Source organism: Protopterus annectens, chromosome 6.part0 (assembly GCF_019279795.1).
Source record: "Protopterus annectens isolate FY-2018-M chromosome 6.part0, PAN1.0, whole genome shotgun sequence".
In the NCBI taxonomy this organism is placed as follows: Eukaryota; Metazoa; Chordata; order Ceratodontiformes; family Protopteridae; genus Protopterus; species Protopterus annectens.
Window position 1 is genome coordinate 1,273,468,787 of NC_056737.1, and position 72,089 is coordinate 1,273,540,875.

Sequence of the window (72,089 nt, forward strand, 5' to 3'; positions counted from 1 at the left end):
CACCTTGATTGCTGTAGCATAGACTAGATCCAGGCCTGCTGAATCTAGCTTTGTTTGTATAACTTGAGCACTAATCCAGGCATTATTTAAAGTATTCAGTTGTATTTATTACTGCTTGGTAGTAACTTGGTTAAAGTGTAGCTATCATTCTAAGTCTTTTGGATTAAGCACTTGGGCTTCAGACCAGTTGTTCTACATTAGGAAGGTTTGTGGCATGCACTGTGGTGGCAGGACACGTAGCTTTCATCCTTCTAAGTTGGGAACTGCTGATTGAGAGCTCAGTGTCTGTTATTCTTAAAGTGTATTAGCTCTGGTTTAAGCACTTGGGCTTCAGGCCAGTTATTTTACATTAAGAAGGTTCGTTGTCTGCACTCTTGTGGGAGGAGAGGCTGGACTCTGCCCTTCTGAGCTGGGAATTTCTGGTTAAAGGTTTATAGTGCCTGAATATTTGAACTGTATCTTACTGAAATTGGTACACCTTGTTTGCTGTAGCATAGACTAGATCCAGGCCTGCTGAATATAGCTTTGTTTGTATGCTTGTTATTTCCCTGGAACGCTAATTCCACCTAAAACGCGGCTTCTCAGCGCTTCTGTGGATCTCTAGTGATATCTGCATTGCTTACTGTACTTATTTCCTTGCTTTGCTTGAAAGAAAGTTACTGTTTGTCGTTTTTGCATTTAAGTTACCTGTAACACATTGCACTTGTTACCTGGCACTTGCTCACTAAAGCAACTATAAGTCAGCACTAAAAATTAAAAGCACTACACCCTCGCTCCCCATTGGCCCTTGTTTTCAATTATAAAGGAATTCCCAATATTATTCTAGCATGTCCAAAGGTCAGTTGTCAATCTCCTCTCTGGTCCAGCTGGTGAATATGGGAATCTTGAGGCAATGTTACAACTGCCTCATGTACACAGACAACCCTCTCCTCCTCCCAACAAATTCCAACACATGTGAGAGATGCAACCATATTGCCAAACTGGAGGCTAAGCTCTCTCAACTCCGTACTGGCAAAACCAGTCAGGAGGAGAAGGAAACCACACTCACTACAATTCCAGTCTCACATAGACCTACCACGACAGCAAACCAAACACATAATCACACAAAAACATACTCGAATGCTTTAAATAAAGATCTGCCTAAGCAGCAGAGACCTCCAAAGCAGACACCCAAGCAACCGCTACCCCAAAAAAAAAACACGTGCAACACATATCTCACAAAGCCAGTGTGCCGAACAGTCACAGCCCTTAAGGCTAAACAACACACCTGATACACTTGTAATAGGTGACTCTATCGTCAGGCACACTGACGTCCCGCTCACCAGGCTGAACAAGGAGAAGGTCACGGTGAGCAGCCTGTCTGGCGCTAGGATCCACCACATAACACAAGCACTCAGGTCACTCCAAGGCAAGTACAAATATGACTCAGTCATTGTCCATGCTGGTGTGAATGACCTGAGACGTACCTCCCTGGACTACATGAAAAGAGACATAGAGGAGCTCTCTGAGCATGTAGCCCAGGCTGGCATGACCCTGACCTTGAGTAGCATCTTACCCTCACCAAGAATGATGCCACAGTATGAAGGCAAGATGATCAATTTCAACAATTGGCTTAAGTATTGGTGTCATTCAAAGGGGATCCAATGCCTATCAGCTTGGGATGATATGCACGACAAGCCACGATGCTTTGCTAGGGACGGCTTGCACCTGTCACCCCTGGGCTTTTGGATATTGGCAAAGGCTCTTGCTACCCCCATAGTGCCTTTTTAGGCAAGGCTCAAAAGACAAACCCACCTCCATAGGTATCACAAGGGATAAGAAACTAAGAGTAATGCTACTCAACGCTAGAAGTCTAAACCTCAAGATGCACGCACTCGAAACTCTCCTTAGCATGGAGAACATCGATATCTGTTCAGTAACAGAAACCTGGTTCAGGGGTCCCGAGAGCACCCCAGCACTACCAGGTTATACCTCATACCATGCTTTTCAGCCCCAAAACTTGGACTGAACCACAAAAGGAGGGGGAGTATCGATATTCATCAAAGATACCCACACCTCCAGGTTGGTGGCAAAGCACGAAGCATCAGAGACTATCCATGTGCAACTAACAGTGGGTAAAACTGCCTTCCAGTTTATAGCCTGCTACAGACCACCCTCCCAAACCCAGGAACCCCACTCGGCCTTCCTGAGAACACTGGAAAATATGAAGGTCTCTCCAAACACCATTATATTGGGCGACTTCAACTACCCAGACATAGATTGGGAGCATTACTCTAGCTCCAACACCCTTGCCCAAAGGTTCCTAGAATTCATAAACTCAAATGCTATGGAACAACTTGTTACCACTCCCACAAGAGGGGAAAACATACTGGACCTGATCATCACCAACATGGGGACTCTATGCTCCAGACCAGAAGTGTATCCCTCACTGGTAAGATCAGACCATAAACTGACCTCACTGAATATTCACATCCTGACCCCACCCCCTGCCCAGAAAACCACAGTGAAAAACTTCTCTAAAGCAAATTTCACACTCCTCAAAACCGAGGTGGAATCCTTCAAAGCCCCCGGGCCTGTGGAAAATACGGCCCAGACCGCAGAATCCTTTATAAATGCATTCTATGAACACCTTCAGGACTGTATGGATCATGCAATCCCAAATAAAACCAAGACCCAATCCTCCAAAGGCAGACGACCTGTCTGGTGGACCCCAGCCATAAACAAACTATACAATAGAAGGAGGAAGCTACTACATGATAGAGCAAAATCCCAAAAAGGGAAGGCATCTCTGATCAGTATTAGCAAAAAACTAAATGCACTCATAAAATCGTCAAAGGCCAGCTTCGAGAGAAAAATTGCACAGGACACTAAGGATAATCACAAGGCTTTCTTTAGTTATGTTAGGAACCTGGGTGGGAATTCCCAGATATGCTCAGAATTAGTCCAAAATGACAAAAAATACACTGATCCCACAGACATTGCCAACATCCTAGCTGACAGGTTCAGCACAAACTTCTCCCCCCCCCCCCCACCAAAAGGGCAAATATCTATCCCAGCAGAGTGCTGCCCCCTTGACATCTCAGATGCTCAGGTGGGAGCCGCCCTATCCAAAGCAAAAAACACAGCATCAATGGGACCAGACGGTGTCCCAGGCTGCGTCCTACATGAACTCCAAGAAGAGCTAAACCCAAACATAAAACTTCTGTTCAATCTCAGCCTTACTACAGGATATGTACCCAAAGAGTGGCGTACAGCAACAGTGGTCCCTCTCCACAAAGGTGGCGCCTCAACGGACCCTGGAAACTATCGCCCCATAAGCCTGACTAGCTTGGTCTGCAAAGCTATGGAAAGGATCATCATGGACCTCATAAATAAAGATATTGGGGACCTACAGACACTGGATCCTACCCAGTTTGGCTTTGTTAAGGGCAGATCCTGCCTCTTAAACCTGGTTGACTTCTTTGAAACAGTCACCAAGGCCATTGACGAAGGGAAAGTGGTCCACACAGCCTATCTGGACCTCGCAAAAGCCTTCGATACAATACCCCACTCGGGCATTATAGATAAGCTCACCAGCTTAAATATAAACCCCTATGTCACTAGATGGGTTGCAAACTGGCTCAAGGACAGAACCCACATGGTTAGAATTGCTGAAGCCATGTCAGACTCCAAACCAGTTACAAGTGGCGTCCCACAAGGCTCAGTCCTGGGACCTCTCTTGTTTGGTATATATTTCTCGGAGGTACAGGCCAACACGGAAGGACTGTGGCTGACCAAGTTCGCAGATGACTGCAAACTGGGTGCCATAATCGACTCTCCAGCTGACACAAGCATCCTCCAAAAGGGCCTCGTAGAAACAGACAACTGGTGCCAGAGCCATGGCCTCAAGCTAAACGCCAAAAAGTGTACAGTCATCCCCTTTGGCAAAAACAAAGTGCCCACAAATTACCACATAGGTGGTAATCCATTAAGTACAGAAGAAGTAATTAGGGACCTGGGGACCCACGTTGATAGCAATCTCTCATTTGACAACCACGTGGCCAAAGTGGTTAGAAAAACATTTTATATAGCCCACCTAATCATGAAGGGATTCACATCTAGATTAGGGGAGGTCATCGTGCCTCTTTACTCATCCCTCATCAGGCCCATAATTGAGTACAATGCCCCTTTTGGGATGTACCTTACCAAACACCTGCAGCAACTGGAAAGACCCCAAAAGTACCTCACCAAGAGGATCAAAGGGCTCAAACAGATGCCATATGCTGCCCGGTTAAAGAAACTCCAGCTCTACTCAGTGGCATACCGCCTGCTCAGAGGTGACCTGTGCCTGACGTATAAGGCCATGTCCAACCCGGAATTAAGGGACATGCTGCACCTCAAAAAATCCAAATCCCATCGAGCTACACACTTGAGAGACTTGAACCTCAGCACTGAAATAAATAGGACATGCTGGAGGGACAGATTCATAACCCAGAGGCTCCCTTCACTCTGGAATAAAATCCCAGTCCAGGTTAGGCAGAGTCCCTCATTGACTCTTTTCAAGAGGAATCTTGATGAGTGGATGGGAGATTGTAGGTTTACCCTGGGTATCACTTCTGTGTCACTGTTAGACAGAGGCACAGTATACTAACCTCGAAAAAGGGCATAGCAAAATTAATTTAAAATGGGTGGCGAAAGCCAAACATACTCTGGCTAGGCTTATAAATGCCCTAGGGCAGATAGCCTAGTATGAACCTATGAACCTATGAACCTATAGTTCTAAAAATAATGCTACTAATGACTTGGACAACGGCTTTAGACCTCCTTTTTCCATGCAACTGAGGGAGGTAAATGGGACTACGATCAAGCCATTTACCCTGAACACAGCACTTCCTGTCAAGAACAGATCAAGGAGCAGAGGATGGAAAGCACCAGTACGGCAAATACAGGCTTTGGTACCTGGGCAAACGAAAATGAACACTTGCAACCAGATTCAAAAGGGTTGGTAGTTAACCTTTCTTCATTAAAACTAACATATATGCAATTAGCTGTTTTAAACAGAGGCCTGTCTTTTATACCGGCCCAAAGAACAGACATGGTAGAAATACTAAATGAACTGAAACTTTTTGGCAGAACATTAACTCTTAAAACGCTATTTCCTGATACAATAGACACAAATACTGATACTGGTACAGGGACTGTTTGTTTTAGAAAGCCTAGTTGTTTTATACCTAAAACACATGCTATGATAAATGTGTTTGTATCAGTGTGTGAGAAAGAGATTCGTGAGACCTGTGAATGTGAAAGACCACAGTCTTTTGTCAACTTGAGTAAAGATGAAATGTGTGCACTGTCAGAATTACGTAATTTAAATTCTATTGAAATTCAACCAGCGGACAAAGATAGGGGCATCATTGTTATGGATAAAGGATTTTATGTTGAACAAATGTTGAGACTGATAGTGAGACATACATATAAATAACTAGAACTGTATTGAAGGGAATGATAGATAACATTGAATTTTTTCTATCTGACATGTTAATGACACATATGATTTCTGATTACCCTCCATGAGACCTATCATCTCTAGTAAGGGTTGGGCTACTGAATCACTGTCTATTTTTATTGAAAAGAATTTGCATCCTGTTCTAGACACATATGATTCGGTCCTAAAGGAAACTAGAACTTTTTTACAAAAGCTATATGTACAGACAGCTAACTTACACCAACAGTTTATGCTAGTTACACTAGATATTTCTTCTTACGGTGATCAGTTCCCTCAATTGTTAAAGAAATGGCAGCAACTGAATTTACAGCTCAGTTATGACTATATGCATTAGCTGATAGATTTTTTCCTACCACAAGAAAGAGAATTAGCAGCCGAACTCAATAATCTGCAAAACGAACTTTATGCTACTTTCCCTATGGATGTTGTAGGTGATAAAATGGATAATTTACATGAAACTATCTCACAATATGAAAAGAGATTACAGAGTATTAAAACTAAAAAATTACAATGGGACATGAATGATTTCCAAATGGGGGCGGTGTTTTCTTCGTCAAAACCACCCTCCACCAATAGGAATCAATCTTTAGACCAACCACAGGATTTGATTGAAGCCGTAAATGGACCAATCAACTGAGGACCTACCAATGCAGGAAATGAACTATCCAAAAATGAAACGTCTACACTAACAGCTACGATGGAACAACCACTGAACAAAACACTCGTGGATAAAGATTTATCACATAGTTCTAAAAATAATGCTACTAATGACTTGGACAACGGCTCTAGACCTCCTTTTTCTATGCAACTGAGGGAGGTAAATGGGACTACTATCAAGCCGTTTACCCTGAACACAGCACTTCCTATCAAGAACAGATCAAGGAGCAGAGGACGGAGAGCACCAGTACGGCAAATACAGGCTTTGGTACCGAGGCAAATGGGAATGAACATACGCAGTCTGATTCAAAAGGGTTGGTAGTTAACCTTTCTTCATTACAACTAACAGATATGCAATTAGCTGTTTTAAACAGAGGCCTGTCGTTTATACCAGCCCAAAGAACAGACATAGTAGAAATACTAAAGGAATTGAAACTTTTTGGCAGAACATTAACTCTTAAAACGCTATTTCCTAATACAATACACACAAATACTGATACTGGAAAAAGGACTGTTTGTTTTAGAAAGCCTAGTTGTTTTATACCTAAAACACGTGCTATGATAGATTGATTTGCATCAGTGTGTGAGAAAGAGATTCGTGAGACCTTTGAATGTGATAGACCACAGTCTCTTTTCAACTTGAGTAAAAATGAAATGTGTGCACTGTCAGAATTACGTAATTTAAATTCTATTGAAATTCGATCAGCGGACAAAGGTGGGGGCATCATTGTTATGGATAAAGGTTTTTATGTTGAACAAATATTGAGCCTATTGTCTGATAGTGAGACATACATACAAATAATTAGAACTGTATTGAAGGGAGTGATAGAATTTAATTTGTTCTATTTAACATGTTAATGACACATATGATTTCTGAAGAATTATTTAAGCATTTTAAAACAGAACATCCGATTATTCCCATTATATATAGGCTTCCAAAAATCCACAAAAATTCAACATGCCCCCCCCCCCCCCCCCATTAGACCTATCATATCTAGCAAGGGTTGGGCTACTGAATCACTGTCTATTTTTATCAAAAAGAATTTGCATCCTGTTCTTGACACATGTGATTCGGTCCTAAAGGACACTAGAACTTTTTTACAAAAGCTATATGTACAGACAGCTAAGTTTATACAAGTTACACTAGATATTTCTTCTCTTTTTACAGTTATCCCCAACCAATGAGGCATAGAGAATATTAGAGATTTTTTAACAATTCAGCAATCATTTTCTAATGATAAAATTGAGTTAATATGTGGATTATTGGAGATAGTTTTAGAAAATAATGTCTTTAATTTTTGTGATAATTATTATTTACAGAAGATTGGCGTAGCTATGGGCACTGCTTGTGCCAATAGCTATGATAATCTGGCATTAGTGCAATGGGAGAATACTTTCCTACTACAAGGGCATGAACATAAGCATGTGATATGGTATACATGTTTTGTTAATGACCTTTTTATTTTACGGAAGAAAACAGAAAAGGAACTGGTTGAATTTATTGATTATTTACATACAACTACATTTTTAAAGTTTACCTATAAATATTCATACAATAATATTGAATTTTTAGATGTTATGGTTAAAAAATCAGAGATGAATAGTATAGGGACATGTTTATACAGAAAACCAACAAGAAAGAATTGTCTATTACACAAAAATAGCATGCATCCCAGGCATGTGTGTAGAACTGTCCTTAATGGACTGATGCTAAGGAATATGAGATTACATAATTTTGATAATGACCTTATGCAAACAACTGAAATGTTGAAAGATGATTTTCTTAGCAGAGGCTATTCTAAATCAGAAGTGGATGCTAGTGCAAATCATGCACTAAGTGAAAGAAGTACAAAAGGCTGACCCTACTTCTCTGAACATGTAGTAGTGCAACAGTTAGGGGGTAGAAATGATAATGAAGTTAAACTGTGTTTTCCTGTTTCTTTTACTAGTGATATAAATGTATTTTGTAGCATTTTTTAGAAGAACTGGAATATCCTATCTGCTATAAAAGAATTAGATGGAGTAATAGACCTTATTCCACATGCTTCTTTTATTAATAAGAACTCCTTAAAAAGGCAGCTATACTATAAATCATCTTGTACTAGACATGACATCCTTTCACAGAGAAAAGGGACATATCCATGTAGGAGATGCACAGCCTGTAGATATATTTTTTCATGTACTACCTTTGTTCATCCTGATAAATAATTTAAAATAGATACAAGTTTCTATGCAGATTGTAGAACTAAAAACATTGTATATTTCAGTTTTTGTCACATATGTAAAGTTTATTATATAGGTAAAACAAATAGGATGTTGAAAGAATGTGTATTAGAACATATGAGAGATACTGTAGCTGTTAAAGAAACCAATGCCCTTGCTAAACATGTTGAGAAGGAAGGTATACATCATGTGTGTTAGAAGTTATTAATGAAATGACAAAGAGGGGGAGATTTGATTAATTGGACAGAAGAACTAGAACAAAAATGGATAATTAAACTGAATGCAGATAACCCCCCAGGCATTAATGATGCAGTGTCCCTCAAACCCTTCCTCAAAGCACGGGCATTGAAGCATTGAAAGCTTTTTAAACACTTGTGTTTTATTCATACTATATTGACATGCTTTTAGTTTAACAAGATATACTAATTGCTTTTAATGTGTTAATGATCAATGTTCTCTTTGTATATAATGTACTGCAGTTGTGTCATTTTGTAACAGTCTGAAGAAGTGATCTGGGCGGATCGTGTAAGCGCTCACTTTTGTTATTTTATTTATTAAAGTGTTATACTCTTGTCGTGGAACTCTGCAACTTCCTTCAGGGATCAGTTATTGGACTGCTCCTTTTTGGCACTTACTTCTCAGAAGTCAAGACCAATGTCAGTGGTCTCTGGCTGAATAAATTTGCAGATGATTGTAAATTAGGAGCTGTCATTGAATCTCACACTGACACAAATGGTGTCAGAGCCATGGACTAAAACTAAATGCCAAGAAATGCATAATAGTATCCTTTGGGAAATCATCCATCCTTGTTAACTATCATATTGACAACACACCCCTTAGAGTTGACTCAGTAGTCAGGGACTTAGAGACACACATAGATAGTAATCTAACCTTTGATCATCACGTGTCTACAGTGGTGAGGAAATCATTCTATGCTGCGCAACTTATAAATAAAGGTATGGCATCTATGTCCAAGGAAGTCATTATTCTACTGTATTCGGCATTCATCAGACCTGTCATTGAGTACAATGTCTCCTTTGGTATGTACCTAACCAAGCATATCCAACAACTGCAATGTCCACAGAGGTTCCTCTCTAAAAGAATACAGGGCGTAAGTAATATGTCCTATGCAGATCGCCTCAAGGCCCTATCCTTGTATTCTGTCTCCTACAGGCTTTTGACAGGAGATCTATGCCTGGCATACAGGGCATTGTCAGACCCCATTCTGATGGACCTCATGCATATCCACAAAACAAACAGCACCATAATTACCCATTCTAAAGACATAAACCTTGTCTGTGATATAAATAAGACCTGCTGGAGAGATAAGTATGTATCCCAGAGACTACCCCTTATATGGAACAGGTTCCCCAGCCATGTGAAGCAGAGTTCCTCCCTAACCCAATTCAAGTGCAACTTGGACAGTTGGCTGAGAAACTGGAAATTCATCCCTGGTTTGGCACCTATGTCTCTAATGGTTACAGGTAACCTGTAAATGGTTCATCTCCCAGGCCCATGCTTACACTAATCAAGGGTAGCAGAACTTATCAGAGATTTGGGATGCATGGATAGGCTTAAAAAGACCCTTGTGGTTCTTACCTAGTAAACACCTATGAATCTATATGAGACATAAATAACAGTTGTTCAGTTTGTATGAATTTTATCTTGCCTCTGATAATTGCAGAGCAGTAAGGAAAGAACCAGCCTAGCTATTGCACCATATACAGCAACTTACATTAAGCATTGCACAGAGAAGTGTTCCTTCAGCTAAGTAACTGATTGATCATATGTCCTGCTGTGATGATAGGAGGTACTCTCAGCCATGCCAAGGAGAAGTAGGGCACTAGATGTACAATCTGTGCCAGCCCAGTGAGCTGGAATTGTGTAAATAATTACGTCAGTAGTATATTAAACTGATTTGCACAGATGCTTCTGCTGAAAACACATTTGTGAGCTTTGCTTGTGTTAATTGTATTAAAATGTATCAACAGTGCATCCTGCTCAAATGAAGAGAAATGTATATGTATTATGGTATCTGAATTAAATGCATATATTTTAATAGAGGGCACTGGCACAGCAATGGTTAACCAGCTGGCTTATTTTAAGAAAAATAACAGAAATGTAAAAATGTACAGTACTGAGTAGGACTGGAGACACTGGGTCTGGGACAGAGCCTTTGTCTATTAGTTCAGTGCCTTTGTCTATTAGTTCAGTGAAGAAAGGGGTGGCTTCCAGGTACTGACATAAATATTTGGATGTATATTGCAGATGTCTATGTTCAAGTCCTGTCTCAAACTTCAAAATGAGATATTGTGGGAACCTAGATTCACTTGATCAGATGAGGTTATTATGCAAGTCATCTTGGATATTATATTTACAGGGAGTAATCTTAGAGCATTGAGTATTCTGTTTAGGAGCCTGACTAGAAAGACTTGTCATGTATTTGATCTTGCCCTGTCCATGTCAGTTATTAGGGAAGAATAAAATTCTCTTAGATTAAGCCAGGAAAATAGTGAAGCTTAGTTTAGAGATCGTTTTTCTTTATTTGTATGAATCTGTCAGTCAATGTTTTTTTCAGTATTTTCTGTTATTTGAACTCTGTGGTTTACTATGAATTAGTTTCATAGTTTCATAGTATAGTACTAGGCTATCTGCCCTGGGGCATTTGTAAGCCTAGCCATAGTAATGTGGCTTTTGCCACCCCATGAAGTGGTACAAAAAATGTACAGAATAAATTTAGAATACTGTGCCTCTGTCTAGTAGTGACACAATGAAGGTCCCCTTACATAATAGAATTAGTTTACTGTGCCCCTGTCTAGCAGTGACACAGATGTGACCCCTGGGGTAAATGTATGATCTCCCATCCACTCATCAAGATTTCTCTTGAAGAGAGTCAGTGAGGGTCTCTGCCTAATACAAACTGGGATCTTGTTCCAAAGCATGGGAAGCCTCTGGGTTATGAATCTATCCCTCCAGCATGTCCTATTCATACTTGTGCCGAGGTTTAAGTCTTTAGCTCTCGTGGTCCTGATGGATTTGTATTTTTTGAGGTGGAGCATGTCCATCAGATCCTGATTGGACATGGCCTTGTACGTCAGGCAGAGATCACCTCTGAGCAGGTGGTATGCTACTGAATAGAGCTGAAGTTTCTTTAGTCTGGCAGAATAAGACATATGTTGGAGACCCTTGATCCTCTTGGTGAGGTACTTTTGTGGTTTCTCCAGCTGTTGCAAATGCCAGGTGAGGTACACATCAAATGGGGCATTGTACTCAATCATGGGTCTGATGAGGGAGGAGTATAGGGGTATGATGACTTCCTTGGATCTGGATGTGAATCCCTTCATGATGAGGTGTGCAAGGTAGAATGTTTTTCTAACCACTTTGGCAACGTGGGTGTCAAATGAGAGGTCGCTGTTGACTTGGGTCCCTAGGTCTCTGATTACTTTTTCCGTACTCAGTGGGTTTCTGTCTCTGTGATAATTTGTGGGTACTTTGTTTTTCCCAAAGGGGATGACTATACATTTTTTGGCATTTAGTTTAAGGCCGTGACTCCGGCACCCATTGTCCGTTTCTGTGAGGCCTTTTTGTAGGATGTATGTGTCCGCTGGTGTATCGACTATGGCACCTAGTTTGCAGTCATCTGCGAACTTTGTCAGCCACAGCCGTCCCATGTTTGCTTTAACATCTGAGAAATAAATGCCGACCAAGAGGGGTCCCAGGACCGATCCCTGTGGGACACCACTTGTGACTGGCTTTGAGTCTGACATTGCTCCAGCGATTTTAACTTTATGGGTTCTGTCCTTTAGCCAGTTTGCAACCCATCTAGTGACATAAGGGTTTACGTTTAAGCTGTTGAGCTTATCTATGATGCTTGAGTGGGGTATTGTGTCGAAGGCCTTAGCCAAGTCCAGGTAGGCTGTATGGACTGCTTTGCCCTCATCAACAGCTCTAATGACTGTTTTGAAAAAGTCAACCAGGTTCAAGGGGCAGGATCTGCCCTTTACAAAGCCGAACTGGGTGGGGTCAAGTGTCTGTAGGTCCCCAATGTCTCTGTTTATGAGTTCCATAATGATTCTTTCCATAGCTTTGCAGACCAGGCTGGTTAAGCTTATGGGGCAGTAGTTTCCAGGGTCTGTAGAGGCACCCCCTTTGTGGAGTGGGACCACTGTTGCTGTACACCAGTGTTCAGGTACATATCCCGAAGTAAGGCTAAGGTTAAATAGCATTTTTATGTGTGGGTTTAGCTCCTCTTGGCGTTCACGTAACACGCAACCCGGGATACCGTCAGATCCCATTGATGCTGTGTTTTTAGCTTTGTTTAGGGCGGTTCTCACTTGGACATCTGAGATGACAGGGAGATTACATTCAGCTGGGATAAGTATTTCTTCTTTTGGGGGTGAGGGAGGGGAGAAATTTGCACTGAACCTGTCAACCAGAATGCTGGCAATATCTGTGGGTTCAGTGTATTTTTTGTTGTTGTGAACCAACTCTGAGCATATCTGAGGGTTTCCGCCCAGGTTTCTAACATAGCTGAAGAAGGCTTTGTGGTTATCTTTAGTGTCCTTAGCGATTTTTCTCTCAAAGTTGGCCTTGGATGTTTTTATGAGAGAACGTAGTTTTCTGCTAATGTTGATCAGAGATGTCTTCCCTTCATGGGATTTTGCTCTGACGTGCAGTAGCTTCCTTCTTTTGTTATACAATTTGTTAATGGCTGAGGTCCACCAGACAGGACGCTTGCCTTTGGTGGAGAGGGACTTGGATTTATTTAGGATTGCATGATCCATGCATTCTTGGAGATGTCCATAGAAAGCATTTGTAAAGGATTCGGCATTGCGGGATGTGGTATCCACTGGCACAGTGGGCTTAAAGGATACCATCTCAGTCTTAAGAAGAGTGAAGTCTGCTTTTGAGAAGTTTTTCACTGTGGTCTTTTGTGCTGGGGGTGGAGGTGGGATATGTATATCCAGGGTGATTAGTTTGTGGTCAGATCTCACTAGGGAGGGGTATACTTCCTTTGTGGAGCATTTTGTCCCCATGTTTGTGATGATCAGGTCTAGTATATTATCTCCCCTAGTGGGAGAGGTGACTAGTTGTTCCAGTGCATTTGAGTTTATGAACTCCAGGAACCTTTGGGCTAGGGTCTTAGGGCTAGAATAATGTACCCAATCTATGTTTGGGTAGTTGAAGTCTCCCAGTATGATGGTATTTTGTGATACATTCATATCCTCCAATGTCTTCAGGAAGGCTGAGTGGGGTTCCTGAGATTGGGAGGGTGGTCTGTAACATGCTACCAGTTGTATAGCAGTTTTGCCTATGGTTAGTTGCACCTGTATGGTCTCTGATGTTTCATGTGTTGCTACTAACCTGGAGGTGTGGGTGTCCTTGATGAATATGGACACTCCCTCTCCCTTTGTGGTTCGCCCGGTTTTGGGTCCGAAAAGCATGATACGAGGTATAGCCTGGTAGCGCTGGGGTGCTCTCAGGAGCCTTGAACCAGGTTTCAGTTACTGCACAGACGTCGATGTTCTCCATGCTGAGGAGTGCATCAAGTGCCTGCATCTTGAGATTTAGACTTCTGGCATTGAGCAGCATTATCCTTAGTTTTTTTCCATTTTTGTTTTCTAAGGCGGTGGGTTTGTCTTTTGAGCCTTGCCTAAAAAAGGCACTATGGGGGTGGTAAGAGCCTTAGCCAATATCCGGAAGCCCAGTGGTGACAGGTGTAAGCCATCCCTTGCGAAGCAGCGTGGCTTGTCCAACATGTCATCCCAGGCAGACAGATATTGGATCCCCTTAGAATGACACCAGTACTTGAGCCAATTATTAAAGCTGATCATCTTGTCTTTGTATTGTGGTATCATTCTTGGTGAGGGCAAGATGCTGCTCAGGGTCAGGGTCATACCAGCCTGGGCTACATAATCGGAGAGCTCCTCTATGTCTCTTTTCATGTAGTCCAGGGAGGTACGTCTCAGGTCATTCACACCAGCATGGACAATGACGGAGTCATATTTGTACTTGCTTTGGAGTGACTTGAGTGCATGTGTTATGTGGCGGATCCTAGCTCCCAATAGGCAGCTCACAGTCACCTTCTCCTTGTTCAGCCTGGTCAGCGGGACATCAGTGTGTCTGACTATAGAGCCACCTATTACTAGTGTATCAGGCATGGTGTTTGGCCTTAAGGGCTGTGATTGGTTGACACACTGATTTATTGAAGTATGTGTTGCATGTGTTTTGTTTTGAGGTGGTGGATTTTGGATGTCTGCTTTGGGAGCCTCTGTTGTTTTGGTAAGTTTTTTATTAGAGCCTCCGAGTATGTCTTTGTGTTTTTATGTGTTTGGTTTGCAGTTGTGGTAGGTCTGTGTGGGACTGGGATTGTTGTGTGTGTGGTTACCATCTCCTCCTGTCTGGTCATGCCAGCCCTGAGTTGAGAGAGTTCAGCCTCCAGTTTGGCTATATAGTTGCATCTCTCACATGTATTTTTGTTTGTTGGGAGGAGGAGAGGGTTGTCTGTGTACAGGAGACAATTGTAGCATTGTCTCAATATACCCAGATTGACCAGCTGAACTGGAGAGAATGCCAGTAATCTACCACTCGACATGCTAGAACAGTATAAGGGAGTGCTGTACCTTCAATATTTTCATGTTCTTTATTATGTATTATTAAATATATTTAAAAGTTTTATTGTGCCTTGTTCTTAGTATCTAACCTTTGAGAGTACTTATCTTACCCGGTGACACTATGTTGGCCACTCCAAAAGGCCTGGTCATCTTGGTGAACTACTACCATTTGCATTAGTATTAATATTGCACAGTATAATTGGACACACTTTGCTAAGGGCCTTAGAGTAGCTGATTGTGGAGTGTTTGGTGCTAGTAAATCTACCTTATAGTCTGGGAAGAAGAGGGCATGGCTAGTAAACCCATGCCAGCCTTTCTCAGGTGCACATATGTGTATGTGAAAATTAAACCTTAAAGAGTGAGTGTGTGTGTCAGCTACTTGGGGCAGGGACACAAAGCACTGGGTTTACAAAGAGGATGCTGGAGGACTTGGCTTGGACACACAGCTGAGGACCTCACCCTACAACTGTACTAGTGGGGTGTCTTATTGGGGATCTGGAGGGAGACATATATAGAGGCATCCAGACCCCGGGCTGAGTGTGTTCCCTTTGTGCTCTTAAGGGAAATTGTACTTGATGCAGAGATGTTTGCATCTGGAAATGCTGAGTGTATCCATTTGTATTCCAAGTGGACATCTCTCTCCAGTGGCAGTGGTAAGGATTCAGGCTCCTTGATTACTAGCCCAGAATGGGGAATACACATAGAGGTGCCCATCACATATTGGCAGCAATGGTGGGTGTCACATTTTATTGGTAGCAGTTGTGGGACCATTACATGCTCACATATTTTTGAGCAGTGGTGTGAATATTGAATTCCTGTTACCTTTAAGCAGTGGTCACTAAAGAAGGTGTTTGAACTCTCAAGCAGCCACAAAGTAGACTTTTAGAGTTTCATATTGCAATAGTTTAATTTATTTAGTTTTTGTTAGCTTAGATAGTCAGGGAAAGCAATATTGGATGTCAGCAGAAGATTATGGTAAGCTGAGAAGGAACCAGTTGGCTGAGATGTGCCAAGCCAAAGGACCGGGGCATGCCAACCTGATTAAAGGGGACATGACTGCAGCCTTAACCTCAGGTGCAGCACAGACCAGCAACCAGGAGGATAACCAGTTTGGTGATGGGAATTTGTAGCTCTCAGAAACAGGGCAGTTCAACCTTTCCTCAGACAATTTAAAAATCCATCTGGAAATAAAGAGACTTGAACTGGAGGCCAAATGGGGAAGGGAGTAACCATACCGCAGTAGCAATCAAAGGTCAGTAAACTTCTTCCACAGTATTAAGTAGGTGAAAATTTTGATAGTTTTATTCATATATTTGAAAAAGTATGCAAACACTATAATGCTGACCGAGGGCTCTGGGTACAGTTCCTCCCCACCTTACTTCATGGTAAAGCTGTAACCATTGTTTCTAAACTGTCTGATACTGATTATTTAGATTACGAGAAAGTTAAGCATTGTTTACTACAATATTGTAAGTTAACACCTGAGGCTTACAGAAAAAAAGCTTTGTGAGCATAGACTCAAGGCAGATGAAAGTATATGTGATTATATTGCTGAACTAAGCAAGAATTTTCATATGTAGGTGAGTTGGTGTCAGGTCACCACTTTTCAAGGGCTGGTAGACCTTTTGGTGAGGGAACAAGCCCTTAGCACTTTGCCTGAGGGCATGAGAATCTGGTTGGCAGGCAAGGAATGCAACTCTGCAAACGAGTTGCGGAAAAAGGGAGACCTAAATCTCGCAAGCATGGCATCACTGTGCAGGAAAGGGATACAGTGCTGCACATGAATATAAGGAAACTCATGGTGGGCAGCCTAAACTGCCCCATCAGAGTCTGCCAGTAACAGGGGAAGCCACTAGTTCAGGTACATGGCCAAGGGCCCTGTATCATATAGATGTCCACTGAGCCAAAGTGGGTACAAAAGGTAGTGGAGCCAGTAGGTGAGAATTTGCCAGTGTTAAGTTGTCTGGAGACAACAGGGGTACCAAACTACCAGCAGAGTTTATATACAATCTTGGTGGATGGAAACAGGCCACTGCCAAGAGAGACACAGCATTTAATATAACCATTGTGAAGCCTGCAGTGGTTAAAGATACACAGTACTTACTTGGGCAGTCCACTCCAGTCAGAGTTTTATGAGGTATCACATTCAAAATGCCTTTGGCCAGGGTTCACCTTGACAGGGAGAGTTGAAAAGGAAGCAAGCAAGTAGGTGTGTTTGAGGATATCCATGCAGATGTCTTGCTAGGGATTGATTTTGATAATGCAGTAACTTATGTGCATGCAGTGACATGCAATCAGGCTTGGAGACAGGTAAGTGGGTTTGGTAGCCTGGGGGAGACCCAGACAGACTGCACACCTGAAGCCAGCACTGGTTATGTGGCTACTTTAGGGAGGGAGCTACCCTGTAGCAGTGAGACTGAAGGTGAACTACAGCTGTGGTTGGATACTGAGGTTCCCTTGGACAGAGTGACTGCAGTCACAGAGGAGAGTTGTAGTACCCAGGCTGATAGTGAGGCACTGCTGTCAGAGGGTACCAGACTTCCTGTGAAGGGGAAGTAAGAAAAAGTTACAAACAGAGATTTGAGACTGGCTCAGCTCTCAGACCTAACCATACATGGCTTGAGGGAGGTAGCTAGATAGGCACCTGATTCTTAAGGAAAAGGGGATTCTGTATGCTAGAACAAAGGGTTACTGTATAGTGAGTGGAACCTTGAGGGAGGGCTAGAAGGTGAGGTAATGCAGCAGTTGGTAGTGCCCTGAGTATCTTCTAGCACTTCTAGCCATCGTCTATGACATTCCATTTGCAGGTCATATGGGCATAAACGGTACCAAGAGATGTATTATGAAGAACTTTTATTGGCCTGGGATTGCCAGGGAAAGAACAGGTTACTGCAAGACTTGTGAGCAGTGCTGAAAAGTAGGCAAGGCCAGAGACAAGATCAAAGCTCCTTTGATGACTTTGCCTGTGATAGAGGAGCCATTTCGGGGGGGGGGGGGTAGCTATGGTTCTTGCAGGCCTCTGAGTATCCCTATGTCCACAGGAAGTATATCTTAGTGGTAATAAACTATGCTACTGGGTATCCTGAGGTGGTGACACTGTCCTCCATTGAGACAGAGAAGGTGACAAATGCTTTGGTAGAGATTTTCAGCAGGGTAAGTTTCCCAAGAGAAATGCTGACTGACAAAGGTGCCAATTTCATGTCAGACCTGCTGGCGTGTCTGTAGGAACACTGTGGGGTGAAACACCTAAAGACCACCCCCTACCACCCTCTGACTAATGGTCTTATGAAGAGGTTAAACTCTACACTAAAGACCATGCTACAGTCATTTGCAGACCAGTTTAAGAGAGAATAGGACAAATATTTGCCCCATCTGTTGTTTGCTTAGAGAGAGGTACCCCAGGAATCCAGAGTTTTTTCAACCTTTGACTTGCTGTATGGGCATAGGGTGAGGGTCCCGCTAAATTTCATTCATGATGAGTTGGATGGCAAGTGTGAATCCCATGAGGAGTGTGTTGTGGCATATGTCCTAAACCTCAGGACAACGCTTAGGGAGCTAATGAGCTTGGCCCAGGAGAAGCTGGCAGGAGCCTAACAGCAGAAAATGATCTGGTATGACAGGAATGCTTGAGCCAGAGAGTATGATTTGGGGAAGCTGATGATGGTTCTCATTCCTGTCAGTCACAGTAAACTGCAGGCAGCTTGTGAGGGACCCTTCAAGGTGGTAAGGAAGCCAGTGATGTTAACTACATGGTAGTAATGCTAGGCAGGAGGAAGGGGCACAGAATGTACCATGTTAACTTGATGAAGCCTTACCATGATAGGGTGTCCGTTATGCTGAGTATTTGCAGGAGGAGGCAGGAGGAGTCTGAGGAGGATCTATGGCTACAGGGGGCCAGCCAGCAAAATCCCAAATTACTAAGGTGGAGCCTGGGGTTGCAGGCATATGATATGACAGTGCAACACTGTAATGGGGTCAGCAATGCAAAGGCAGATGGAATATCAAGACAGGGATTAGGGTAATATGTTCCCAGAAAGGCTTACTTCTTTCAAGCCATGATTCTCAATGGTCACTTGAAAAACTAGCTTGAGTCTTCAAAGGGGTGGGGTGGGATGTAACGATAGGAGATACTGCCACCCATGCCAGGGGGAAGTAGGGCAGTGGATGTATGATTTGTACCAGCACAGCTAGCTGGAATTTTGTAGGTAAATTATATGCCAGTATTATATTTATTTATTTATTTCCAGTTTGATTACAATGGAAGACCACTGGACCCAGAGAGCCTGATTTCAGCTGAGGCCCAGGGAGAAAAGCTCCATGAAACAGATTACAGTAAAGATAGCAGTCCAATTAAAATAAAAGTGCAAGTACAAATACATATCAAATAATACTTAGTGTCAGCAATGTTGGCCATAGCAGAAACATATCATGCAGATATATTTTAACAAATTCACACAGTTAAAAGTCAAAAGCTATTTGCAATATTAACAGAGTGTGAGAGATTATATGGGAATTAGCTATAGAAGGTTATAGTCAGCTATAATGTGCTTGGGAACTCAGGAGGATACCTTCCCAGGGGCTTTTGTTAAAGAGTTTTAGGTAGGGAGAATGCAGTTACATTTCCATTTGGAGGAGAGGTAGGTGTAAAGCTGAGTTTTGAAGTTGTCTGTGTCTGACATTGTCCTTAGTGTGGAAGGGAGAGAGTTCCATTTCTTACCTAAGGAGAAGGAGAGGACAAGTTGTCCAGCAGGACTTTTAGGTTTGTGGACAGTAATTAAGTTTTGGTGTTCAGATCTGAGAGTTCTATTTGTATGGGGGAAGGATGTTAGTTAGAGTGGGGCATTTGGTTGGATTAAATATTAGTCTATGTGCTGTAGTGAGCTGGAAGAAGTCTAGGTAATTTGTGAATTCTAAGCAGTTGAGGGATTGCAGGATAACACACTGATGAGTGGAATGTTTGGCTTTGGTGGCAAATTTAGAAATTTTGTTATAACAGCTTTCAAGTCTGGAAGTGATGGAAGAGGATAGGTTAGTTAGTAGTGGGGTGCCATTCAGAAGGGAGGGAAGGAGGTAAGAGGAGATCAGAGTATGCCTGGTAGAAGTAGAGAGGAAGTTGTTGTTCCTGTATAGCATACCTAGTTTTTTGTTGGTTTTTTTATATTTTGCTGAATATGGATGTCGAGCATGTGTTCATCTATAGTTACACCGAGTAGTTTGGCAAAGGGAACAACTTTGATCGAAGAGCTACTTTGGCTAAGAACTTGGAAGGAAATTTTAGCAAAAGAGAAGATTTTGAGGGTGTGAATAGTAGTATTTTAGATTTGTTAGCATTGAGAGAAAGGTGATTTTGGCGCATCCAGATCTCAGTAGTTGAGAAGTCAGTCTGCGTTTTAGATAGGAGTTTAGGAAGGTTAGAGGCAGAGCAGGCAATTGTAGAGTCATCTGCATATTGGATGTCTTTGGCATTAGAAATAGCAGAGTGAAAGTTATTGATAAAGATATTAAAAAGCACTGGTCCGAGGATGGACCCCTATGGTACTCCGGTAGGGGTGGTTAAGAAAGGTGCCTTTTTTCCATTTCACAACCTGAGATATATCTGACAGATAGCTTGAGAACCAGGAAAGATTGTTTTGGGAAAGATTTAGGTTTGAGAGGTGACTTAGAAGGTGCTTATAGGAAACAGTATCAAATGCTTTAGAGAGATCAAGGAGTACAGTGGATACTAAGTTGCCAGAATCTCGGGCTTGATTGACAGTTTCTAAGAATGAGAGTAGAGCTGTTATGGTGCCATGTCAAACTGATTTGCACAGATGCTTGTGAAAATGTTTTTGCAAGCTTTGTTTGTGTTAATTGGTCGATGAATGAAGAGAATGAGAGTGAGAGAAAGTTGGATGATGTGGGGATAGTGAATCATGAAGTACAATGGATTAGCAAGGAGAAAGTAAGGACAGCTATGAAGAGGATGACGAATGGAAAGGCTGTTAGTCCAGATGACATACCTGTGGAAGCATGGAGGTGTTTAGGTGTTTAGGTGAAATGGCAGTGGAGTTTTTAACCAGATTGTTTAATGAAATCTTGGAAAGTGAGAGGATGCTTGAGTAATGGAAAAGAAGTGTTTTGGTACTGATTTTTAAGAATAAGGGTGATGTGCAGAGCTGTAGTAACTACAGAGGGATTAAATTGATCAGTCATAGCATGAAGTTATGGGAAAGAGTAGTGGAAGCTAGGTTAAGAAGGGACGTGATGATTAGTGATCAGCAGTATGATTTCATGCCAGGAAAGAGCACTACAGATGCAATGTTTGCTCTGAGAGTGTTGATGGAGAAGTACAGAGAAGGTCAGAAGGATTTGCACTGTGATTTTGTCTTAGAGAAAACATATGACAGAGTGCCTAGAGAGGAGTTGTGGTATTGTATGAGGAAGTCGGGAGTGTCAGAGAAGTATGTAAGAGTGGTACAGAATATGTACGAGGGTAGTGTGACAATGGTGAGGTCTGCGGTGGGAGTGATGGATTCATTTAAGGTCGAGGTGGGATTACATCAAGGATCATATCTGAGCCCTTTCTTATTTGCAATGGTAATGGATAGGTTGACAGACGAGTTCAGACAGGCGTCACTGTAGACTATAATGCTTGCAGATGACATTGCGATCTGTAGTGAGAGTAGAGAACAGGTGGAGACAACCCTGGAGAGATGGAGGTATGATCTACAGAGAAGAGGAATGAAGGTCAGCAGGACTAAGACAGAATATATGTGTGTGAATGATAGGGAGGATAGAGGAATGGTGAGGATGCAAGGAGTAGAGGTGACAAAGATGGATGAGTTTAAATACTTGGGATCAATAGTTCAGAGTAATGGTGAGTGTGGAAGAGAGGTGAAGAAGAGAGTAAAGGCAGGATGGAGTGGGTGGAGAAGAGTGTCAGGAGTGATTTGTGACAGACAAATACCAGTAAGAGTGAAAGGGAAGGTCTACAAGAGGGTAGTGAGGCCAGCTATGTTATATGGGTTGGAGACAGTGGCATTGCCAAAAAGGCAGGAGTTTGAGCTGGATGTGGCAGAGTTAATGATGTTTAGATTTGCACTGGGTGTGATGAGGGTGGACAGGATTAGGAATAAGTATATTAGAGGGTCAGCCCAGGTTGGAAGGTTTGGAGACAAAGCCAGAGAGGCAAAATTACATTGGTTTGGACATGTACTGAGGAGGGATGCTGAGTATATTGGGAAAAAAGATGCTAAGGATGAAGCTACCAGGTAACAGGAAAAAAGGAAGGCCTAAGATAAGGTTTATGGATGTGGTGAGAGAGGTCATGCAGGTGGTTGGTGTGACAGAGCAAGATGCAGAGGACAGGAAGAAATGGAAACAGATGATCTGCTGTGGCAACCCCTAACAGGAACAGCTGAAAGATGATGATGACGATGATGTTTGTGTTAATTGTGTTAAAATGTATCAACAGTGCACCCTGCTGAAATGAAGAGAAATGTACATGTATTATAGTATCTGAATTAAATGTATATGCTCTAATAGAGGACACTGGCACAGCAAGGGTTAACCTGCAGGCTTTTTTCTTAAGAAAAATAAGGCAAATGTTAATGAGCTGTTAAATAATTGAAAGGCACCCTACAGTACAAAGTAGGACTAGAGACACTGAATCTGGGGCAGAGCCTTTGTTCATTAGCTCAGTGAAAAGAGGGGAGGCCTCCAGGCACTGCCATAACCATTTGGATGTGCATTGCAGCCATCTATGTTCAAGTCCTGTCTCAAACTTCAGAAGGAGATATTGTGGGAACCTAGAGTCAGGTGACAAGTGCGGCCATTCTGCAAGTCATCTTGGATATTATATTTTACAGGGAGTAATCTCAGAGAATTGAGTATTCTGTTTGGAAGCCTGACTAGAAAGACTGCTCACATATTTTATCTTGCCTTGCCAAAGTAAGTTATTAGGGAACAGTAAAATTCATCCAGAAATATAGTAAAGCTTAATTTATTTCTTTATTTGTATGAGTTTGCCCATCATTGTTGTTTTCAATATTTTCTGTGGTATGAACTCTATGGCTTACTGTGAATATATATTCAGTACTTTCATGTTCTTTTTATTATTTATTATTAAATGTATTAAACTTTTATTGTGGCTGGTCCGTAGTATATAACCTTTGAGAATACTTATATTTATTTGGTGACACTGTGGGCCACTCCAGAAGGCCTAACTGTCTTGATGAACTACTACCACTTGTATTAGTATTAATAGTACACAATATCATTGGACACCATTTATTAAGGGCCTTAGAGTAGCTGATTGTGGAATGTCAGGTGGCAGTGGATCTACCTTATAGTCTGGGCAGAAGGGGGCACAGCTAGTAAACCTGTGCCAGCCTTTCCCAGGTGTGTATGTGTGTGTGAAAATTAAACCTTAATGAGTGAGTGTGTCAGCTACTTTTTCCAGGGACACAAAGAACTGAGTTTACAGGGAGCTTGCTGGAGGACTTGGTATGGAATCTAGGCTGAGGACCTAACCCTATAGCTGAACCAGTGGGGAATCTTATTGGGGATCTGGAGGGACACAGATATAGAGACATCCAGTGCCCGGACTGAGTGTGCTCCCTGTGTGCTCTTAAGGGGAAACTGTACTTGATGCAGAGAGGTCTGCATCTGGAAATAGAGTGTATACATTTGTTCCTCTACTCTGTCAGTGATGAGAATTCAGGCTCCTTGATTGCTGACCCAACATGGGGACAACATATAGTGGTACCCATCACATACTGGCAGTAGTGGTGGGCATTACACATTTTATTATGTTTGTTATTAGAGTTCAACAGTCTAATGGCTTGTGGAAAGAAGTTCCTGATAAATCTGGATGACTTGCAATGCATTATGCAATATCACCTGACTGAAACAAGCAGGAAAACAGTCCATGGGCAGGGTGGGTGAGGTCATTGACTATCTTTTACGCTCTGCCTAGACACCAAGCCTTATGCAGGTCCACTTTAGAGATCCTTGCAGTTCGAAGCCTTGCAGTTCCCATACAAAACTATGAAACTGCCTGTCAAGATGCTTTCAATAGTACCTCTATAGAATGCTTTGAGGACAGAAGGTAGAAGATTAGCTTTCCTCAGCCTTCGTAGGGAATGTACATGTTGTTGTACCTTCTTGACAATGTAGTTAGTGTTTGTCAACCAAGACAAGTCCTCAGAGATGTCCACCCCCAGGAATTTGGTACTCTTCTCCCTCTCCACTGTTTCCCTTTTAATTCTGAGTGAATGATGTGTTTCCTGATTCCTCCTGAAGTCCATTATTAACTATTTGGTTTTATTTACATTCATTATTGATGTCACACCAGTCGATCAGATGGTTCACCTCCTCTCTGTAAGCTGTTTTGTCATCATTGGTGATAAGAACTACAACTGTGGTATCATCCACAAACTTGATGATCTGGATTAATCTCTGCCTGTCTATGGAGTCATGCCTCACTCAACATTGTGAACAGCAGCAGGCTCAGGATGCTTCTTTGAGGAACTCCCATGCTCAATGTAATGCTCTTTGAGTTGTTCTTATGCATGCATACTTTTTGGGGTCTTTCAATTAGAAAGTTTAGTATTCAGTTACATAATGGAGTGCTGACGCACAGCTAAACCAGCTTCTCGTGTAAAGGATTTGTGAAGTGCTAATGAGATGGCATATGTTGTGGAGCAACTGGATTTATAAGCAAATTTGAGCAGATCGCTTGATGATAGATAGCCCATGACCAACCACTCAAAGCAGTTCATTACTGTGGAGGTGAAAGCATGGGGTCAGTGTGTCAGCACATTTCTCATTTCAGAGCTACTTACCTACCTTCTTCAACAATAATGTCTAACTCTCATAGGTTTTCTTTCATGTTGGTTGGACATCCTCATCTACTCTTATATTTTCCTCTCTCCCTCAGTTCTACTTTACTAAATCATATTATGATTTCCTGCACACAAGACAACTAGTTTGTTAAAATATTGAATTATTGTTGAAAATATATATATTTTTTACATGCCACTAAAGGGCACCACAATGGACATCGCCTTTGCTCCTCAATATGCAGATTTGCTTATGGGATTTTTTAGATGAAATATATGAGAGAGAGAGAGAGTTGTACTTTCATCTTGAGGACTTGAACATATAGTGATGCTGTTTAGATGATTGTTGTTTGGTTTGACAAGGCCTGCATTCTGATTTACTAAATTTGCTAACTTTCAGGAACTATCTCAACAGCAGTGAGTTTGGTGTAGTACTTTCTAGGAAAGCTGTCTTGTTTAATGCTGATTTTTTTGGAAATGAAAATCAACAAATTGTTGTAATGGACCCCAACAACCCAAATTTTCAGGAAACCATTTTCCAAAGCAGTTTTGTTTGTCAAACAGCAGTCATAGCCCCATATTACTAGGAATGTTCCAAAATCTCAGTTTTTGGGAGCATATAGAATGCGTGCCTTTTGCCATATTTGTAATCACAATTCAAAGGATTTAGTTCATTGTTTTAAGCACAGGGACACCAGAGGTTTAATGCAGGTTAAATCTGAAGCTGATAACTTGCAACCAAGGAAGTTCCTGCCAGTCACCACTTTTTCATTTTGTTTCTACTTATAACATCAACACTAACTAGTTAAAGCTGGAAATTATGAAACATTGTCCAGAACTGATAAGCAGTTTGATTTTGTCCTCTTACCATATATCAGAATGGAGGTTTAGTTTTCAAAAGGAAGAAAAAATGCGGAAGAACATATTACTTCCTTTAAAACAGCCAGCAATTCAAGAAATTCTAAATGTCTGGGGATAGAATTGATGGGTGTACCATTTGTCATTAGTGCAGCTTTTGTCCTGGGATAGAATTGATGGGTGTACCATTTGTCATTAGTGCAACTTTTGTTGCTACTTTCTGCTGACCACACACTTTTGTACACATAACTCCTATAAATCGCTGACATTCCTAAATGCATGACCTCTGCCACACAATGGGTGATGTAGCAGTTAGTATGTGAAACAAACAAGACGAACTTTCAAGGCATGTATTAGTGCAAATCTCATTGACATCAAATGTAAAAAGATGCGCAGTGCATTTTATAAAAATACCATTAGACACTCTGGGGCAGTATTCACCTTTAATGGTATTGCTAGAGTGATGCCATCTACTCAAACCTTGGTATGATAGCCATCAATTTAAATGACCAGTTCTGAATATTTTATTTTGATATTTCATTATTATTTATTAGAGTATTCATTTGATGATATATGTTATCTCCGTCCCTTCACATCCAGGCCATCATCTTTTTGAACTATTATCATCAGCCAGGCATTATAGATTAATACACACAAAAACAAGCAGATATAAGAACATTTTTTTTTCAAAATAAAATGGTGGTATGAAGAACTCCAACCAAAATGCCAAAAAATCCAAAAAGAATCCAAAAAGAAGAGTGGAGAATGGAAAATGTTGCCTCAAGACACTATTTTATTCGAACCACTTAAACTCCAGACATAAAATGTAAAACACACTACACTGGAACATTAACGCTCTTATCACACGCGTTTTTGTCTGCAGAATCAGACTTCATCAGACGAACCATAAGGATAGCACATTCCTTTTATAGCCTGACCAATAAATCAATTAGTGTCCATAAATTAAGATATTTTCGAATTTACGAATACACTTGTATGTTTATTCAAAAAAAGTCACTTCCCTAACTCCTACAAAAACTCAATACATAGTTAGTATATATTTTATAAGTTACCCTTCTAAAAATAATTTTATTACTATACATGTTTAAAAATAGTAGTAACTAAATCAGATGTAAAATAATAAATGTAATGTTAGGCTGATCCCTAGAGGAAATTCATATTATTCAACAATAAAAGTATTTAAAATATCATTCAGCAGTTAAAACTGAGTAGGAATAATAATGATAAAATATATATGAGTGAATAAATAAATAAAATGCCTCTAATAATAATCTATTTGAATGCATTTTACATTAAATGTATTATTTTACATCTGATTTAGTTACTACTATTTTTAAACATGTATAGTAATAAAATTGTTTTTAGAAGGGTAACTTATAAAATATATACTAACTATGTATTGAGATTTTATAGGGGTTAGGGAAGTGACTTTTTTTGAATAAATATCTTAATTTATGGACACTAATTGATTTATTGGTCAGGCTATAAAAGGAATGTGCTATCCTTATGGTTCATCTGATGAAGTCTGATTCTGCAGACGAAAATGCGTGTGATAAGAGCGTTAATGTTCCAGTGTAGTGTGTTTTATGTTTTATGTCTGGAGTTTAAGTGGTTCGAATAAAATAGTGTCTTGAGGCAACATTTTCCATTTGCCACTCTTCTTTTTGGATTCTTTTTGGATTTTTTAACATTTTTTTTCCCCACAGGCCATCAAGTTCATAAACAGTTAACTGAGCTTATTAGGTTGGGGTATTCTTTTTCCCAAGCCTCCGAAGATTCTGCAGTACTGTTTACATATTGTTAACACTTGTTTCTTTCAGAGTTTATTTCAGTATTTCTTGTACTGAGTAGCACTTTGCATGTATAGGTATTTGTTTACTTTTTGTCTTGTTCTTAATAGTTGCATGTATGTCATTCGTCCTGTTCTTAATAGTTATGCCATTTATGTAATTCATACTTGGAGAGTCACTAAAAACAGAGTCATATTCCCTGTTTGCATGCATACTTAGCCAATAAATGTGATTCTGATTCTGATTCTGATCTGCATACATGTGATTTGACATATATATTGTTATACTGGATGCTGACAAATGCTTGCTGATGTTGTCTGATTACATATTTATTTTTCATTTATATGACCATAAGATCATAGGACACACAAGACAATTCTACAAGAGGCTATGTCTGCCTCACTAATAACCACCATCAGGATCTACCACCTCTTCCATGGGGAGTAAGGCTTATAAGTCTGGAAGTAAATTTAAGGTTAGCCATGCAGTTATTCAAGCTGTGTTTAAAGAAAAACAGGGGGTCACATTGCGTGACTTGTTAGGGGATCCTATTCCAGAGAATACGGAGGTGCTGGAATGAACCTATCCCTCTATCTAGCTATATTTATTTCCTCATGTAGTTTGACAGCACTTCTTCTAGAGCCGTCTGTAGAATTTGACTTATTCAGGAAAAGGAGGGCAAGCCCAGCAGGATCTCTGAGGGTATGGTCAGCAAGGCACAGAGCCCCTTTCAGAAGCCTGTACAAACTTAAGAACAGAGACATGGCTGTGAAGCTTTCAGGCTAATGCCAAAGAGTAGGTTATATTCAAGTCTGACCACAGCATAGTATAAAGGGACAATGACTCATCTGGCTTTAGAATAAATGCCTTTGACAATTAGTTTTGATGCATAACCACAGAATAACTTTATGTTTACCTTTATTGCACAAAATACTTGTTGATAATACTTTGTATCCAAATAAAATTAGTTTTGAATTTACTTGACATAAACAGTAAGCATCATCACATTAATAATTTAACTTTTCATGTAACTAACTTTGCTATAAGTGATATATGCTTGTCCCTTTGTTTTACTGCACATTGAAAAAATTAGTAAGCAGAAAAACTGTTTTTTGGAGCTAATACCTGGAAGCTTGGTCACTGATTCTTGTGCATTGGATTGATTGCAGAGGTGTAGTGTTGTGTATATTATATATTCTTATAGGTTATGCTTAGTTTCCTATCATTTATATTGTTGCATATATGCAAGAATAGATCATTTTTGAATGATGCATGGTCCATACATGTGCTGCTGACTATTGTTTATGTCAAGTTACTTCAATAGTAATTTTATTTGTCAAGAAAGTATTATCAACAAATCATTTGTACAATAAAGGTAAATGTTGATAGGAATAGCAAATCAATAACTTTGGTTCAAAGAAATCAATAAATGTTTTATGTGAAATATTGCATTTAATTAGCAAAATATAGAAATGAATATACCTTTAATTAATTTAAATTTGAAAATGCTTTAATTATTGCAATATTTTGTTAGGAATAATTCCCCTGGAAACACATGAGTGATATGGAAATTTCTGGAATTTTTGTTTTTCTATTTCTATTGGATATATCATAATTCCAAAGATAAGCAAGCATTATCACTTCAAGTTACACATATAAAGTAAGACGTATACATGCAACATGCACATACCTACTCATAATTACTTTATTTTTGTCAAGTTTCATTTACCATCCTGTCTAGAGTAAAACAGTTTTCATTTTGTCAAAGACATTGCTAATATAATAATGCATTTCAAATGTAACAGCTTATATGATGAAGTATGAATTTCAGCTTTAAGCTCTTTACAACACTTTACTGTATTTCTTCTTAGATGCAGTTTCAGCAGTATGTGCAATATCAAAAGTATCTGTAAACCATGCTTTACTCTGCAAATCTGTGACAAAGTGCAAATGAAACTCGTGTCATAGAAAAAAATCTTGTAATATGATAGTTTCACTCCCCCTCCTGCCTACATACACACATTCATACACAGTCTCACACACACACACACACACACACACACACACACACACACACACACACACACAATGACAAATATCAAATGATGAGGTTATTTGTAGACGATTTCAGTAATGTGATAAATGTCTGTCCTTTGCATATCTTTTCATGGTGCTTTTCACTGTATAGAAAGCAGAAATGGAGTGCATCCTTTCAGAAGAAGTAGATTGAATGTACTTCATTTCTGCCATCATGCGTCCATAAGGTGTGCAGCTCCTAGGTAATATAGCCATCAGAGTGTTCTCACCTTTTGCATGATGGCAGGAAGATGACAAAGTGGCAGTTTATTTACACTTTAAAACTTTAATTACATGGTAACATTCATGAAGTGGCAACATCTGACAAAAGCAAATATGATCAAATGTGCTAGCATAGCTCAGGGATAACCACCTTAAGTAATTATAGTATCAGAATTCTCACTGCTTCCATAGTAAAATAAAAGACTGCATAATGTGAGATACCTGATCGTTTTACCTTGGAGCAACATGTCTGTGCAATTATCCCATTAAAAGAGTGGCAAATGTTTCTTGTTTTGGAAACATTAGGTTTACAAAAGGCTGGTAATAGAGCAGACCTAATTAACTATAAGTACCTGTAATCCTAGGAGATTTACCTTGTGATAAAAGACAGGGAAATGTCCCTCAGGTATGAATAATGGGTCCCTAGCCAGACTAAATATGTAGCAGGTATAGGGTGTCACTTGTGCTGAGTGCATTATATTGATTCAGGAAAGCCTGCACTTTATGACAGAAATTGATTTTAAATTGCTTACAGAAGGAAGAAATTTACACTGTTCAGGCTTTACCTGTTTCAGGTTTCAAAATAATGTTCTGTTTGAGAAATAAGGTTAAAGGTGACCTTAGCAATGAAGCTTCAATCTGCTACTTATTTTCATCAAGTCCCTTTCTATGTGGCTTTGTTGTACTGACAAAAGCAAAACACATTTTAAACATAAGGCATACTTAAAGATGCATGGATTTGTTTTATTTTTGCAAAACTCATTGAAAATTCCACTTAAGACTGTAGTTCTTAAACGGAATGCTGAAGAAATACAGTAAAGGTTTTACACAGCTGTTAACCAGGCATCATACTCTGCTAATATCATTTAATATTTTTATGAAATGGCACCTATCTCAAGTACTTGTCTCAGACACTGAGCCATTTCTTTCAGTGCATTTTGTTTTGCACCTGATGGGTGTTTCAGGGCAGTAAAATGTGATGAAGTGGAGCAATGGATAAATCTCTGAGATGGGATGTGACTGCATTGGGACACAAGTGCATATGAAGATCTTTTTTGTGAAAGCAATTAGGACTTTGCATAAAAGTTACCAGGTAAACAGATGCTGATACAGAAACTATTAACACAGTATATGTTGTACAGTTTAAATAATATTGTATCAAGAAAAAATAAAGATATTTACAAAAGTAAAAATGGATATGAAAACATAATACCTGGTTTGTGGTCTTCAAACCTAGAAATAACATGAATTAAAACAGAAAGTGTATTATCATATTATGTAGTAAGATAAGTTTATACTAGAATAATGAATACAGCTTTATTCTACTCACACACTTTTTATATAGATTATTATTTTGGTGATTAGATTTGGTTCCTTTTGTTTTTCTAATCCTTAGCATTATAAGAATATGTTAGCATTATATTAATGCGTGAACTATTTCATATTGACCTCTTAAAGCCTTTAGAAATAATTAATTAAAAGCTTTTTCAAAGGTAACATAAACACATCTGATTAACCATGAATAGAAAGAAACAACACTGATATGGCATTGTTACTGTGTATTTAAATATGTTTCAATGGCACAATATGAATAAATACTGAAAATAAGTCCAAAGGGAGAAACATAATTTAGATTTTTACTGATGTATGGTGTTTGGATGACAGCCCACCTCACAAAGTACTCATATATGACTGACACGATTTCAGTAGAACAGTGCAAATGGGAAGCATCTATTTATGCTAAAAACTCACTGGGCCATGTTGAAACCCTTTGTGGTGCATGCAGTGCCATTATTATGCTCAAATATTAGTTAAACTACATCCTGTTTCAGCACATGCCAACCTTAACAATGCTTAAAAGGGTGCTTAACAATTATTAACTTCACATTTGGTGCTTTAGTAGAACCAGAGTGTTATTTAACTAATATTTTAATACATATAACAGAAGCAGAACATGAAATGGACTAATTTCAACATGTTTTCTGTCTACTATCTAAAAACGTATTTGAACACCAGCTGCTTTGCTTGCACGGGGAATATGTAAAGCTGTAAAGCAGTTCCCAAGAGAATATAATATGTGAGGAAAAATTCAGTGGTTGTATTATTTGTTACATTGATTACTGTGTGATAAACGAGACCCAATACAATTCTGATACAATAAACAGACATTAGAGATTACATGATTAGTGACAGTGAGGTGAAATTAAGTGATGCCTTGGTATGAAAAAGGTGTTCCTGTCATGTTTATAGAAGGAAACAGCAAGAAGGATGGAGAGAAGGAGATGGTACTGCATGTACAATGCAGGGCAGGACGTCTTCAGGTGGTGTAGATGAGTAGGGAGGAAAGAGGAAGAGGCAGAGGAAAGGTCTGCAGGGATTAATTAAATAAGATAAGGTAGTGGAGAAATCAAAAAGAGGTGGAGTAGGAGGCTGGGTAGAATTGTGAAGTGTGATCTAGGTTGAAGGGATGAGTGAAGTATACTCAGTAAGTTCAGCCAGGTTTGGCACAGAAGCAGGTGCAAGATTTTGTTAGGTATTATTTTAGGCAGCATTTAAAGATGGATAGGTGATAAATAGTTCTGGTGGTTAGAGGTAAGGAATTACATTTTTTGTTACTGAGAATGAGCATAGACTTTACCCAGGGGATTTGTCTGGTTCACACAAACTACCAAAAAATAAAATACAACAAGCCATACAACCAGTGAAAAATAAAAAATAAAAACTTTAATATGTTCTTAGCACCTCAGCTAACAAGCCTTCAAAAAGAGAAAAAAAAATTACATAAAACCACATTTTATATCACCCATAATTAACAAACCAATTATTACTAAATGGTTTAATTGGTTTGTTAATTACTGGTAATATAAATAGTGATTTTATGTAATTTTTTTATCTCTTTGAAAGCTTGTTATCTGAGGTGCCAAGAGCGTATTAAAGTTTTTTTTTTCCACTGGTCATTTGATTTGATTTATTTCATTTATTTATAGTAAAAAGTTGTTTGTCTTCCAGTCTAAAAGTTTGTTTTGGAAAATAATGTTGATTAAAGGGGTAAGAGCTGGGCAGGCTAAAGGTTTGTGGGCAATTTTATGGATTTTTATAACCTGAATGTAGGAGAGGTGGTTGTGGGGTCTAGTCAGCGAAGGGTATTCAAACCTTTACAGTGATGGGTAAAAGAGGATGAATTAGTATCAATCTTGTCAATTTTGCTGGAGCAGCTTTCAAGTTTTTTTTTTTTTATGGAGGATTGTAAATTTGTCAGAAATGGTGCTCCATAGAGTAGGGAGGGCAGACAGTAGGGTATGGCTAAAATAATTATTGTGGGTGTGCTCATACATGTTTGTTTCTGCATAATATGCCTAGTTTTTGATGATTTTTCTAGTTATGCCTTTGGATGTAGTTGTCAAATTTAAGATTATCATCTATTATGAGTCCTAATAATTCGGTATGGTGGATTAACTCAATTTCAGTGCCATTTGCAAAAAGATTTTGAAAGATGTTTTGTTAGGGTTGTGAGTTTTTGAGGTAAACAAGATGAGTTTTTTTTTTTTTTTGGGGGGGGGGTGAGTAGTAGTTATGCTTTTGTAAGCCAGGTTTCAATGGTGATGATAGCTTGTTGAGTGATTTTTTTGGAGATGAGTTAAGGTATTTGAAGAGCAGATGATGACAGAATCATCTGCATATTGAATCAAGGTGCCTGCACAAGAATATGAGTGCAGCTTGTTGATAAAAAGAAATATTGAATGGTATTAGATTAATCACTGATCCTTGTGGGATTCCTGTGAAAAGTGGGAAGGTATGCAGAGATAGATCCTTGCCATTTTATAACTTGTTGCCTGTTGCCAAGGTAGCTAGAGAACCATTGAATAGATGGAAATGCTAGACGCAGGGTAGAAAGTTAATTGAGGAGTTTACAGCAAAAGACCATGTCAAAGGCTTTTGATAGCTCCAGAAATACCTAAAGCATAATAACAAACTGTTTCTAAAGTCATTAAACCACTTATAGAAATATAATGAATATAATCAAATATGCATTTTTTTGTAAAATTAGTCACATTTGATTTAAGAAAATACTTCACAAAATAAGGAATAATTATTAAGTGTCAATCTGCCAAAATACCTATTGTGTTATCACAAGTGGAGCAGGGAGACTAATTCAGCAATAAATGATTTAATTATGGCTGGAACACTTTTAACTTTCCCTTACTGATTCTGAAGGAAAGGAATATGAACTGTATACATGAAATCCTCAAACCGTACCCATGTTTGATCAACAAATAAACGTTTTAATGAATGCAAGATGAAAAAGACTTACTTGGAAGATACAAAGACATTGCTATAGGTATCTAACTAGGTTTTAAGAATTTAAAGAAGACAGTGACAATTATAATATGAAACAATAAACAAAAATGAAAAAATTATTAGCTAAGAATAGTGTTATCATTTCAAAACCATCTCACCTTGTAGCTCTGGCAGTTTAATAAATAGCACCTTTATCAGTAGTTTGAAAGGTAATAGCTAATGTGTTAAGAATGATTAAGAAATTGGACACAATTTTAATAACTTCTAAGGAAATAATGTCAGTGCTATTATATGTACTGAAACACATGCAAAGTATGGTACTGTGGCATTCAACACTGTTTCATACAAAGATGTTAAGGAAGTCTAAAATATTGGCCTTAATAAAATTCTTGGTATTTTTGTGGAGAACCTGGCCATAACCACAAAGCTACTTGAGCCACTCTTTTGTCATTTCCAACAATTCTTAGATTCTGATTTTTTATATGAAAACTAGAAGTCAACAAAATAACTCTTGTTTGTGAGGCAGGAGACTTAAATCTACTTGTTGCCTATGGACTTATAAGAATTGTTTCCTTTACTGGAAACATAAGGCAAGAGTGTTGACAAAGTTGAGGCATTTTGAATAATTTTCAGAACAGTTGAAGGATGTCTTTATTGTGAGGCTTATAAAAGAAAATTAAACAAGGTTTGATCATATTGTCATTATTAGACTCTATATATCATATGTTAAACTGTAATAGTTGTAAACCTAGTAAGAAAAGGAGGTAGAAATGGTTCATTGCTAATTGGATGGGTCAGCCATTGACTGGTCAGGAAACATATAAATATTAATTTTTTTTTCACTTATTTGTGAATGTATGATCAACAGTGTCTCCCATCTGTATGTCATTAATGGGGACAATTTTGTTTCAGATCTTGTTTTAATCTATTCCAATTTACATTAATGTCTGAATATTCAAATTTAGGATCAACTACAAAATATAAGCTTCTTTAAATGTATAGAATATGTGTTCTGTCTGTTTTATTATTTACTCTGTATCTTGAAGGACTGGACTTCAACCAATATGACTTTTTTCAGCTTATGTTATGGTGAAGTTAAAGGCATGATTCCCATGCAACTTATACTGCTATATTACAACACTCAAAACATAACAATCATGGCTCAAGGCACAGAGTTTGATAGTTTATTCCATTTATCTTGAAAATTTATAGCCATTGTAAGGAAAAGGACTTTACTTAATAACTAACAGATAAATACTGAACATAATCATAAAGAAAAATGAGGAAGTCCAGATACTAATCTATAAAGTTTTGGTTAAGCCTTGGAATAAAATGTTTTTTGACATTTTATATCTTCAGACATAAAGAGTCATGGAGCAGTGTATCATTTTTCATTAAAAGTATTTATAACCTAAAACTGTTAGTTATTCTGATATAACCACCAAATGTATTTATTCTGTGAGGTACATGTAACATATGGATAACTTGATTATACAATTCCGAACAATCAAGGTTAAGGGATTTTAGGTTTATCACTAACTGACTATGATTATACATCTAGTGCTATTCTGCAAACCACGTGGATGGTTCTTATTGATTCAAAGTTGCACAGACTGAAAACGTAGCTTATTTCATTGCAGATTGCACAGGTAATAGAAATTGATATACCTGTTATTTTCTGATTATTTAGAATACTTTTGATGTAAACAAAAACTAATGAATGGTTTTGGATGGTGTAAGGCCCTAGCTAACTCCTTGGAGGGGATTAAAATTAGTGTGACCTCCTTTGAGATCTGTAGATAGGGTAGTCAATGGATGACAATAAATTAAACTACAAGCACTACATTGTTAAGACCAATAATACAAAATGATTCTGTAAGTAATTTGTATGAGGGTTATCATCTTTCTGTCTAACAAGATATTTCTCCTAGGTTGTCACTGATACGAAACCATTTGTTCAGAGGAGATACTCTGTTAACAATTTTTATTTTTAGAATATAAAAAAAGTAGCAATTACTTAAAAGGAATGTAATGGAGAAAGCAGCATAAATGAGGGAAGATATCAATACCTACAGGAACGTAATGAAAATAGCAGCAGAAATGAGTGAAGACAAAAATATCTAAAGGAGTGTAATGGAGACAGCAGCAGAAATGAGTGAAGACAACAATACGTACAGGAATGTAATGGATATAGCAGCAGAAATGAGTGAAGACAACAATACCAACAGGAAATTAATGGACACAGCAGCAGACAAAAGTGAAGACAACAATACCTTCAGGAATGTAATGGAGATAAAAGCAGAAATTAGTGAAGACAACAAAATCGACAAGAATGTGATGGAGATAGCAGCTGAAACAAGTGAAGACAACAATACCTAAAGGAATGTAATGGAGACCGCAGCAGAAATGAGTGAAGACAACAATACCTAATGGAATGTAATGGAGACAGCAGCAGAAATGAGTGAAGACAATAAAACCTACAGGAATGTAATGGAGACAGCAGCAGAAATGAGTAAACACAACAATGCCTACAGGAATGTAATATAGACAGCAGCAGAAATGAGTGAAGGCAATAAAACCTACAGGAATTTAATGGAAATAACAGCAGAAATGAGTGAAGACAACAATACCTACAGGAATGTAATGGAGACAGTAGCAGAAATGAATGAAGATACCAATACCAACAGGAAATTAATGGAGATAACAGCAGAAATGAGTGAAGACACCAATACCAACAGGAAATTAATGGAGACAGCAGCAGAAACGAGTGAGGACATCAATACCTACAGGAATGTAATGGAGACAGCAGCAGAAATGAGTGAAGACAACAATACCTAAAGGATTTGCCAAAAAGTGCAGTGTCATCCCCTTTGGTAAAAACTCTGTACCCATGAACTACCACATAGGCAGCAATCTACTTAACACTGAATGCGTGATAAGAGACCTTGGACCCAGGTGGACAGTAGTCTCTCCTTTGATATTCACATCGCCACAGTAGTCAGGAAGTCCTTCTACGTGGCACACCTCATCATAAAAGGGTTTTCAACCAGGAAAAAAGAGGTCATCATTACCCTATACTCATCACTCATTAGACCCATTATAGAGTACAACACCCCTTTTGGAATGTACCTCACAAGACATCTGCAGCAGCAGCTGGAAAGGCCACAGAAGTACCTCACAAAGAGGATTACTGGACTCAAACAAATGCCCTACACTGACCGCCTCAAAAAACTTCAGCTTTACTCCGTAGCATAATGCCTACTCAGAGGTGATCTCTGCCTAACATATAAACCTATGTCAAACCCAGAGCTATCGGACATGCTACACCTAAAGAAATCCCAATCCCTCCGAGCTACACGCTCTAGGGACCTAAACCTTGTCACCACAATAAACAGGACATGCTGGAGGGATAGATTCTTATTCCAGAGACTTCCCATACTCTGGAACAGGCTACCCATCTATGTCAAGCAAAGTTCTTCATTAGCACTCTTCAAGAAAAATCTTGTTGAGTGGATAGAAAATAGGAAATACACCCTGGGGATCACTTCTGTGTCTCTGCTCATCACTGGCACAGGAAAATAACTTTCTTGCATGGCGTAAGCCAGGGAACCTTGTTGGCTAGGCTTGCATAGGCCCTTGGGCTGATAGCCTAGTGCCTACCTATGAACCTATGAACCTATGAAATTAATAGAGACAGCAGCAGATATAAGAACTGACAAAATTACCTACAGGAATGTAATGTAGACAGCAGCAGATATGAGTGAAGGCAGCAATACCTACAGGAATGTAATGGAGACAGCAGAAGAATTGAGTGAAGACAACAATACCAACAGAAATGTAATGGAGATAGCAGCAGAAATAAGTGAAGACCACAATACCTACAAAAATGTAATGGAGACAGACAGAGAAATGAGTGAGGTCAACAAAACCAACAGGAATGTAATGGAGACAGCAGCAGAAATGAGTGAAGACAACAAAACCTATAGGAATGTAATGAAGACAGCAGCAGAAATGAGTGAAGACAAGAATACCTACTGGAATGTAATGGAAACAGCAGCAGAAATGAGAGAAAACCACAATACCTACAGGAATGTAATGGAGGCAGCAGCAGAAATGAGTGAAGACAACAATTCCTTCAGGAATTTAATGGAGATAACAGAAATGAGTGAAGACAACAAAACCAACAGGAACATAATGGAGACAGCAGCAGAAATGAGTGAAGACAACAAGACCTACTGGAATGTAATGGAGACAGCAGCAAAAATTAGTGAAGACACCAATACCTACAGTAATGTAATGGAAATAGCAACAGAAATGAGTGAAGAGAACAATACCTACAGGAATGTAATGGAGACAGCAGCAGAAATGAGTGAAGACAAAAATACATAGAGGAATGTAATAGAGACAGAAGCACAAATGAGTGAAGAAAACAATACCTACAGAAACATAATGGAGACAGTAGCAGAAATGAGTTAAGACAACAGAACCAACAGGAATGTAATGGAGATAGCAGCAGAAATGAGTGAAGAGAACAATACCTGCAGGAATGTAATGGAGACAGCAGCAGAAATGAGTGAAGAGAACAATACCTGCAGGAATGTAATGGAGACAGCAGCAGAAATGAGTGACGACAACAATACCTAAAGGAATGTAATGGAGGTAGCAGCAGAAATGAGTAAAGACAACAATACCAACAGGAATGTAAAGGAGATAAAAGCAGAAATTATTGAAGACAACAAAACCGACAAGAATGTGATGGAGATAGCAGCCGAATTAAGTGAAGACAATAATACCTATAGGAATGTAATGGAGACCGCAACAGAAATGAGTGAAAACAATAAAACCTACAGGAATGTAATGGAGACAGCAGCAGAAATGAGTAACGACAACAATGCCTACCAGAATGTAATATAGACAGCAGCAGAAATGAGTGAAGACAATAAAACCTACAGGAATGTAATGGAAACAAAAGCAGAAATGAGTGAGGACATCAATACCTACAGGAATGTAATGGAGACAGCAGCAAAATGAGTGAAGACAAAAATACCTACAGGAATGTAATGGAGCTAACAGCAGAAATGAGTGAATACAACATTACCTACAGGAATGCAATGGAAACAGCAGCAAAAATGACTAAAGACAACAATAACTACAGGAATGTAATGGAGACAGCAGCAGAAATGAGTGAGGACATCGATACCTACAGGAATGTAATGGAGACAGCAGCAGGAATGAATGAAAACAATAATACCAACTGGAATTAAATGGAGACAACAGCAGAATGAGTAATGACAACAATACCTACAGGCATGTAATGGAGACAGCAGCAGAAATGAGTGAAGACAACAATACCTACAGGAATGTAATGGAGACAGTAGCAGAAATGAGTGAAGACAACAATACCTACAGGAATGTAATGGAGACAGCAGCAGAAATGAGTGAAGACAACAATACCTACAGGAATGTAATTGAGACAGCAGCAGAAATGAGTGAAGACAACAATACCTACAGGAATGTAATGGAGACAGCAGCAGAAATGAGTGAAGACAACAATACCTACAGAAATGTAATGGAGACTGCAGCAGAAATGAGTGAAGACAACAATACCAACAGGAATGTAATGGAGACAGCAGGAGAAATGAGTGAAGACAACAATACCAACAGGAATGTAATTGAGACAGCAGGAGAAATGAGTGAAGACAACAATACCTACAGAAATGTAATGGAGACAGCAGCAGAAATGAGTGAAGACAACAATACCAACAGGAATGTAATGGAGACAGCAGGAGAAATGAGTGAAGACAACAATACCAACAGGAATGTAATGGAGACAGCAGGAGAAATGAGTGAAGACAACAATACCTACAGGAATGTAATGGAGACAGCAGCAGAAATGAGTGAAGACAACAATACCTACAGAAATGTAATAGAGACAGCAGCAGAAATGAGTGAAGACAACAATATCAACAGGAATGTAATGGAGACAGCAGGAGAAATGAGTGAAGACAACAATACCAACAGGAATGTAATGGAGACAGCAGGAGAAATGAGTGAAGACAACAATACCTACAGGAATGTAATGGAGACAGCAGGAGAAATGAGTGAAGACAACAATACCAACAGGAATGTAATTGAGACAGCAGCAGAAATGAGTGAAGACAACAATACCTACAGGAATGGAATGGAGACAGCAGCAGAAATGAGTGAAGACAACAAAACCTACAGGAATGTAATGGAGACAGTAGCAGAAATGAGTGAAGACAACAATACCTACAGGAATGGAATGGAGACAGCAGCAGAAATGAGTGAAGACAACAATACCTACAGGAATGTAATGGAGACAGTAGCAGAAATGAGTGAAGACAACAATACCTACAGGAATGTAATGGAGACAGCAGCAGAAATGAGTGAAGACAACAATACCTACAGGAATGTAATGGAGACAGCAGCAGAAATGAGTGAAGACAACAATACCTACAGGAATGTAATGGAGACAGCAGCAGAAATGAGTGAAGACAACAATACCTACAGAAATGTAATGGAGACAGCAGCAGAAATGAGTGAAGACAACAATACCAACAGGAATGCAATGGAGACAGCAGCAGAAATGAGTGAAGACAACAATACCTACAGGAATTTAATGGAGACAGCAGCAGAAATGAGTGAATACAACAATACCAACAGGAATGTAATGGAGACAGCAGGAGAAATGAGTGAAGACAACAATACCTACAGGAATTTAATGGAGACAGCAGCAGAAATGAGTGAAGACAACAATACCTAAAGGAATGTAATGGAGTCAGCAGCAAAAATGAGGGAAGACAAAAATACCTACAAGAATGTAATGGAGACAGCAGGAGAAATGAGTGAAGACAACAATACCTACAGGAATGTAATGGAGATAAAAGTAAAAATGAGTAAATACAAAAAACCTACAGGAAAGCAATGGAGATAGCAAAATAAATGAGTGAAGACAATAATACCTACAAGAATGTAATGGAGATTGCAGCAGAAATTAGAATAGGAAAAAAATATCTACAGGAATGTAATGGAGATATTAACAGAAGTGAGTGAAGACAACAATTGTTACAGGAATGTAATGGAGACAGCAGCAGAAATGAGAATAGGGAAAAATACCTACAGGAATGTAATGGAGACAGCAGCAGAAATGAGTGAAGACAACAATACCGACAAGACGGTATTGGAGATAGCAGATGAAACAAGTGAAGACAACAATGCCCATAAGAATGTAATGGAGACAGCAGCAGAAATGAGTGAAGACAACAATACCTATAGCAATGCAATGGAGACAGCAGCAGAAATTTGTGAAGACAACAATACCTACAGCAATGCAATGGAGACAACAGCAGAAATAAGTCAAGACAACAATACCTTCAGTAATGTAATGGAGACAGCAGCAGAAATGAGTGAAGACCACAATACCTACAGGAATGTAATGAAGACAGCAGCAGAAATGAGTAAAGATGACTAAACATACAGGAATGTAATGGAGACAGCTGCAGAAATGAGTGAAGACAACAATACTGACAGGAATGTAATGGAGACAGCAGCAGAAATGAGTGAAGACAACAATACCTAGAAGAATGTAATGGAGATAAAAGCAGAAATGAGTGAGGACATCGATATCTACAGGAATGTAATGGAGACAGCAGTAGGAATGAATGAAAACAATAATACCAACTGGAATTAAATGGAGACAACAGCAGAATGAGTAATGACAACAATACCTACAGGAATGTGATGGAGATAAAAGCAGAAATGAGTGAAGACAACAATACCTACAGGAATCTAATGGAGAAAGCAGCAGAAATGAGTGAAGACAACAATGCCTACAAGAAGGTAATGGAGACAGACACAGAAATGAGTGAAGTCAACAAAACCAACAGGAATGCAATGGAGTCAGCAGAAGAAATGAGGGAAGACAACAATACCGACAAAAATGTAATGGAGACAGCAGCAGAAATGAGTGAAGACGACAATACCTTCAGGAATGTAATGGAGACAGCAGCAGAAATGACAGAAGACAACAATACCTACAGGAATGTAATGGAAACAGCAGCAGAAATGAGTGAAGACAACAATACCTACAAGAATGTAATGGAGATAGAATCTGAAACAAGTGAAGACAACAATACTTATAGGAATGTAATGGAGACAGCAGCAGAAATGAGTGAAGACAAGAATACCTACTGGAATGTAATGGAAACAGCAGCAGAAATGAGGGAAGACCACAATACCTACAGGAATGTAATTGAGACAGATACAGAAATGGCTGAAGTCAACAAAAGCATTAGGAATGCAATGGACACAGCAGAAGAAATGAGTGAAGACAAGAATACCTACAAGAATGTAATGGAGATAGAATCTGAAACAAGTGAAGACAACAATACTTATAGGAATGTAATGGAGACAGCAGCAGAAATGAGTGAAGTGAACAATATCTAAAGGAATGTAATGGAGATAAAAGCAGAAATGAGTGAAGACAACAATACCTACAGGAATGTAGTGGTGAGAGCAGCGAAATGAGTGAAGACAACAATACCTACAGGAATGTAGTGGTGAGAGCAGCGAAATGAGTGAAGACAACAATACCTTCAGGAATTTAATGGAGATAGCAGCAGAAATGAGTGTAGACAACAATACCTAGAGGAATGTAATGGAGACAGCAGAAGAAATGAGTAAAGACAACAATACCTACAGGAATGTAATGGAGACAGCAGCAGAAATGAGTGAATACAACAATAACAACCAGAATTTAATGGAGATAAAAGCAGAAATGACTGATGACAATACCTACATTAATGTAATAGAGATAATAGCAAAAATAAGTAAAGACAACAATACCTAATGGAATGTAATGGGGATAGCAGCAGAAATGAGTGAAGAGAACAAAACCTACAGGAATGTAATGGAGATAAAAGCAGAAATGAGTGAAGACAACAATACCTACAGGAATGTAATGGAGATAAATGGAGAAATGAGTGAAGACAACAATACCTACAGGAATGTAGTGGTGATAGCAGTAGAAATATGGGAAGTCAACAATACCTTCAAGAATGTAAGTGAGATAGCAGCAGAAATGAATGAAGACAACAATACCTACAGGAATGTAATGGAGACAGCAGCAGAAATGAGTGAAGACAGCAATACCTACAGGAATGTAATGGAGACAGCAGCCGAAATGAGTGAAGACAACAATACCTACAGGAATGTAATGGAGACAGCAGTAGAAATGACTGAAGACAACAATACCTACAGGAATGTAATGGAAACAGCAGCAGAAACAAAGACAACAATACCTACAGGAATGCAATGGAGATAACAGCAGAAATCCGTGAAGACAACAATACCTACAGGAATGTAATGGAGATAGCAGAAATTCGTGAAGACAACAATACCTACAGGAATGTAGTGGCGATAGCAGCAGAAATCTCTGAAGACAACAATACCTTAAAGAATGTAAGTGAGAAAGCAGCAGAAATGAGTGAAGACAACAATACCTACAGGAATGTAATGGAGTCAGCAGCAGAAATGAGTGAAGACAACAATACCTACAGGAATGAAATGGAGTCAGCAGCAGAAATGAGTGAAGACAACAATACCTACAGGAATGTAATGGAGTCAGCAGCAGAAATGAGGGAAGATAACAATACCTACAGGAATGTAATGGAAACAGCAGCAGAAATGAGTGAAGACAACAATACCTACAGGAACGTAGTAGCAATAGCAGCAGAAATGAGTGAAGACAACAATACCTACAGGAATTTAATGGAGACAGCAGCAGAAATGAGTGAAGACGATAATACCTTCAGGAATGTAATGGAGACAGCAGCAGAAATGACAGAAGACAACAATACCTGCAGGAATGTAATGGAGTCAGCAGCAGAAATGAGGGAAGACAACAATACCTACAGGAATGTAATGGAGATAGCAGAAATTCGTGAAGACAACAATACCTACAGGAATGTAGTGGCGATAGCAGCAGAAATCTCTGAAGACAACAATACCTTAAAGAATGTAAGTGAGAAAGCAGCAGAAATGAGTGAAGACAACAATACCTACAGGAATGAAATGGAGACAGCAGCAGAAATGACTGAAGACAACAATACCTACAGGAATGTAATGGAGACAGCAGCAGAAATGAGTGAAGAGAACAATACCTGCAGGAATGTAAAGGAGACAGCAGAAGAAATGAGGGAAGTCAAAAATGCCTACTAGAATGTAATGGAGACAGCAGGAGAAATGAGTGAAAACAACAATACCTACAGGAATGTAATGGAGTCAGCAGCAGAAATGAGGGAAGACAACAATACCTACAGGAATGTAATGGAGATAGCAGAAATTCGTGAAGACAACAATACCTACAGGAATGTAGTGGCGATAGCAGCAGAAATCTCTGAAGACAACAATACCTTAAAGAATGTAAGTGAGAAAGCAGCAGAAATGAGTGAAGACAACAATACCTACAGGAATGAAATGGAGACAGCAGCAGAAATGACTGAAGACAACAATACCTACAGGAATGTAATGGAGACAGCAGCAGAAATGAGTGAAGAGAACAATACCTGCAGGAATGTAAAGGAGACAGCAGAAGAAATGAGGGAAGTCAAAAATGCCTACTAGAATGTAATGGAGACAGCAGGAGAAATGAGTGAAAACAACAATACCTACAGGAATGTAATGGAGACAGCAGCAGAAATGAGTGAAGACAACAATACCTACAGGAATGTAATGGACTCAGCAGCAGAAATGAGGGAAGACAACAATACCTACAGGAATGTAATGGAGACAGCAGCAGAAATGAGTGAAGACGATAATACCTTCAGGAATGTAATGGAGACAGCAGCAGAAATGAGTGAAGACGATAATACCTTCAGGAATGTAATGGAGACAGCAGCAGAAATGACAGAAGACAACAATACCTGCAGGAATGTAATGGAGTCAGCAGCAGAAATGAGGGAAGACAACAATACCTACAGGAATGTAATGGAGATAGCAGAAATTCGTGAAGACAACAATACCTACAGGAATGTAGTGGCGATAGCAGCAGAAATCTCTGAAGACAACAATACCTTAAAGAATGTAAGTGAGAAAGCAGCAGAAATGAGTGAAGACAACAATACCTACAGGAATGTAATAGAGTCAGCAGCAGAAATGAGTGAAGACAACAATACCTACAAGAATGTAATGGAGACAGCAGCAGAAATGAGTGAAGACAACAATACCTACAGGAATGTAATGGAGACAGCAGGAGAAATGAGTGAAAACAATACCTACAGGAATGTAATGGAGACAGCAGCAGAAATGAGTGAAGACAACAATACCTACAGGAAAGTAATGGAGACAGCAGAAGAAATGAGTGAAGACAACAATACCTACAAGAATGTAATGGAGACAGCAGGAGAAATGAGTGAAAACAACAATACCTACAGGAATGTAGTGGCAATAGCAGCAGAAATCTCTGAAGACAACAATACCTTAAAGAATGTAAGTGAGAAAGCAGCAGAAATGAGTGAAGACAACAATACCTACAGGAATGAAATGGAGACAGCAGCAGAAATGAGTGAAGACAACAATAGCTTCAGGAATGCAATGGAGACAGCAGGAGAAATGAGTGAAAACAACAATACCTACAGGAATGTAATGGAGACAGTAGTAGAAATGACTGAAGACAACAGTACCTACAGGAATGTAATGAAGACAGCAGCAGAAATGAGTGAAGACAACAATACCTACAGGAATGTAATGGAGACAGCAGGAGAAATGAGTGAAAACAACAATACTTACAGGAATGTAATGGAGACAGCAGCAGAAATGAGTGAAGACAACAATACCTACAGGAATGAAATGGAGACAGCAGCAGAAATGAGTGAAGACAACAATAGCTTCAGGAATGCAATGGAGACAGCAGGAGAAATGAGTGAAAACAACAATACCTACAGGAATGTAATGGAGACAGTAGTAGAAATGACTGAAGACAACAGTACCTACAGGAATGTAATGAAGAAAGCAGCAGAAATGAGTGAAGACAACAATACCTACATGAATGTAGTGGTGATAGCAGCAGTAATGTGTGAAGACAACAATACCTACAGGAATGTAATGGAGACAGCAGGAGAAATGAGAGAAAACAACAATACCTACAGGAATGTAATGGAGACAGCAGCAGAAATTAGTGAAGTCAACAATATCTACAGGATCATAATGCAGATAGCAACAGAAATGAGCGAAGACAACAATACCTACAGGAATGTAATGCTGAAAGCACCAGAAATGAGTGAAGACAACAATACATACAGGAATGTAATGCTGAAAGCACCAGAAATGAATGAAGACAACAATACATACAGGAATGTAATGCTGAAAGCACCAGAAATGAGTGAAGACAACAATACCTACAGGAATGTAATGGAGACAGCAGGAGAAATGAGTGAAAACCACAATACCTACAGGAATGTAATGGAGACAGCAGCAGAAATGAGTGAAGACAACAATACCTACAGGAATGTAATGGAGACAGCAGCAGAAATGAGTGAAACCAAAAATATCTTCAGGAATGTAATGGAGACAGCAGCAGAAATGAGTGAAGACAACAATACCTACATGAATGTAGTGGTGATAGCAGCAGTAATGTGTGAAGATAACAATACCTTCAAGTATGTAAGTCAGACAGCAGCAGAAATGAGTGGAGAAAACTATACATACAGGATTGTAATGGAGATAGCAGCAGAAATGAGTGAAAACAATTCCTACAGGACTGTAATGGAGAGAGCAGCAGAAATTGGTGAAAACAACAATACCTACAGCAATGCAATGGAGACAGCAGCAGAAATAATTGAAGACAACAATACTTACAGCAATGTAATGGAGACAGCAGCAGAAATGAGTGAAGACAACAATACCTACAGGAATGTAGTGGAGACAGTAGCAGAAATGAGTGAAGACAACAATACATACAGGAATGTAATGGAGACATCAGCAGAAATGAGTGATAACAACAATACCAAAAGGAATGTAATGAAGACAGCAGCAGAAATAAGTGAGGACAACAATACCTACAGGAATGTAATGGCGATAACAGCAGAAATGAGTGAAGACAACAATACCTACAGGAACGTAGTGGCGATAGCAGCAGAAATGTGTGAAGACAACAATACCTGCAGGAATGTAGTGGCGATAGCAGCAGAAATGTGTGAAGACAACAATACCTACAGGAATGTAATGGAGACAGCAGCAGAAATGAGTGAAAACAAACATACCAACAGGAATTTAATGGAGGTATCAGTTGAAATGAGTGAGGAAAACAATACCTACAGGAATGCAATAGAGATAGCAGCAAAAATGAGTGAAGACAACAATACCTACATTAATGTAATGGAGGTAGACGCAGAAACGAGTGAAGAAAACAATACCTACAGGAATGTAATGGGAAAGCTGCAGAAATTTGTGAAGATAGCAATACATATAGGAATGTAATGGGAATAATAGCAGAAATGAGTGAAGACAATAATACCTAAAATAATGTAATGGAGACAGCAGCAGAAATAAGTGAAGACAACAATAACTACAGGAACGTAGTGGCGATAGCAGCAGAAATGTGTGAAGACAACAATACCTACAGGAATGTAATGGAGACAGCAGCAGAAATGAGTGAAAACAAACATACCTACAGGAATTTAATGGAGGTATCAGTCGAAATGAGTGAGGAAAACAATACCAACAGGAATGTAATGGAGACAGCAGCAGAAATGAGTGAAGACAACAATACCTACAGAAATGTAATGGAGACAGCAGCAGAAATGAGTGAAAACAAACATACCTACAGGAATTTAATGGAGGTATCAGTTGAAATGAGGTAGGAAAACAATACCTACAGGAATGCAATAGAGATAGCAGCAAAAATGAGTGAAGACAACAATACCTACATTAATGTAATGGAGATAGACGCAGAAACGAGTGAAGACAACAATACCTACAGGAATGTAATGGGAAAGCTGCAGAAATTTGTGAAGATAACAATACCTATAGGAATGTAATTTGAATAATAGCAGAAATGAGTGAAGACAATAATACCTAAAATAATGTAATGGAGACAGCAGCAGAAATGAGTGAAGACAACAATAACTACACGAATGTAATGGAGACAGCAGCAGAAATTAATGAAAACAACAATACCTACAGGAATGTAATGGAGACAGCAGCAGAAATTAGTGAAGTCAACAATACCTGCAGGAATATAATGGAGATTGCAGCCAAAAGCAGTGAAGACAACAATACTTACAGGAATGTAATGGAGAAAGCACCTGAAATGAGTGAAGTCAACAATATCTACAGGAATATAATGCAGATAGCAACAGAAATGAGCGAAGACAACAATACCTACAGGAATGTAATGCTGAAAGCACCAGAAATGAGTGAAGACAACAATACATACAGGAATGTAATGCTGAAAGCACCAGAAATGAGTGAAGACAACAATACATACAGGAATGTAATGCTGAAAGCACCAGAAATGAGTGAAGACAACAATACTTACAGGAATGTAATGGAGAAAGCACCTGAAATGAGCGAAGACAACAATACCTACAGGAATGTAATGCTGAAAGCACCAGGAATGAGTGAAGACAACAATACCTACAGAAATGTAATGGAGACAGCAGCAGACATGAGTGAAGACAACAGTACCTACAGGAATGTAATGGAGACAGCAGCAGAAGTGAGTGAAGACAACAATACCTACAGTAATGTAATGGAGACAGCAGCAGAAATGAGTGAAGACAACAATACCTACAGGAATGTAATGGAGACAGCAGCAGAAATGAGTGAAGACAACAATACTTATAGTAATAATACTACTTGACAGATAGCAGAATTTTAGAACAAGACTATGGCTTTAATCTTCTGACCAGAAAATGAAGATTGTTCTTAAACCCTATAAGGCAGCCCATGCTCACATTCCAGAAAGCTCTGCGTTGAATATACACGGCATTCTAACACATAGTAAACCATGGGGAATCGTAGATTACAATACAAGAAAGAAGGGAAAATGCAGAATAATGCAGCATATCTCAGGAAAGTATGAAATCATGCTATATCTATTAGAAAGGGCAAAGCATGGGAAAGTAGACACATACAAGACAACATGCAGTAGTCATGTGAGGCAACAGATCAACTAAGATTTATGCACAAGACTGGAACTGCACATAGAAGTTGGTTAATCATGAAAGATCATGGGAAGTAAGCAGTTTCTTGTTATGAGAAAAGGGAATATAAAAGGAAAATAAGAAAGGGAACACTGTCAAAAATTGAACGCAATGCAAGATGAGTGAGGGGAGAGTCTAATGTGGGTAAGGCTTTTGGGGTGTACGTTTCTTCCGGAGAAGCGATTAGCATTGCATCTCTAATCTGTTTCTTCACCATGATTTCTTTATTTGCCAAAGTAGGTTTAGATCCCAGCTTCTTGTGTTAAAAAGACTGCTTGATCTGTGAAGGTACAAGAGAACTTCGACTACTGGATCTCTAATGACCCAAAAGGGTAGGCACAGATCGGTACCTCTCAATCTCTTAGCACAAGAAATCTGGACAAAGCCTGACATAATGGGAGACAAAGAGGAACACATTTTAAATATTGCTGTTATAAACCTAGAAAGCTGCTAGAATAGCAGGATTTGTGTTTGCATGCATTTTCTGAAGGGTATTAAGTCTGAAACTCAAATACATGTCATTATTTAGTGATTTTAATTCTTAGATCACCCCAGTGATTTGTCAAAAAAACATAGTTGTTACATGGAACAGACCAAAACTATGAGGCAAAAATCTGGACATTCTGCAAAAATCTTTACAGTTGAGAGCTAGCTCTCACTGAGATCATCCATATGGAGACTATTGGATGCTGAATAATGGGATGGTGCTTCCAGTTTCTCCTGGTAGCTCTTGTCTTTTAAACCTGTGATCTTTTTAGTTAAGAGCCTCTAGAGTTTTTCTCGTTGATTTATATGCCTGGTATGCATAGTTTGAGAATAGGTCTAATCAATGCACACTGTAGAAAGGTAAGAAAATCCTTGAATCTAGAAGAAATACCTTTTTCAAGCATCTGCATGAGTTAAATAGATTTACTAAGCAATCCTACAACATGATGGTCAAAGGCAAGGGAATTATCCATGTTCCTAGGCCTCTCACTGTACTTGCATTTTGGAAAGGCGTGTTATGTATGCTATAAGATGGCTAAGGGATCATTTACTAAATGTCATGATATTCAATTTTTACCATTCAGTTTTAACTCAGTTTTTGAGCACCAGTTGTTGACATCTGTGAGTTCCATTTGGAGTTCCAGTGTATCAAAGGTGACCTGAGGATGACACCGAGTTTGCAGTCATCCTAAGAGTTGGTTAAGTAGAAATTTACATTTAAACTTTGGAGATCTACAAAGCATATGATGAATAATAGAGGTAGCAGCACATAGCCCTGAGGGGCACCACTGGTGTTTGCCAAGGATGCACATGCCACCCTCACTACATGGGTTTTGTCCCTCAGTGAATTTGCTATCCACCTTACTACATATTGCTCACTTTAGTGTCTATTCATCTTGTTTACTGTGCTAACATGTGGTGTGAAGTTAAAAACCTTTGTCAAGTCAAGGTATGCTATATGTACATCCAGTCCACTGTCCACAGCTTGAGGTATTCTCTCAAAGAAGTTGACCAGATTCATTAGACAGGATCTACCCTTTACAAAGCCAAACTGCTTGTGGTCAAGCCTTATAAGATTTTGTATATAATAGTCAATTAAGTTAGTTGTGACATGTTCCATGGTTTTCCCATCAGTCTAATCAGACTAATGTGTCTGTAGTTTACAGGATTATTGGTGGGACCACCTCTGTGAAGTGACATCATAGCAACTGTATGCCACACTTCAAGGACAAAACCAATTCCTAGACCCAGGATGAAAAGTAGTAGGACTGGCTTTACTAGGGCAGACTTTGCATTGTCTATTAGGCAACCAGGAGTATTATTTTAGCAAGTGATCTTTGGGGGTGGGATTGACATTCTGTGGAATATTCTGTCTTTGTACAGTAGTTTTGGGGAGTCAAATTTCCACTGAATTTGCTAGTTTTTTGGCTATATCTACTGGAGCACGTAGTGTGGTTCCGGATAAGTCCTGAGCAATAGTGCATGGTATTCCTTAGTTTTCTAATGTGGCAAAAGAAAGATTTGCAATTGTCTTTAACTTCTGATAGAAGTCTAAGTTCATTAGATGCCTTCATTATCTGATAGTGTTGTTCTTTTGATAGTTTTTTAATACTGCTCCTAATTTGAGTTTTTTATTTGTTTCGCTATATAGTTTAATAAGGTTTTTCTCTTGTATTATATTTCTTATTTGTACACCTGAATTTTTAGATGGTTTACTTTTAAACTTTCCATCTTGTTTGGATCTGTCAGCTATTACCAGGTCAATGCATTTATTCAGGTTTGAACAGAGTTCATTTGTATAGCTCAAGCATAGTCAGTGTCTTAGGTAATATAGTTAAACTTGAATTTAGTGACTCCATCAAAGAATTGTACAAGAACAAAGGAAACTTTCACTACTATGGCTTCAAGAACAGAGAGGATATTCAGAACTCTCGGCAATATAGAAGTAACGAGTTCCTGTCACACTGCATGAAAATGCTGAAGAGGGTGACTAATGAATGAATGCAGACAGCAGTAGAAAGTAAAATAAGCAGTTTGGATTCAGATCAGGATGCAGCACAACTGACCTGATGTTTGCAGTGAAATACGTAATTAAAAAGAAGCTAGAGATGAGGAAAGAATCCAGCTATGCATTCCTACACTTGAAAAAAACATATGACAAACTACAGACAAAGATGTTTTTTGCAGTCCTATGATAGTTGAAAGTCCTGAAGCACTAATATAATTAGTGCAGTCTATGTTCAGGAACCCCAAAGCACAAGTATAAATAAAAGTCTGTACTCACAGAGGAGTTTCAAGTGGTAGCGTGTGCATCAGGTTTCAGCTCTGAGCCCACTGATATTCATACTGGTGACAGGTTGCATTAACAAACAGGTCAGTCCAGGGAGATCAACAAAGCTGTTGTATGTAGAGGATCTGATATTACAAGCAGACTCTAGACATGAACTTCAGCAAATATTAGGGGAATGGAATGCAAAACTGAATGCATATGGGATGAAAGTGAGTAGTGATAGGACAGCTATCATGGCAGCAAATATGAGAAATCAGGAGAAATTGAAGGGAAACTAGTGGAACAGGTTAGCAACTTCAAACATATTGGGGCAGTAGCAAAGCTATGGAGGGGAGAACAGGGCAATTGCCCCAGGCACTGTTTGTCCAGGGCACAACTTACCAATGTAAAATAAAAAAATATATTTGTAGTGAATTTTTTTTGCTACTCCTTTTTGTGGGAGGGGTGGGTGAAAAGAATGGAAGATTAAATGAGGAGGTCCTAGGTTAAATCAGAGGGATTGTAGCCAGCTAACACCGAGTTTCAGGGATAGTGTGAAAGAAGAATGCCAAAGAAGTTGAAATGTAAGGTGTACAAAACAGTGGCATGACCAGTACTACTGTATTGTAAACAAACTAGGGCAGTGAAGGCAGAGCAGTTGAGGAAGCTGGGAGTGATTGAGATGAAGTATCTGAGATGGGTTGTAGGATGTATACAATGAGACAGATGAATATGTGAGAACTTCAGAGTAGGAGACAGTTGTAGAGAAGGTCAATGAAAACAGATTATGGTGGCTTGTATACATGTAAAGGAAAGCAGAAGTCAATGTGGTGAAAAATATTTGGAAGAAAGACGAGAAGCCAGAAGAAATAAGAGCATTCAGCAAACAGATGGATGGATTGTCTGAGAGAAGACGTACCCCAGACATGATCACTGAAGAAGACAGGAGAGTGGATAAGAATTGAGAAAATGGCACCAGTTGGCTCAACACTCCAATCTCTTTTTAAAAATGAAAAAAGGAGCTTGATGATTGTGATGCTGCTGCACTGGACCAGTAATCAAGGAGCCCCAATCCTCACCACTGTCAACAGTGGGGAATGTACACACTGGGAGGATGACAAGTACACACACAGTAAAGTGCAATTTCCCTTAAGAGCACACAGAGTTCACAGTCAATCTGGGGCGGGATTCTCCCTCTTTCTCCAGACCCCCAATAAGACTCCCCACTGGCACAGCTATAGGGTTGAGATCTCAGCTGAGTGGCCAAACCAAGATCTCCATTACCCTCTCTGTCCAAACAGTGCTTTGTGTCCCTGCCCAAGTAGCTGACACACACACATTTTGAGATTTGATTTATATACAAACATACGCACACACCTGGGAAAGGCTGGCACAAATTTACTAGCTATGCCTCCTTCTGCCCAGACTATAAGGTAGTTTTCATTGCCACCAGCCAAATCTTATCAGCTACGTTAAGGTCCTTAGCAAAAGATGTCCAATCCTACTGTGTAATGTTACTATTAACCCAAATGGTAGTCTGACAAAGAGCAAGGCTACTTAGGAGTGGTCTGTGCAGTGTCACCAAATAGATATGCAAGTACTCTAAGAAAAAGTGACATACAGTGCATTTAACTTAAAGATTGACACATATTAGTGCAATGCATGCCTTCCCAAATTTCAGAAGACTTCAGAACAGGACCACCCAAAGGAAAAGTTGACACATACAATGGCATTATATGAAAAGGTAAGCAGTTTCTTTTTTTCTTTTTTTCCTTTTTATTTTTTTTAATAATGGTATTGTATAATAGCAATAACCCATGAAATGGTTTGGTTAATTCTGGATTTATTCATCACTACCTTTGTTTGATAACCTCAACTTGACCCCTGTGATCAAATTAGGCCAACCATAATTAAATCTAGAACTACCCTTCACCCATTCATAGGTTATTGAGTAATTATAAGCACACATCGGAAAGCAAAATGTATATGTAAGCTAAGGCATGTGTCTCATGGTCTAATTTTGCTTGTTTTGACAACCTGCTTCCCTTACAATTAAAGGATGTGTTTTACTTTAGTAATAATACATGGATGGGGTGTGGGTTATGCTGTATATGTTCATGACTGTTGAGGTTTGGTCACCAAGATGAAGCCCAAATCAAGTCACTTACATGTAGCTCTTTGAGCTATGCAGGTTTGGATTTTGTGTCATTGAATTATCTGTTATTAATTTATACCTCAGCCATTTCTAGCATTACATTTTGTGACTTAACAGCTTTGTTCTTCATAACCAGATCTAAATTAAGCCTTCACTCCTTCCCCTAGACAACAGTTGATTAGAGATCATTATAAATTTTACACTCACAGCATAGCTATGGAAGCATATGCCTTTGTTGCCTCTCTATCTATCCCTCTCTGATATCTTCCTGGACGCTAGTTTATCCTTCTTAGTTTTGATGTATTAAAATAATAATAATAATAATAATAATAATAATAATAATAATAATAATAATAATAATTTCATTTCTGTCCACAGTGGCAAGACAAATAAGAAAAGTACTTTTTTTTCAAGCTGGTCTGTGGTACATTTCATGTAAATTCACTCCTTAAGTAAGTTTCTGTACTTCATATACATGACAAGAATAAAATGCCTAGGTTTAAATTTCACAAGCACTACAAAGAAATGTAATTATTGTTATGTATACCAAATGATAAGTATAATTTGGATTTTAGTAAACAGGACCTGTTTCAAGTGAAAGCATAGTCAGTCTTAGAGCAATGCATATTTTATATTTTCTCCATTTCATTTTTCATAACTGTAGAACTTAATTTCAGTATATTAGGGTGTGGTGATGGAGGAGATGCACATTATTTGACAATCCACTCACCAGTTTGGATATAGGGCTGCATATGCATTTGGTTCATTTCCTATTTTGTTTTCATTTTCTCCAAATTATATAATATCGTGTTACTAAGGCTTGGAACTCCTTACCTGTATCCATTAGGTCAATACTCACCTTCTAGTCCTTTAAAACAATTCTGGAAGACTTCCTAGCCAAAATCTGACTTTGTTCTTATGCAACCCCAGGATAAACCATACCCCTATGACAAATTCATACCTTATACCTCTTTACACCTCATTCTTCACTCTCTTCCTAACTTAGTCAGTTTTTCTTCCCTGAATCTTTATCTAAATAAGGCACAACCTTGTTTTTTTCTCTCACTTAATTTTGAAATTCTTGTTTGTATTATACTAACTTACCTTTAAATTTTCTAAACAGGCTAAAATTTCTCTAAATATGAAATCATTTTTATAGAAGTTGTATCTATTTTAACTAATATCGTCACAATATGTCTGATTTAGTATAATTATTTGACTGTATATTGTTTATTATTATTATTTTTGAAGACTGTAAAATTATTGGGTACTTCCTTATTATAGCAGCCCCCGCAATAGCATCTGTGGTTGCCTGCATGCCATTATCTAATTGAAAACAGCTCTCAGTTTTGAATGCTCTGCTAGAAACAGCATCTAAGTCACTTGCTTTTGTTAAAACCTCTACTTTAAAAGTCACGTATAATGGCGCAAAACAGAATGCAGCTTTCAGAGTCCCCTCTGTTAGTACTTCCTTATTATAGCAGCCCGGAGATAGCGTCTGTGGTTTCCACAATAAGGAAGTACCCAATTTACTTGTGATCTTATTTTTATTTTTGCAAAATGTTATAAACAGAAACAAATACAAGTAAGACATCACACTTGCATGCAATTTATGACCAGTTTTTGGACAAGGGATAATCTGTATAACTGCACTAGAGAAATGAAGTCTGACCTCACCTAATGGGAAATGCTGATTTTAAAGCTTTTATTTAGATTTATTTATTTATTGTATTTATTTTATATTTGTTGACTGGGTTTGTCCAACTGGGCTACAAATGCCCATTTTCAGCAGAGGCCCAAGGAGAAAAGCTCCAACAGAAAATAGAAATTTTACAAATTGAACACATATAGAAATACATTCATCAGTACCACAGATTACTGCATTACAGTACCACACATTACATTCATCAGTACCACACATTATTGCATTACAGTGTCATATATTAAACTGTGACAAGTGAAATACATATAGAAATACATTAATCAGAGGGATACATTCGTAATTACATATTATATACATAATAATGCAATAGTTACATAGTTGAAATATTTTACTAGTTATGTTTGTACAGTGATGTACCAAGAGGAGAAGATAAAGTAGTAAGTTTGTTTATTGAAGGAAAGGAAGAGAGAAGAGAAGTAGAAGGTTATAGGGGAGTGTTTACAGGGGATAATTACATTGGCAAGTCCATTTTTCATGAAGGTATTTTTTTGTGGCGGTTTTAAATTGATCGGGATGTTCAAGAGATCTTATATCTAGTGGCAGGCTATTCCAGGCCTTGGAAGGGTTAAAGCTATAGACTAGGTGACCTATTTTGGTCCTTGGTTTGTAGATTTTTAGTAGGCCTTGTTCAGAACTACAGAGTAATCTAGTGGGTAGGTAATGAGAGATTAGAGATGAGAAAGCTGAACAGAAAGAGGGATTGTAGAGAATGGAATGAATAATCTGAAACTGATTATACCAAAACAGGTCAGGTAATTCTAGTCAATTTGGTTCTTTTAGTGAGAGACAGTGATGGGACTTGTAAGAATTTTGGGCAGCAAATCTGGCAATCCTGTTATAAGTTGTTTCTAACTTGTTTAGTAGCCCAGTGTTGAGGCTGGTGAGAATTTGGGAGCTTTAAGTAACGTGGGTAAGAGGTAAGCATTTGAAAGGGTTAGTTTTGCTGTTTTTGTAAGATATTTTTTGTTTCTATAGAGGAGACCTAGCTTGAGATGTGTTCTTCAGATACAATTATTAACGTTTAAATCAAAGGTTAGTCTATCATCAATAGTAACACCTAAGAGTTTTGTACTGGTGTCCACCTGTATTTGAGTATTATTTTGTGACAGTATGGAGAAGGAAGACTTTATGTGGTTAAGGTTTTTAGGGAGAAAGAGTAGTAGTTTGGTTTTCTTTGGATTAAAGATAAATTGTTTTTTAGATAGCCAGTTTTCAACACAGTTAAAAAAGGACTGTGTGTCTGATTTTAGTTGAGTTGGTGATTCAGCAATAGTGATAAGTGTAGCATCATCTGTGTATTGGATCAGTGAGGATCCAGGACAGGAAGAGTAGAGAAGGTTGGTAAAGATGTTAAAAAGAAGTGGCCCAAGGCTGAAGCCTTGTGGGATATCTGTTTTAACAGGAAGAAGAGGGGAGAAAGCTGAGAGCCATTTGACTGATTGGAGTCTATCAGAGAGATAGCTGTTAAACCAAGATATGGTGGATGGAGAGAAGTGTAAGTTTGCTAGTTTAAGGAAAAGAAGTTTATGAGAGACTATCAAAGGCTTTAGAGATGTCAATGAAGAGACAGGAAATAAGTTTATTACTGTCTTTAGCTAGTGATACAGAGTTTAGGAAACACAGGAGTGCTATAGTAGTGCTGTGCATGGGACGAAAGCCATTTTGGTTTGGTGTGAGTAGATTTTCTTGCAGAAGGTAGTGTAAGATTTCATTGTGTATACATTTTTCCAGAATTATGGAGAGTGGCGAGAGTATGGCTATGGGTCTAAAAATAGTTAAATCTGTGGAGTTTCCTCTGTGTATTGGAAGGGTGTAAAATTGCTTCCAGATGGAAGGGACTGTGGATTCCGTAATAGAGCGGTTTATTAGAACAGAAACTGGGAAAGCAAGAACATCAGCAGCAGCCTGAAGGATTGCAGAGGGAATGTTGTCTATGGATGTGGAGTAAGGTTTTAATTTAGATAGTAGAGTTTTAATATAGTTAGTGGAGACAGGTTTGAGGGAGAAGGTAGTGGTAAGGTTACTACTGCTGGAAGAGTTTGAGCTATTAGGTCTATTATTGTTAGTGGGATGGTTTGTGACTTTATTGATTTAGTAATTTGGATATTGAGTCTATAAAGTAGTTGTTAAATATGGAGGCAGTTTCCTCATGTATTTTGTCAGGATGAGAGTTAGTAGAGGCTTGCGTACCTGGGTGTAGTATTTGATTTACAGAATGGCAGAACCTTTTAGGGTTGGATTTAAAGGTAGAAGATGGATTATTATAGAAGTTTTGCTTATCTTTATTTATGTGACTTTTGGCAAGATTTCTAAGTTCTTTATATTTCTGGAGGTCTGGTTGATGTTTAGTTTTACTCCAAATTTTCCATGCTCTGTCTTTTCTTCTAGTAGTGCACGTGTGTTTACGGTCAGCCATGGGGATATGTTAGACTTTATGTGGACTGTTCTAAGGGGTGCCAGAGAATTTAAAATAATAAGGAAAGTGGAGTTAAAAAAGTCGACAGCTTCATACAAGGGGAGTAGTTTTTAAGGGATTCCAATTCACTTTTCATAGTAAAGATTTGAGTTTCAGGATTAAAGTTTGTTATTTGTCAGTGTTTGATAAACCTTTGAGGTTTAGCTTGATGGGATTTGTATCTTAGTACTTTTACTGGACAGTGATCACTTAGGGAATTTGGTAGCATTTCAGGGTTATGGTATTTGGAAGGGTGAGAGACAAAAATGCAGTCAAGGAGAGATGAGGCTGTATGGGAGTTATTGAAATAAGTGGGATCAGAGATTAAGGTGTTATGAGGAGTTTTGAGCAGAGAGAGATAGCCAGTTAATGTTGACATCCCCAAGAATGATAGTTTAATTTGGGATGTGTTGGGAGATATGAGCAACCAGTAGGGGGATATTATCACCTGGTGGAATATAAATTGCTACAATGGTGATAGTGGAATGGCTATTAATATTTAGGTTTACAGATAAAATTTCGGCTGGGGAGAAGGCTTGGGATGTAAAAACAGAGTTAGAAATGGTAAAGTGCATAGAGTGTAGGATAGCAATGTCTACACCTTTCCTTTTCGGTCGATCTAGATAGTGTATGCTATAGTCAGAGGACAAGATCTCTATGTCTTGGTGTTGGAATTAATTTCAACCAGGTTTCAGTCAGAACAAGGATATCAGGAGTATGGTGGGAGATCTAAGCATGTAGCTCACTTACTTTGTTCAGAATACTCCTAGTGTTTATTGAATCGAAGGAAAGATTTTTGTTTGGGAGATTATTGACTTTGGGGTTAGGAGGGCTAGCAGTGGATTGTGTTAGACCAGGGTTGGGATGGATGTCTCCAGGTAAGAGAATGTTTTTGTGGAGGTAGATGAGTTTGAGCATATTAGCAGTGGGGGTGTAGTATTTGGTTTTGTGTTTGGTAGGGGTGAGTTGGGTGTTAGGTAAGTGTATTTTTGTAAGGAAGTATTTAATGAGAAGATAGATGGAAAAATGGCGAAGGTTTGGTGATTATTTATATGGCTACAGCAATTTGGGTTTGTAGGGGAGATATGTTTGGGGTGTAAGTGGATGTTACGTGATCTGAGTATAAGGAGGAGGAGTAAGAGAGGTAGTAATAGGGTGGATGTAGTTAGAAATGCATAGATTTTACTCTTGGAGGAATACATATTGTAGGGTGTTTTTAGTTAATAAAATGCACAGAAGTAGTTTTTTGGTCTATTAGATAGTGGATATGAAGGACATGCGTGAATGGGTGTGCCTTCGCTGAAGGTTGGGCGTCAGGGTGGCAACTCGGTACCATAAAAAAATCTACTGCCAATCATTAGCGGACCGGAGTTCCACTGTGGCAACCCCTAACTGGGAAAAGCCGAAAAAGACAAAAAAGATAGTGGATAATAGTGTATACCAGCTAGTACCAGTAGGGGGCGTGAAGTTATAATATTTTGTTGTAGCAGCAAGAGGGTTGAGGTATAGTCTATTATGGAGTGAAAGACAGGAGGGGGTATGTTGTCGAAGGTGGGAGGTAGATGTAATGGACGTTTAAAAAATTCTGAATGTTAATGTTAATAACATGCTATAATGGTGTTACTAGCTTCCACAAAATAAATACAAACACAATCTGTAACAGGAACTCTAAAAAAACCTAAGGTTCTCGTTTTCAGTTGCTCTTAAGTTAGCTGTTCAGCCTGTTTCTACTGCAGCTAGAGACTGCTCAATAACATGTTTTACTCTCTGTCTGTAGCCATTCCTAAGCAGAGTAACTGAGGGACAGAGCAACAATTTGTACTACCCAAATGTAAGGGTAAGTATGTCGACAGATGCTTCCTCCCAAAAAAGGCATGCATTAGTGTTTTGACATTTGTTCTACTTCTGCTTTAAGGCTACTATCGTGGGGGCAGCTATAATAAGGAAGTACCAATTATTGATCTTAAAATATTTTTGTAATACTTTGGAGCTTTTCTCCCCGTGCTCTGCTGAAAAGCCTACTCATTTGACTTTCCCACTAATCAAATGTCAATAAATAAATGAAGCACATTTTAATATTGTTGTTCAGGTACCTTATATTCTTTTCAAGTACCTTATATTCTTATAACAAGGTTTGAATTATACGTTCTATTATATCTGTATATCTGTAGTTATTCAATTTGTGGTTCTGGAATGAATTAGCCATCTTTTTCTCCCATTCATTTGAACTCTCTTTATTTATTTTTGTTTTTAAGTAGAACACTGATCCCAGTAGAAGATTATCTGCTTCAGTCCAAGCCATTGTTTGATGTGTTTTTTTAATGTAGTAAAATACAGTTTTTTGGAGGTATCTGCAATCTGGTTGTAATCGCTGAGATAGACAACTGTTACAGTTGCAAAAGAGCAGCTTTGATATGCTACAATTTGAGTTATGTAGATATCTCATAGCAGGAAAGTTACAGTATATGTAATAAATTATGACAGGGATACTGACTCCTCTCCTTTGCTGGATGTCCTCATATATCTGAGATCAATATTCATTCATAGCAGTCATCTAAGTAGACTATGCCCATGCATTACAAAACTGGAGTGTGCTGTGGATAGCAATATTAAGCCTAAATTAAACACTCTGGTTGGAATTATCTATTTGGAATAATAAAATGCAAAACAAAACATAGTTTGGATGTCAAACAAGGAAGTGTTCCCTGGTCTCTGCACACTGATAATTGGCTCTATTTAAGAATCACAGAATCAATGGTGGAGGTCTTTTTGCACATGAATGTTACACCATGTAGAAATCAACTAGTCTCAAACAGAGTGATATATTAACTATCAAATATTAAATTTACGTTGAACATTTCCCAAATTGAACTAAAATGTACTAAATTTCTGAAAGTTCTAATGTCTGTGCAAAACTATTCTTAAACTATTACTTGCAAAGTTAACATCAAAAAGATACAGGGTTTTGACAATCATCTGCAATGCTTACAGCCATCGTGTTTGAAGAAATAACCTGCCACCTGATGAGGTCAGGTGTTATGCATCAGTCTCATACATCAAATATAAAATCTGTACCCCTTATTGATGAAATCAGAAGTGTGATAGCTGCTATGGTCCTAATACTCATATGTTCTAATTTGGATAGGCAGTCTTGATTTTAATACCAAATTGCCTTGCTGTCCCACCCTTTCAGTTTCCATAGTTCCAGTCCTGTTTCCTGGCCTGACCACCTGGCCCACACACAAGGTGTGATAGAAAGTTAAAGTCACTGGTCTGACTAACTGGCATTTTATATATAACTGGCATTTTGTGTGTGAGTGTGTGTGTGTGTGTGTGTGTGTGTGTGTGTGTGTGTGTGTGTGTGTGTGTGTGTGTGTGTGTGTGTGTGTGAGTGTAAGAGAGAGAAAGAGAGAGAGAGGATGTAGAATGGACTCTGAAGTAGATTAGATGAGTAATTCAATACAGCAGTGGTGGCTGTAGTTTAGGGTGGCCATGATGGTGCAGCGGTTAGCATTGCCACCTCACAGTAAGAGGTTCTTCGGTTCGATCCTGGGCTGGGGTGCCTTCTGTGCGGAGTCTGTATGTCCTCCCTGTGGTCGCGTGGGTTTCCTCCGGGTGCTCCGGTTTTCTCCCAAAGACATGCTGTAGGTGGATTGGACACTCTAAATTGGCCTTAGGTGTGAGTGTGTGCATGTGTGTGCTTTCTGTGGAAGGTTGGGCACCGGGCTGACAACTCGACACCATAAAACTCCACTGCCAATCATGAGTGGACAGGTGATCTGCTGTGGCGACCCCTAACCGGGAAAAAGCCAGAAGAAGTGGTGGCTGTAGTTTAAAAAGTTTTTTTTTTCCTTTTTCTGGTTAAGTAACGAAACTTGGGTCCTGACTGAAGACTAGAGGTATATGTGATGGCCTTCTTAATTTGGGTGAGTTGTGTGATGCTGACTTCTGAGTCATTTGACTTCTCAGTATTCGGTTATAGTCATGATCTAGACAAAATTCAGTTGGTACAAAGAAGATGTGTACTATATAATTATTATCCTTTAAGCTGTGACAGTAAACTTTACCATGCTTTGTAACTTCTCACCATAGACAATACAAATTTTAGAGTGTTTTTCTACTTTGACTTTTAATGTGCTATACAACAATATTTTCACACAATATGTGCAACATATTTAGTGTAAGTGAGGCATGATTATATTTTATAATTTTACTCTGAGGCTGGAGGGAGGGTAGCCCACAGCAGCTCGATGCAATGTAAACAGTCTGATTATTCTGCTTAATACAGCAGTTGTGCCGCTGACCTATAAAGGAAGACTTCTAGGAGACTAAACTAAGAGAGTAGCATTAAAGCTAAGTAACAATGGCTTGCTGCTTGACAACATATTTCTTGTTTCTTTTGATAGCTGTTTCTTACCGCGATCTCATTCGTATCTTTGTGTGCTGTTATCCACTACCTATATCTGGGTGATGCTGCACTCCACTAGCTCAGTGGTCTCTTACTAGTTGATCAGTGAAGTCCCATCCACATAAACAGCAAAGGCCTGTGACATTCTTAAGATTTAAATAATAATAGAATAAAAAATGCTGTTACAAGTACAGCTTAATATGAGAACTACAGCGAAGTGACTGTTTCTGCTATCAGCATTTGCCGAACATATCATGGCCTACAAAGAACATGGCTGCAACTGTTCAATACGATGTCTTCAGTTTAACAAGCAGTGAATACTATTGCAGATATAAAACTATGATGTTAGAGCATAGAAAATGCATTGTCACTGCTCATGTATACCATGCTAAACTACATACATTGCTAGTGGCTTGCTATAAATTTTGAAGATTTGCAATATGTCAACACGCACATTATTATTTTCAAAACTAAGTGATTCACATGCTATTGGTTGACATTTGGGTGGAAACAAATGATGTTGAAGATTGTCTTTGATATTTGTACTGTAACTTCTACATCGAGAGAGATCCAGAGTTATGTATACTGTTAATTAAACAGGAAGCATAGTTTTTCATATTTCTGCAAATATCTCAACAAACAAAAAATAAATTTCTTACTGTCCTGTGAAAGCTCATGTCAGGCTGAACAAATTTGCTGTGTCACTATATGCCTAGATTGTACAATTACAAGATATGAAAAGTTGTTTTTGAAGCTTTAGAGAAAAGTAGAATTCTGGGTTTGTATGCACTAGTAGATTATACCATATTGATGTAACTATTGTAACTCACTGATTAGTATCACAGCAAAGAAGAAATCTTACTGGTTGCATTACATTTTAATTTGTGGAGGTCTGTCCAGAGAATCTAAATACAACACCTCCTGCCTACCATGCTTTGCAGTTAGTTGGCAGGGGAGGGATTCAAATCCACATTTATCTGTCACTGACTGGCCGTAGTTTAGCCAAATGATGACCAACTGGGCATTTTGCTGTAGTACCAAATAAAAGAAATAAGAAGCACTGAGGTTCATAGGTTCATAGGAGGTTACTAGGTTAATGGCCCAAAGAGCCTTTACAAGCCTAGCCATGTTATACCCATGTTCCATGATGCTGGTGCTTCTTGGTGCCGCAACGTGATTTTGTGTCTGTTTTTTTTATTTTTGCGTACTGGTTATCCTCCTTGATTGTGGTTCATGTTCCCTGACTGACCATGATAAATGGTCTATATTTGCAGTGCTAGTCTATGATCAAAACCGACTGCCCTTCTGCATGATAGACATAGATGCCACACCTGGGATGAATTTACGATTTCCCGTCCAATTGTCCAAGTGCACTTAAATAGGGCCATTGAGGACCTGTGGTTCATGTGAATTGGGAGTGTGGTGCAATCATTACTTTGAATGAGAATGATTTATGATCAGACCTTACTAGGGAGGGCAACACACAGGGGGTAGTTGATTGACCCCCCCCCATGCTAGTGAGTACTATGTCTAGAACATTTTAACCCCTTGTGGGAGTACAAACTATCTGGTCCACAGCATTTGCATTGACAAAGTCCAGGAAACTCAGGGGAAGCATGTTTCTGCTTGTATATATCTCCCAGTCGATGGAAGGATAGTTGAAATCACCCATGACCAAGGTGCTTGGCTGTATAGTGAATGACTGTAGTAAGTACAGTTAGGCAGTGTGTTTCTCTTAGTTCATGGTGGGCGACCTATAGCTAACAATGATGTGGAGGGGGGTTTTACCTACAGTTATTTGGACTTGGAGTAGGTCAAGAGAGTCATACTGTTTAACCAGTCTCGAGGCGCATTTGTTTTCAATGAAGATGGATACACCTCTGCCTTTGGTTCTTTCATGCTTGTTTTGTGGTCTGAACATGTGGATGGCATTGAAACCTTGCATAGCCAGGGTGCTCTCTGGAGCCTTGAACCATGTCTCAGTGACTGCACAGACATCAGCATCTTCCAAGGTGAGGAGTGCTTCCAGGGTGTGCAGTTCCCTTTCTAGACTCCTAGCATTAAGCAGCATAACCTTGAGTCTGTCACACGTGGATTTTTTTCATCAGAAATTTTGTGGTTTTGACATTGCCTAAAAATGCACTATGAGATAGGCAAGTACCTTTGCCAGTAACCAAAAACCAAGAGGTGACAGGTGAAGACCATCTCTGGCAAACCAGCGTGGTCTGTTTACCATATCTTCCCAGGCTGACTGATACTGGATCCCCTTGGATTGACACCAGAAGCTAAGGCAATTGTTGAAGTCAATCATTTTTGTTTTTATTGAGACATCAACCTGGGTTAAGGTAGAATGCTTCTTAGGGCTAGGAACATACCTGCCTGGGACACATAATCTGAGATTTCAGTCATGTCTCCCATCATATAGTCCCGAGAGGTCCATCTCAAGTCATTCACCCCAACACAGACTATGACAGAGTCATAATGGTACTTGTTATTGAGAGACATGAGTGCATGCATGCATGATTTGATGGATCCAGGCACATGGCAGGCAACTAACCGTAACCTTCTCCTTGTCCAACTTGGTGAGGGGGACATCTGTATGTCTCACTATGGAGTTGCCCATGGCCAGGACATTTGGTTTTGATGTGTTTTGCCTAAGGGGTTATTAGCTGAGGCACTGATGAATGTGTCATTATGTGTAGTGGATTCTATTTGCTCTGCAGTGTGTGCAATAGGTTTGTGCTTGGGAGGTCTCTGAACTTTTGGTAGGTTTCTAGTGAGTACCTCCACATATCTGAGTTTATGTGTTATGAGTTTGTTATGTGCAAGAGGTGAAGTGTGTGTGCTAACAACCTATTTAATGTCTGGTTTGTTGTTATGTGAGAGAACCAATTCCAACTTCATAGTGTAAATACATCTCTCACATATTGTATTTGTTTGTTTAAGGAGTAAGTGGTTGTCAGTATACATGAGGCAATTATTATATTGCCTCAGGATGCCCATGTCAATCAGACTGGTCGGAGAAATGGTGGGAAACTGATCATCCATTATATCAGGTTTATGCCATAATTACTAGTGGGGAGGAAGCTAGCTACACAAGGTTTTGCTCTATGATTAACATAGTACTCTATTCTGTAGAAGGCTAGGTTTGAAAAACTGCAACAATGCTTCTCAGTACCAACTGAGTTGCTCACAGTGCAACAAGAGAGTTTGGGAAGCTTCACTAGCTGATATCTATGGAAAATTGTCTTTCCAGGTATTTTATCTATGCAGATCAGTTCTAACCCCCTTTGAACAGTGCACTGCAACCCCTAAATACAAGGCTTAGATACAAGCAAACTTAAACAATTTTAACACAAGCTAACCAATAGTAAAGCCAAAACTGAGACTTATTCCAGCAATCCCCAATTCAGATGGGTTCTGAGCTACACACTTCTGCCACAATGGTGCAGGGAGGCCTTCTTAATGTATGATGGCTGGTTCTGATGCTCAAGTAATACCAAACAATGTAGATTTAGTAAGTCTGAATCTAGCCTATGCATAAGACAGGAGTACTTAAAAATTCAAAGTGGTGGTGCTGCAGTAGCGCTGTCACCTCACAGTAAGACGTTGTCCCGTTCGATTCTCAGCTAAAGCGTCTTCTGTCTGGAGACATGCGCGAATGGGCGTATCTTCATTGAAGGTTGCGCATCAGGGCTGTCAACTCGGCACGTAAAAATCTACTGCCAATCATTAGCAGACCAGAGTTCTGCTGTGGCGACCCCTAACCTGGAAAAGCCAAAAGACACAACAACTTAAAAATTCAAAGTGTGGAATAAAACAGTCTCAGCAGCAAAATCAGCAGAATTGAAGCACCAATTTAGTTAAATATAGTTCTCAAAGTGCAATGTAGGCTTATAAAATACTTAATTTTTAGTTGATTTCATTGCATGCCTTGAATTTCAGTTCAGATTCACTCCAGATCTAGGGCTAAGGTCACCAAACTCTGAGCAGCTCCAGCAAACTGAGCACAAAGTCATGCAAACATGAGCCCCGGGATTCATGAAGCTTGCGCCAGGTGTAGCGTTGGCATTCCAACACAAAATATGGCCCGCGAGCAATCCAGGTACGAGCTGTTTCCACATGCACTACCTGCGTATGCTATGCCCGCACAGCTTTCAGACCCTGTATGCTAATTACCTAGTTTGCAGCAGTGTAGCATGCAAATGAAGGTATTTTGCAATCCAGGAAGTGGTGCAGGTGTAGTGTAAGCATGTAGAAATGTAAACCATAAAAAATGGTTTACATTTTTACAAACATAAAATCGGAGCCATGACAGCTTACCAAACACATGCATTATATTGTTAATATATGCCAATGGCTAAATATATAGCCATTGGCATAAAAAATGTACAAAATATAAAAAGAACATTTAATTTTATTTTTCGCACTATCGCGAAGTTTAAGAGCAGGGCAGCGGTACGCAAACCGGATCGCAAGGAAACTAGAAAAATATAGAATAAAACTGTAATGTAACACATATCATAATTTCCCCATAATAGTCAATGGCAGGCATGTCACATCACACCGTGGTGCAAGGGATGCTAAGGGGCTGTGACAGTGTTTTGCGTAGTAGCTAGGAATTATTAGGCAATGCCATGCAAATGAGAGGAGTAATAGTGAATCACAGATTCGCCGCTGGTGTAAGGATGCACCTCACAGTGTAGTGTTATAACACCGAGGTGTGCCCTTGAGATAAAAATGACATCAAGAGAGGGGTATGTCACCTTTGCTGTAAGCAGATTGGAGCATTGCTAATCTGGTTTTCCCATAGCTAAGCAAAGCTGCAGGAAAGGGGTATGTTGAACTGGCTATAGCTTTGCTTAGCTGAGACCACACAAGGTAACTGAGTATGCATGTGAACGGAGATTAAAACGAGCTTAAACTCGGCAAATGGGTTTGCTCAGCACACACCAGAGCTGAAACAGGAAGGATATAGGAAAAAATAAGGAAATGCTGCAGCAGAGAAATTGGAGTACAAATGACTTATTAACACCTAGGAACCTACAGTGGGCCATTGACAACAGCTAACAAGGCTGCAAGCAGCTACCTACAGAACAACAAAGGAGAGGGGCTGCACTGCAAAGAAAACAGTAAAGTGTCACAGCAGAACAAAGCAGAATTGCATTATATCAGCTACAAAACACATTTAACAACACATGACTGGGTAGGGAAAGTACAAAACAAGAAAGTCGGCAGGTGGATGCATGCTTGACAATGGGAGGGGATCCAGGTTTAAAAGTGAATTAAAGGGCAACAGATTAATCAAGGCAGGCAACCATAACTCCACACTACAGGCCCTACACTTGCAGTACTCACTGTAAAACCAACAATTAAGATACCCTGCAGCTGAAATTGCTCATACACAGCCAATGACATCAGCAGCATCCATAGCACAATACTATAAAGTGTGAAAGCACCTCACACACACACGTGTGCATTCCCATACACTCTGCACCATTGGTGTATACATACAGGGAACTTTTAATATGTACATGTTAGGGGCTGCCATAACTTTGATCCACCAGCATGTGTTGGAGACTGAAGGTGGTGTGGAGGATGATGCTGAAAACCACCTCAGGCACCAGAGGAGGAGAAGAGTGTTCAGACCCAGGGTAACCTACCAGGGGCTACATGATCTGGAGATAGTAGGACATTACAGGGTGGACAGGGACACCCTACAGCAACTTGTGGACCTGTGCCGGCCACGCCTCAATGCCAGAACAAACAGAGGGGAACCAATTCCAGTGGATACAAAGGTATATGTAAGCCTGAGAATTCTAGCCACAGGTACCTTTCAAAGGCCAACTGGGGATATCATGGGGATCTAACAGGCATCAGCATCCAGGGTACTGCACCAGTTCCTGGATGCCATGTTACCACATGCCAATGAGCACATATACTTCCCCCCGAACGTAGGAGGAGATGGCCAGCAAAATGCATCTCTTTCACAGTGTGGCAGAATACCCGGAGGTACTGGGTGCAATAGACTGAATGCACATACACATCAAGTCACCACCCGGTAAGCAGGGTAGGCACTACATAAACCGCAAGGGATACCCCTCCATCAACTGCCAGGTCATGTGCAATGCCCGGGGCATTATAATGGATGTATGTGCCGGCAGCCCTAGAAGCTATCATGACTCCCACTTAAATGTTAAGAAGGGACCACTTTCCTCTAGGAAAGGACTTTTGCTTGCCATAACTGTAATCAGTGCAATTTCATTTTGAATAAAAATGTTTTTGAACATCCGGACACACATGTTAAATATGAAATTAAGCATTATGCTGATTGCAGATCCAGGAATGTGGTATATTTAGCCGTATGCCAGAAATGCAGTGGTTTCTATGTTGGAAAGACAAATAGGACACTTAGAGAAAGAATAAGGGAACATGTTTATGCAATTAGTAGGGAAAATGAAGGTAATGCTTTAGCTAAATATGTCCTACGGAATGATACAACACATACTTTTAAGTTTTTGGTTTTAGAACTTATACATGCCACAGAAAGACTAGGAAACATAGGTAATTATACAGAAAAAGAGGAAGGGAAGTGGATAATTAGGTTACAGGCTGACAGAGGACATGGCCTGAATGATAGGGTCTCATTGAAGCCTTTCCTGTTAGATCGACCCTGGAAGCACTAACTTTCAGTGGCACAAACATCTTTTAGAAGTATAACAACATTTTTTAGAAGTATAGGAGTACATTTTCTCCAGTGGTATATCAGCATCAGTGTATTTGAAGCATATGATATTCAACATCTAGCATAGTTATTGATGTTTTAAGTCACTAATTACAAGTTTTAGGAACTACATAGAGTATATATAGGAACAAGCACATTTATTTATATATATATATATATATATATATATATATATATATATATACATATATACATGCTATTGTTGGATTATAAAGGTGTTTTTTATATGTCTTTTCATATGTTTCTTCATATACTGTTCTACATATATACTTTATATATATATATATATATATATATATATATATATATATATTTATATATACTTTTTAGGTTGGTTATGCACAGCATTAGTTTTGTAGGAAATTTTACAAGAGTGCTTATCATGTGATTTTTATTAGCCTCCTCAGTGGCTTATGCTAAAAAGAAAATGGTATTTAAAGGGATTTTGAATTTTTTGTAACTGTTTTAAAGTCTGATGAAGTGTCCTTGGAGACGCGAAAGCACTTACTTTTTTGTTGGAATAAAGAAGTACATTTTTTAACTGACTTTAAGAGGTTTGCTTCGATTGTCGTGGGGTATCTACCATTTCTTTATAAGTTTTTTCACAGAATACCCAGTGGTACTGGGTGCAATAGACTGGATGCACATACACATCAGGTCACGACCCAGTAAGCAGGGTAGGCACTACATAAACTGCAAGGGATACCCCTCCATCAACTGCCAGGTCATGTGCAATGCCCAGGGTATTATAATGGGTGTATGTGCTGGCAGCCCTAGAAGCTATCACGACTCCCACATCTGGCATACCTCACAGCTGTATCAGGTGTTTGCCAGGGGGGACATCCCAAATGGCCACCTGGTGGGGGATGCTGGCTATGCACTGGAACCATGGATGATAACTCCCATCAGAAATGCACACACTCCCATGCAAGAATGCTATAATGAGGCACATGCACAAATCAGAATCATCATAGAGCATGTGTTTGGGATGCTGAAATCACAGTTCCATTGCTTGGACATGTCTGGTGGAGCCTTGCAGTACTCTCCAAGCACGTGTGCCCACATCTTCATAGTATGTGCCATGCTACACAATATGATCCTGCGGAAACAGCTGCAGCAGGGACAGCATAGTGAAGGCCCTCACAGCCCACCACCATTGCCAAAGGTCCCACATGCACAGAGGTACTCAGACCATGAACACCCTGAGCCAGCCCCAGTAGGCAGATGGAAGCATGCCCAGTATGCCCATGCCTTGGCAAGGAGGAAATGTATAGCACACACACTGACAGTGTAGGCACCTAGGGACTGACACCTTACTCCACTTGCACACACAGTAAAAATGGATGGCACACACACAAGACTACCTGTAAATTGTCATGTATAGGCAGTCTACAGTGTGCATCCAACATAGGCAGCCCTCAACTATTGCACACACAATTGCTATTGGCACAAGGTAAGTCAACACCTGAACAGTAAATTAAGCTATCAGCTTGCACTGATACTGTATGTATAGGTTCATAGGTTCATAGGTAGGTACTTGGCTAACTGCCCACTGGCATTCATAAGCCTAGCCAAAATGTGTCAGCTTTTGCCACCCCATTGATTAATTAACTGTCCCTCTGTGGAGCAGAACTAATGGCGGGATCCCTGGGGTGTATCTACTGTTCCCCATCCACTCTTCAAGGTTTCTCTTGAAGAGTGTTAGTGAGGGGCTCTGTATAATGTAATTAGGGATGTTGTTCCAAAGCAATGGGATTATCTGTGACAGGAATCTGTCCCTCCAGCATGTTCTAGTTGCCATGTGGGTTCTGTGTGTAAGCCTGTTAGCAACCCATCCTGTGATGTATGGGTTCATGTACAGGCTGGTGAGTTTATCAACAATACCTGAGTGGGGAATGGTGTCAAAAGCTTTGGCAAGGTCCAGGTAGTATGTGTGAACCACCTCTTCCCTCATCTAATACCTTGGTGACTGTCTGTAAGATGTCAAGCAGATTCAGTAGGCATGATCTGAACTCAGCCAAGCTGACCTGGGTTGGGTCAAGTGTTTGGAGATTACCACTGTCTTTGTTAATGAGTGCCATGAGGATGCGCTCCATAGATTTGCAGACCAGGCTAGTCAGGCTTATGGGGTGGTAGTTACCATGGTCCATTTTGTTTCCACCTTGGTGGAGTGGAATAACCATTGTTATGTGCCATTGTATGGGCATGTAGCCTGTGTAGAGGCTGAGGTTGAAAAGCTGAATTAGGTTGGGGTTAGTTCATCTTGTAGTGTTTGGAAGATGCAGTCTGGGACACCATCTGCCTCCACTGATGCTGTGTTTTGCCATTTGAGATGGCTATTTCCACCTGTGTGTCTCTGATGTCTGGGATACTGTACTTTATGGGTATTGTTGTGGGCTCTTTAGGGGGTGAAGTCTGCACTGAATGTATCTGCAAGGATGTTGGCAATATTAGTAGGTTCAGTATATTCTGTGCTATATTGCAATGACACAGTGCAAATGTGTGTGTTACCACTTAGATCCTTGACACAGCCAAAGAAGGCTTTGTGGTTATCTTTT